Source organism: Amia ocellicauda, chromosome 6 (genome assembly GCF_036373705.1).
Source record: "Amia ocellicauda isolate fAmiCal2 chromosome 6, fAmiCal2.hap1, whole genome shotgun sequence".
Lineage (NCBI taxonomy): Eukaryota > Metazoa > Chordata > Actinopteri > Amiiformes > Amiidae > Amia > Amia ocellicauda.
The window spans coordinates 6,222,684-6,286,276 of record NC_089855.1 but is presented as its reverse complement, the minus strand read 5'-3'; the positions used below and the strand labels follow the sequence as shown (position 1 = coordinate 6,286,276).

The 63,593-nt window shown below is 38.7% G+C and overlaps 1 protein-coding gene across 1 annotated transcript; it reads right to left on the bottom strand.

Annotated features, from left to right (window-relative positions):
- Positions 1–10,553: 10,553 nt before the first annotated feature.
- glra2 (glycine receptor, alpha 2) lies at positions 10,554–49,086 on the bottom strand. The gene is made up of 9 exons (XM_066705940.1): positions 48,571–49,086; positions 45,940–46,076; positions 39,536–39,603; positions 36,563–36,786; positions 27,268–27,350; positions 25,493–25,630; positions 25,155–25,369; positions 16,468–16,617; positions 10,554–12,351 (listed from the first exon to the last, which is right to left on the bottom strand). The coding sequence occupies exons 1-9, from the start codon at positions 48,636–48,638 to the stop codon at positions 12,073–12,075; spliced, it is 1,362 nt and encodes a 453-aa protein (XP_066562037.1). The 5' UTR covers positions 48,639–49,086; the 3' UTR covers positions 10,554–12,072.
- Positions 49,087–63,593: the final 14,507 nt, after the last annotated feature.

Below are 63,593 nucleotides of genomic sequence, written 5' to 3'. Positions count from 1 at the left end.
CACTGGGAAGAAAAGAGAGACAGACAGACAGAAAGACGAGCCGCCGATGGAGAGCAAAACGACAGGGCAGTGTGGCTCATTGTCAATATGAGCCATGAAGATATTTTAATATACGTCAGGACTAAGTAAAGATCTTTGAGTTTAGATTTAAAAATGAGGTTTCGGTGTAAAGTAGATTTCCCAGTTCCCGACACAATTAGCTTGCTTTTAATCTTTCCAGACGCTTTCTTTAGGTGTTTTTTGTTTGCATAGGGATACCTAGTATGTTTCTCGCGCTTCGTTTATGACCTCAAACCAACAAGAGACGGAAGAGGTCAAGGAGAGTGCATTGAAAGCAGCTCAGCGAATTGGATACAATTGTGGTGTTCCATCATTAGTTAAGAACGCCCCAATTAGTTTAAATCATTCGAATGTATTTACAGCTAATTAGATATTTCAACAAAACGTATTTCATCAGTAAATCTGTTTGCACACCCCACTGCAGGGGCCCCTGACTAATTAAATCATTATTCTACGATGATGTATATTATGCATCAAACAGAAATACCCTGAATAGAATAAAACACAGGAGTCAGATATCTCAGTCTATATCTGTATCCTTCCAATACTTAGAGCAGTCTCTTTAAGTACCTTAATTAATGTTTTTGGTCGCTCGAGCACTTTGATATTCTGCATTGACCGCTCTTTTTAAAGACTCCTCAGTGTGCTTCCTAATGTCGAGCACATCCGATAATCAATGCCTGGAGAGAAGACCACTCAGAATCTTGTTTTGACACGGCGAGGTGTCCCAGTCCGAACTTTGGCGTCAGTCCTTTGATCTGTATTTCGAAATGTTCACAAACCGGTGCGTACTTGGATGTGTGGCTCCCGTGAGGGGTAGTTGCATTTAATAGCCCTGAGCTGGTTCAATGTGAGGCCCCGTGGGAGATCCAGAGCTCATTTAACAAACTCCCACAGTATACTGGATGCACACAGGATTGCTCGTTAATAGATGTGTGCTCAGCCTCGTGTTCGCGGGTTCTGGGCAGGAAACGTAGAGCCACTTGTTTTCTGAAACACAGTTTAAAACCACTTGGATTTATTTCTCTCTCCCTGCCTGCTGTCGTAGTGGCACTGAGCCAGGGAACGCGGCTTCGCCCATCTGTTTTGGGCACCTTGTCTGATTAAAGGTAAATGGAGCAACTTTTTAATTTTCTTTACACTTCTGTGTATGCCTCTGTATCGGCTGATTAAAATAATTGTCTCAAATTGACAATTATACACATATGTCATGTTTTTTTCTTCTTCTCTTCTCACAAATGGAGCTATCACCGCAGATAAAAAACAGATCTGCCGTCGGACTGCATTTGATATTATTCATCTTGAAATCTACCATTGTCTTGCCCCCCCCACACGAGTCCCAACACATTCTTCAATAGACATTCCCTCCTCAAACACTGGAATCCAGGTTTGACCAAAGAGGCTGCAGTTCTAGGTCAAACTGAACCATTTTTTTTTGGTCCTTTAATAATGTCTTTACCTTCCCACACTCTTACTTAGTCCCATCCCTAGCCCGCCCCCAAGTGTTCAGTCATGACGATTCCTGCAACGACTGCCCCAACTCCTTGAATTACATAAGAACATAAGAAAGTGTCCAATTGAGAGGAGGCCATTCGCCCCATCGTGCTCGTTTGGTGTCCATTAATAACTAAGTGATCCAAGGATCCTATCCAGTCTGTTTTTGAATGTTCCCAAATTGTCTCTTCAGCCACATCGCTGGGGAGTTTGTTCAGATTGTGACGCCTCTCTGTGTGAAGAATTGTCTCCTGTTTTCTGTCTTGAATGCCTTGAAGCCCAATTTCCATTTGTGTCCCCGGGTGCGTGTGTCCCTGCTGATCTGGAAAAGCTCCTCTGGTTTGATGTGCTCGATGCCTTTCATGATTTTGAAGACTTGGATCAAGTCCCCACGTAGTCTCCTCTGTTCCAGGGTGAAAAGGTTCAGTTCCTCAGTCTCTCAGTAGGACTTTCCCTTCAGACCTGGAATATGTCTGGTTGCTCCTCTGAACTGCCTCTAGAGCAGCGATATCTTTCTTGAAGTGCAGAGCCCAGAACTGTCCACAGTATCCAGATGAGCTCTAACTAGTGCATTGTACAGTCTGAACATTACTTATGATTGGAGAATGCCAATAGTATATACTTTGGATGACTTTGGATGTCGTTAAGTCAGCTTTTGAGGTCTTTCCATGATGGATGATCTGTTTCCGTTCATTTGGAATCAGAATTTATTTGTTTTAACTTGTCACACTGTTTTGAGACAAACCACACAGGACATTTATGAGTTAATTAATACTGAGTGTCTGCTATGAGCAAAGGATATGTTAGAGTTTCAGTTGGATAGTAATTTAATCTCTTTTTCAAGTGTAAAGTTTTTCTCAGAGTAATAAAAAGAGCCACTTTGTGAACTTAATCCTTCATTAGTTTGACCTTGTCGTTCTGAGGGAAATGGGAAGTGACTTTTCTATGCCAAGTAATATTGAGTTATCTCTGATGTGGGAAAAGGTCAGCTTGAGTCTCGTGGCAATTCTGTTTTGTTTCAGTTCAAGGTAAATTTTTGTTACATTGTTGAATCATCAAAAGAGAGAATATAAACTAAAATATATTGTTTTTTAATGTTATTTACAGTTGACTTGGCAGGTTCCAATATTATGGCTTCTTCCCGTCTGTTAATCATTCCTTCCAATAATGATCCGTAAAGGACAGAAAAACCACGACTTACTGATATCAAGTGAGTATTTGTAAATAAATATGGCACAACAGTCTTTAGTGCAATTCTAAAGCAAGTTGTTAAAAATGACAGACCCGTTTGTATGTTTTACTAGCTCTTCAGTATTTAAATAATGTTATAAATAAATTCTAATACATGTTGTATCGTTACACCTGTATTGTGATGAAAACACAAGACCATTGATATAGATCTGTGAACTTGTATCTGAAACCTAAATGTGGAATCCCAGCTAAGTTATAAATACCAGTATGTATGCTACCTAAATCTGAATGTTTTGACCAGTAGTTAAAATAGCCTATAACAAATGTGACTAGAATATTAAAAATGTAGACTAATGTTAGCTTCAGGTATTTTCTTTCACCAGAAGATGTGTTTGAGCTTCCTTTCCCCATCGGAACAGAAGGCTTGACATTGACACAAAACATGTTTGTTGGCAGGATCTATTTCCTATATTGCTGCAGAAAGACAAGAAGATGCTTATAGCAACTGACACCCACATTTTGAGTCATAAAGCTCAACAGTTACACTCAGGGCTAGTGGCCGGGGTCAGGGTACCGGCTGTGTGATCTTGACAGCCAAGTCCTCGGATGTGGGAGACCAAATCGTTGTGTATTTTCCACAGCTCCAAAAGTAAGATCCATTTAAAGCTATCCCCAAATGCAGTAAACAAATTCATTTCCTGAGGGATGTTGCCTACAGGGGCTTATCATTTAATTTATTTCTAACAATGATATTAATCTTATTCTTACAGTGGCAAACATATTATTAAAGAAATAATAAGTAAACAACCATTTGTCAATTTATAATTAATAAAAAAACGTATACCCAGTGTGACGGAACAGGGCTCCGTCCCTTTAAGGAATGTCCGCCCAAGGTAGAAAACTACATGTCCCAGGAGCCCCTGCGGTAGAGATGGGAAGGGGCGGGGCTCTTGGGTATATAAGAGAGCAGGCAGCGAGAATCAGGGCAGTTGGTGGGAGGTTGCAGTCAGGGACAGACACGAGCTGGGAAAAGCCTAAGAGGACCTACTAGAACCTGTGGTAAGCTGCACACTACACAGAAGGATATGTACCATCAAACTGCCCATGTGTATAGTTGGTAAGAGTGTATACTGGCGAGTGAGTATAATCGCCAAACCCTTGCTAATAGTCACTTGAATACTAATGATAATAAAAATACCCTGTGGCTTTGGGAAAGATAAAAACCTGTTTAGGGAACCTAGGACTGTGGGAATAGTCCACCATTGCAGGACACTAATAATTGAAGAACCACACGGACATTCTAACTTGGGAATTGTCATCCTGCCACCTGCTGGTGGTTGGGGAGAAAAAGTTTTCCCAAAAGGACTTCCCCTGTGTTAGTGGGGTTCCTGAACAGATGTGGTAATAGAGAGGGAAAGGAAGAAAGTCAGGTAGGCCTGGACAAGGCTAGGCATTTATTTATTTATTTATTCAATTGTGTGTGTATTACATTTTAGGGTTGCATTAAACTTACCTGAGCAGAAGAGTCCTTTCCACAAAGCCCTGTCTGGACGGCTAATTCTTAACTCACCCACTTACCGGTCTGTCACACCAGATTTGTCTCTTTAAATATGACTTTATATATCATGATAAAATGAGGAGTAATTTTTACTGTTAATTTCAAATCGAGGATTATGGGGACAAATTTCTATTACAGAAAAAAATGAAAATCTTTAAGGTTTTTCTAATAAACAGGATTACAATTACAGGATTAATAGGTTCATGTTGCAAGATTATGCTCTTTAAAAAAGCTCAGTATCTTCTGCAATTTTGTATGCAATATGAAGGGATTTAAGATTCATTCTAACTATAAGAAGGACATTTGGATTCTATTAATTTCAGCTTTAAAACAACGCCGTAAAAACACTATGATGATCATTTTGTTAGTGTGTAACAAACTCATTCTGTGGCACTTATTCTATAACTTCCCAGTGTAAAAGCTATTCAGCCAACACTGTCCACCACAAGTCCAAATCTATTGAAGGAAGCGAAAGAGATAAAAACGAATTAGGTGATGTTGCAAGTGGCAATATCTATGTTAATTACAAGATATCTCTTGCGAATACAGGGACCGGTGGTATATGTGCAAGCATTTTGAAACAAAGATTAAGGTTCAAGCTTCACTTGAATCAACGTGAAAACAAATAAATCCCCTTTAGTCTCAGGGGCTCTCAGATCAAAGTACTATTATGTTCTATGATTGCCTAATTCAGCCGAGTCTCAGACCATGTATATCATATCGCTGATTTCTTTCCCAGAAGAAATTGAGCTCTTTCAGCCCTCTGCCGTTTTAATATATTCTGTTCGGTGCTGTTTTGATAAACCGAGCAGCTGCCAGACTTTCTCCAATTTCCCTCACGAAAACAATCTAAAGATGATTGTTGAGATTTGAATGGTAATTAGTCATCGGGAAAGATAAAATGGTAATCTTCGCACGAGATAGTTACCGGGGGTAAATGGTGAATTTCCCATGTTGTGTTTACCATTTTAAGTTTTAAAGGCTTATTGTGGTGAATTTAAAAGATTAATACGTGTCAAATCCAGTATGGAGAAGTTGTAAATGCTATCTGAAACAAAAGTAGAATAAACAAATGTGCTAGAAAAATAAAACATTACCTGAATAGGTCATTTATGCCTTAAAGAAAGTTGAAAACAAATAAGCCAAACGTAACCTTTGTTTGCCTGTTTCTTGAGTATATAAGACTAATCTTGAACTGATAAATGGGCATCATTCAATTATATTGTGTGAAGCGACCTGTTGTCAGTACGGCAATTCTTTTATTTTATTAATAGAATTGATACATTGATGTGGAATTGTCTGTTCTTCTGTAGTTCATCAGCCCTGTCTCTCTCCCCTTTTTCAACAGTGTAAATGATTGCAATGTCTGCTAGTAATAAATCCATCAGGAGACCCCAGTTATCTTAGCGCTCACAGCTTAAAGTTAATAAAGGATGGTACTTTCGTATGTTTGGAGGCACTTCGAACTGAATCGACAATTTTACTTCGGTGTCTGGTTTATACCAACCAGAGCCATAAAGCTTGCTGCTCTAGAGGCAGTTCACAGGAGAGCAACCAGACTTATTCCAGGTCTGAAGGGAATGTCCTACTGAGAGACTGAGGACCTGAACCTTTTCACCCTGGAACAGAGGAGACTACGTGGGGACTTGATCCAAGTCTTCAAAATCATGAAAGGCATCGAGCACATCAAACCAGAGGAGCTTTTCCAGATCAGCAGGGACACACGCACCCAGGGACACAAATGGAAATTGGGCTTCAAGGCATTCAAGACAGAAAACAGGAGACACTTCTTCACACAGAGAGGCATCACAATCTGAACAAACTCCCCAGCGATGTGGCTGAAGAGACAATTTGGGATCATTCAAAAACAGACTGGATAGGATCCTTGGATCACTTAGTTATTAATGGACACAAAACGAGCACGATGGGGCAAATGGCCTCCTCTCGATTGGACACTTTCTTATGTTCTTATGTAATTCAAGGAGTTGGGGCAGTCGTTGCAGGAATCGTCATGACTGAACACTTGGGGACAGTTCTTATGGGGACAAGTTATAGGAGACCACAAACCTGCTGACAGGCACTGTGTGTTCAGGCAACAGCTGGACAGTGGGTGGCCCATCCCTCTACATCTGAAACCCATGATGCATTGATGCATTATCCAGCACACTGAGTCACATATTCAGTGCCTATAGCCATGAACTCTGACTTGTCCTCGTTCACCAGCAGAACAATCCTCTGAGAGACAAAACCATCTCCTGGACCCAACCCAGAGACCGTGCACGACCCAGGGGAGCACCAACACTTCAGTGAAAGACCCGAGTGTCGAGAGCACACATTCCCCTCTGGCTCCCCTCATCTCGAAGATGGCCGGAGGGAGGGTGGCACCGAATCTTTTGTTGTTTTTTTGGAGCAGCCAGAGTCCTCTGCCTGCACCCTTATCATGTGAGAACAGGGAAGAGGAAAAAATGGCATTCTGATTCACACAAAACACACACCAACTAATATGCCATAAAAAGGGAGAAATTCCAACTATTCAAGTTAAACAAATATCTGAAATGCGCAGTTTAGGTCATATTAATCATTATAATGAATAAGTATTACAACAACAACTCTAGCATGAATGTACATGTCCTTGCTTCCTCCCAGAGCCTTTAATTCGATGTTTCGCCCCACTATTGCTGTGGCTGTTGCCTTGGAAACCCTGAACCCTGGGTGTCACATTCATCACTGAGCGTCTCGCAGGCTGGCGGTGGGACAGGAGGCTGAGCAGACCGGCGGAATTTAAAATTAGCTGAAGAGCACTGCGTTTGCTTGATCAAATACTTAGTGACAGCCGCTACGTTATTACCAGCCACCGCTGTCGGTCCGTGATTAATACCGCCAGGCGATTGCGTCGTAAAGTGTTTTTAACAAATGCTCCAATTCGGTGGCGTAGAATCCACCTTCAGTCACACACAAAGATGATCCCAGAGCACTTGTGGAAAGTATAATGACCTTCACACTGACTTCTACAGGCTAACCCTGCCCTTTAGTTCTCAATATATAGTTGGAGTCCTTCTTAGAACATTACAGCTGAGTTCAGATATTCTAATCTATTCTGTTATTAATGTAGAATAACACAAATCCTGCACACTGGCACAAACACAAACCCATGCAATTAACATTAATGTAACCTGTCAGGAATGAGAGGCTACAAAGGGCAGACTGTGCGGATGTGCCTGGGCAGGGGAATGACCTGTAAGAAGCATAGCCAGATTTCACAATAAATTAATTGCTTTTCTATATTTAACGTCTGTGCTTACATAGCATGTTGTATTTCTGCCTATATAGCATCCTGTAGCATCTTTAAATCAGAATAGTCATATGATAGAACAAATATATACAAGATTAATTAATAAATACCACATCTGTGTGATAAAGGTATCAAATCTCAGTCCCGGTGGGCTTTTTGCAGCGGCAGAAATATATTTTAAGATTGTTCCGTGTTTTATGGTGAGGATGGGTGAATGCGGGCCCCATCTACCATTTCTGGGGAATACCACGCTGTCTGTTCAGTCACGTGACTTTTTAACGGCTCTGTGCAATTAGCGTAAACAGAATACCGTGCTATTGTCACCGAGAGGTGGGAGGAGAGGGTCTGTTTCATTAACCTCTCTGTGTGTCACACCGAGTTTTCATCCTCTCTTCCCAAACGTAACCTGGCGTTTTTAATTCAAGGCTTGTCTGAACAGGTAAAGGCCTCTTGTGTGGAAACCTGGGGGCTGGCGATGAATTCCATTATCTCGCATTAGGAGCGATTCAGTGTCAGACCGCATCTGCGTCGGTCCAGGTCTGAGTCTTCCGGAGAGATTCCAGGGATCACCAATCAATGTGATAAATTGCACGGGTAAGAGGAATGGGCACCTGAAACGATTTGGTCCTTCAGCGGTGCCGCGGAGGTGAAGGAGGTGACAAAAGCCAATATCGGGAGCATTTTATGAAACATCCTCAAGGAGCAGGAGTCCGTTTAGGATGTTGAGCGATTAGACGCAACAGGACTGCAGAACATCTTTCTCCGGACGTAATTCATGTACACCTTTATGGGGTAAAGTCGATATAATCAAATCAGAGTGTGATCAGTGTCTTCCATTTACAGTTTCCTCGTTATTATTATTATTATTATTATTATTATTATTATTAGAGATTATTAAGGCATTATTACAGGTATAGAGGTTGATGCTTTTAATTGCCACTACTATTATGATTGAGTTGATTGGGCTCTGTATTTAGTGAGAGATGGATGTGTAATAGTCTGAAATTCAGAAAAATCTAGACAATGGTGCCAACACATAATGATGATGATTATTACTAATATTATTGTTGTTGTTGTGTGGATTTCTGCTCTGTATTTACATAGTATAAAGTATTTATCATTAAATAGTCAGAGACCCTGGTAACAAGAACATACACAGTTACAAAATCTCCTGTGTTTGTAAAACACCTACTTTTTCAGGCTGACCTGAATAGGAGAACAGATGTGATTGGGAATGATGTATTCAGGACAGTAGGACTGAATTTATGAACCAAATCCTCTGTAAGGATTCCACTGTCTGCACACTGAGAGAGAAGTGACAGTTGCCTGCATATTAATTTCCAGAGGGATTGCATTGAACAAGATCACGTGAAAGCATATGATATTATACTTAGATTTTCAAAAAGCTTTTGATAAGGTTCCACACCAAAGACTGATCCTCAAATTGGAAGCTGTAGGCATTCAGGGTAATGTAAGTAGATGGATTATGAACTGGTTGATGTATAGGAAACAGAGGGTGTTGATTAGTGGAGTTGCACAGGGATCAGTACTAGGGCCTTTGCTTTTTCTAATCTATATTAATGATCTGGACTCTGGGATAGTTAGCAAACTTGAAGCAATAAAAAGGGCAAACACGATGTTAGGGTATATTGTCAAAAGTGTAGAATTGAGAACAAGGGCAGTGATGTTCAGACTGTACAATGCACTAGTTAGAGCTCATCTGGATACTGTGGACAGTTCTGGGCTCCACACTTCAAGAAAGATATCGTTGCTCTAGAGGCAGTTCAGAGGAGAGCAACCAGACTTATTCCAGGTCTGAAGGGAATGTCCTACTGAGAGACTGAGGACCTGAACCTTTTCACCCTGGAACAGAGGAGACTACGTGGGGACTTGATTCAAGTCTTCAAAATCATGAAAGGCATCGACCACATCAAACCAGAGGAGCTTTTCCAGATCAGCAGGGACACACGCACCCGGGGACACAAATGGAAATTGGGCTTCAAGGCATTCAAGACAGAAAACAGGAGACACTTCTTCACACAGAGAGGCGTCACAATCTGAACAAACTCCCCAGCGATGTGGCTGAAGAGACAATTTGGGAACATTCAAAGGCAAGAACATCACAGCTTTCTGTGCATCTGGTTGGAAAAACACTGAGGTTTCACACCCTCGAGAAAGTCGCCTTCAGGTTATGAACAATGATTGAATTTCCACAAGTGCTCATTTACATTAATGAACCTCAGTTAAACATACAATTCTGTACCATCTCACATTCACGACTGTGCCCAAGTCACAAATAGCAGGAGAATATGACATGCTTTCTTGCTCATACTAAACAAAGATGCATTAATTGCTTGGGTATTTATTTATTATTAAATATTATACCAATTTGCAGATGTTTAAAAATGCAAATTGCTGTGATGTGAGGCAGCATAGATAAGTTATTTAATTCTAAGAAAGTACATTTTTAAAAGCCGAGACAGTTGAAGTTGCAGTAGATATTATTCAGCTTCCACAGGTTTGCAAGCTGATTTTGCTCGGCACTATTTTGATCCACAACAAAGCCCTGTAGTTTGACAGTGGCGATCCTCAGCCCCAGCACATTCTGAGGGAGATTTGTGATATTATGATTAACAGAATAAGAGGTAGGAAGGCAATCTTTGTGAGATAAAGGTCAGTGTGCTCTATTTTTAAGCCAGGTCACAGATTGGATACCTCATCCTTCACATTTAAAATGTTTTTATAATGTCCCTAGTTGATGCAGGGTGTCAAGTGTTATACATGATGTCTTCAGACTACTAACAGATTCAGGAAACTTCTTTATTAATCATTATCAAGTATGTAAATGCTACAATAAATGGCCTCTTTCATGTATCGCAGGGATGTCTGTCTTTCTCTTATTCTACTGCTAGTGAACTGTCCAGTTTGCAAAAGCGAAAAGAACGAGAAACAGCAGAATGCTATGAAGCACATTTAGCTTTATTGAAGTATAACAAAGATGACCTGTTCAAAATAAATGCTTTTGAGAATAAAACACTGTGAGTTCTTTCTAGGCATAATCCCATTTACATCTTAAATATATAGATACTTTTTTTTTTTTCTTACATACTGTGTGAAGGACATCTTTCAGAACATACGGTATGAAATACAACCATTCTAAGCACATACTGTTGGCACTGAAGGGGTTAATGGGATATGTAATCACAAAACGTTTGAAATTTCAAATCGATTGATGACTTCTTTATAGTCACTGAAGAAGATATAAATCCGAGGTTTTGTAAACATCTTTACACCAAACCTACCTACAAAAAGCTGTCAATTGCAACTACACCAATATAAAATGATAAATAGCTCAACTGCAGACTTTAATTTGAGCTGGTCCATTAAAAAGAAAAAAATCTTAATTTGTATTTGTATAAATGAATGGTGTTGAAATGCACTGAAGGTATTATACAGTATGGCACCTTTATATGCATTGTAAACCAAAGCAAATCATAAAAATAATAATACATAGAAAATCCAAGCGTACCGATGAGTAAAAGACAGCTTAAAAAACTTTGTTACAGCTTAAGTCTGAAATTAGACAATTTGTGTATTAACTAGACTGATATGTAAAATCGAATCTTAGATAATACACACATTTTACAAGTCTAGATTAAATATACAATTCCATTCACCCATCAAATATGCAATCTCAATGTGTAAATTCATCTACACAATGGAAAGTAGTGGGTTTATAATTTGAAAGTGGTGGAAAGTTAAATTTTTGATTGAGTTCTGGTACATGTTTCAGATACATTGACTCAGTTGTAGACTTCAGCTGTAACATTGTGTGCATGTATCTAGCAACTGCCTATAGAATAAAAGGGATCATCAAAAAATCTAAATTCAAAAGCCCAAAACATAAACTTCTCTGAAATCCAGTTACATTTTTATTTTCTTCATTATTTAAAAACTGATTTATCACACAATAATCCTCCCTTTTTGTTTTTACTCTTTCAGCATTAATGGAATGTTATTGGATTAGTCATACAAATAGAAAGGCAGTTTTATCTTGAAAAATTTGGTCCATTCTTTACTATTTTGTACTTTTAATCACTAAAATCAGTGTCACCAAAACACCTCTGCAGCATTAAATAACAACAGAAAAATATATCATTAGCTTCTCAGTTTTGTTTTGTTTGTCATGAATATTATCAGAAACATTTGAGCCTCTTTTTATGTCTACCTTAAGTTTCGGAAGAACATTTCTTCTTTTCCGTGGAAAGTATTAGGCAAAGTTATTGTACGTTTCCAGTTAATGTTGCTTCGGTTCCAAGGCAGATGTTTTCTATTCAGCTGTGAATATTATTCAAGAAACAGCAGGACACCTTTGAATTGTTCGCCGTTGCATGAAATCTTTTATTGTTTGTTTTTTATTTATTATTTTAATTTTTTTTGGCAATGAGAGTTTAATAGATCCAGCAAGCCCATTCAGCTACTCTTTGTGGATATCCTCGTGTCGTATTATCTTATACGTAATCCAGTAAAAGATGTTAAAAATTAAGAAGGCCAAGGGGAAGGCAGCCCGGGATATTGTGTCAATTCTTTTCGCTCTGTCGACAAATTTTTTCCGAATGGTCTCTGTGTCTCTGAGCGGCGGGGGGGCAGGATTGGGGGGGGCAGTTTTTACGGCTGTGCCATCTTTGACTTGTAGGCAGTGTCCCATACCGTACCCAGAAAAGTTGAATCGGCTCTCCCTCACCACGTCATCTTCCTGAAATGCGATAAAAGAGCAACAGACAGTGTGAATCAAGCAGCAGAACAGCGACAGTACGTTCATATTTTTAACCCACAAGCGAACACTACATGCCTCCACAAAAAAATAGTTTTAATGAATAAAATCGGAGTGTTTTGCGTTCAGTATGCCATCTTAACAAAGATACACGTTGATCCTATCTAGACTAAATACTACCCAAGTTAGTACAGCTTTACCACATTGGCCAAGAATATTCTTGATGAAAGTCAGAATCAAGGCATGCAAAGGTAGCATGATCTCTTTTGCAACAGGAACACACTGCAAATTATCACATAAAAATTGTGTATATATATATATATATATATATATATATATATATATATATTCACAGTAATCAAGAGGGAGTTTTTTTACATTATAAATGGCTTCGGTGGCAGTAAAATCTCATAACTGATCTTCCTGTCTACGCTCCTGTCCTGGGATTTGCTTCACATTCACTACTGAAGGGAGAGGAACTGGGCCCAATTTAGGAAGGTTTACCCAGCAGATCTAATGGGTCGAGAGTTCAATGCTCAGTGAATAGGGACAGTGAATGGAAAACATTTTTTTTTCAGGGATGTTAAAAGGGAAAGTTGTGAGATGAGAGATATCCACAGGTAAACAGTGTATGTGCTGCTGTCCCTGAATAAAACATAGCTTCGCACTTAGCAGGCATCAGACGCTGAGTTTGGATTGCTTGATTGGATTTCACATAAGTCATTTATCCCTTAATTACCCCAACCAGAGTTTGTGATAAGAAACATAGATGACCTGACATGACTTGGCTTACTTTATATAATCTGCTAAAGCAAAAAGGCTATGCTGTCTTCATAAAAGTGTGAAAAGTGAATAACATCCTTCACTGCCCATGTTATACAACATCTGGAAATATACAGTGCCTTGCCAAAGTATTCACCCCCTTGGCATTTTTCCTATTTTGTTGCATTACAATATGTAATTTAATTGGATTTTTATTTGGATGTCATGTAATGGACATACACAACACAGTCCAAACTGGTGAAGTGAAATGAAAAAAAAAAAGATATGGTACAACCAATTACCTTCATTTGTCATATAATTAGTTAAATATAGTCCACCTGTGTGCAATCTGTCACATGATCTCCATATATATAGACCTGTTCAGAAAGGCCCCAGAGTCTGCAACACCACTGAGCATGGGGCACCATGAAGACCAAGGAGCTCTCCAAACAGGTCAGGGACAAAGTTGTGGAGAAGTACAAATCAGGGTTGGGATATAAAAAAAATATACAAAACTTTGAACATCCCAAGGAGCACCATTAAATCCATTATTAAAAAATGGAAAGAATATGGCACCACAACAAACTTGCCAAGAGAGGGCCGCCCACCAATCACGGACCAGGCAAGGAGGGCATTAATCAGAGAGGCAACAAAGAGACCAAAGATAACCCTGAAGGAGCTGCAAAGCTCCACAGCGAAGATTGGAGTTTCTGTCCATAGGACCACTTTAAGCCGTACACTCCACAGAGCTGGGCATTACGGAAGAGTGGCCAGAAAAAAGTCATTGCTTAAAGAAACAAATAAGCAAATACGGTTGCTGTTCGCCAAAAGGCATGTGGGAGCCTCCCCAAACATATGGAAGAAGGTACTCTGGTCAGATGAGACTAAAATTGAGCTTTTTGGCCATCAAGGAAACCGTTATCCCCACAGTGAAGCATGGTGGTGGCAGCATCATGCTGTGGGGATGTTTTTCATTGGCAGGGACTGGGAAACTGATCAGAATTGAAGGAATGATGGATGGCACTAAATACAGATACATTTTTGAGGGAAACCTGTTTCAGTCTTCCAGAGATTTGAGACTGGGGTGGAGGTTCACCTTCTAGCAGGACAATGACCCTAAACATACTGCTAAAGCAACACTTGAGTGGTTTAAGGGGAAACCTTTACATTTCTTGGAATGGCCTAGTCAAAGCCCAGACCTCAATCCAATTGCGAATCTGTGGTGTGACTTAAAGATTGCTGTACAGCAGCGGAACCCATCCAACTTGAAGGAGCTGGAGCAGTTTTGCCTTGAAGAATGGGCAAAAATCCCAGTGGCTAGATGTGCCAAGCTTATAGAGACGTACCCCAAGAGACTTGCAGCTGTAATTGCTGCAAAAGGTGGCTCTACAAAGTATTGACTTTGGAGGGGTGAATAGTTATATTTTCAGTTTTTTTGTCTTATTTCTTGTTTGTTTCATAATAAAAAATATTTTGCATATTCAAAGTGGTAGGCATGTTGTTTAAATCAAATGATACAAAACCCCAAAAGATCAATTTTAATTCCAGGTTGTAAAGCAACAAAATAGGAAAAATGCCAAGGGGGTGAATACTTTCACAAGGCACTGGATATAAATGTAAATTTAGAAACATAGAAACAGGGCGATATATATTTAAAACCTTTTAGTTTTTTGGTGGAGGGGTGGTGGTGCGTGTGTCTGTTTGGGAGGTGGTGGTTTAAAACTGAATTGATACATTAAATCACAGACTTCATTTCAGATTAAAATTATATACAGCATGCACTTCATCACTGTCACTGAAATCAGAGAGTCATGCATGGTGTTAATATATTAAGGCTGCAAATTAATTTAATTATCAAGGGAAAGTGTTTGAGGTGAGAGTGGGGGTTGTTAAAGAAAACAGAAACCTGTAAAAGTAAAATTAAGATGGATATTAAATTAAAAAGAAATTAAAATATGTTTTAGTTTTTGCCGTGTCAGGGACCGCATGTATTCCGTGACATTCACCCACAAGACGCAACACAGATCAGTCCGATGTCATAGTCAGCCAGGCACTGCCCTATGACATTACGGTGCACGTTTCTGAGTGCTTTTACCCTTGAGCCTGCATTGTAGATTTGTTTCAAAGTCCCATAGGTCGATGGCTCTTTGTCCCGCAAGCCATTCATGCGGCGTACGGACTGAATGCCCTCATTCCCAATAACCACTGCCTTTCCCCAGAATGGTAGACCAGACAGCAGTGGAGAGAATTAAAACAGTCAGATGGTCAAATAAAAGAATAGAGAGAACATGCAAAATAATGAGGAGACAGTTAGGTGGAAGAATAATGGAAAAAAGAGTAGAGTTTATGAGAAATAGATGGCTTCTCTTCAAAACATACAAACTATTAATGTAAAAGACATTTTCCTTCTCAGTACTCTGTTGCAAAGGTGCCATATGCCAGAACATACTGAATTCATCATGTTACATCTTTTATTAAGTCATGCTTTAGTTGAGAAGTTTGTTTTGTTTAATTTATTTTCATTGTGGTTGTTATTGTGTGACTATCTCCCTTCATTCTCTCCTCGATCTATTATCCTCAATTTAGAAAATGATGCATTCAGTCATGTTAACCTAATGTATCCTTCTTGTTTGAATGTGCAATGGATAGTATATTAAGATTGGTTGCATGGCTAATTAATAAAAGGGTTGCTACATTTTCGTACTAAGAATGAAGATATTAATTAGAGAAATATATATATTTTTTAACTTGCCTATTGTGAGTAAAAAGCTGACTGTTCATAGCAATCGTGACCAAACACGGTGCTGTGGAGCCCCTATTCAGTAAGTTGTGTCAGTCAATCTAAATTGCTGGGACTGGGGCCACTGATCAATTAAGCAATTAACTTGTTCAATTAAGGGACATTTGGTCATTGAGGGCTAAAAAGGATAGTTCATTTTCTTTATTCCAAATCTCTACATAACTTAATTTCACAAATCACCTGCTTAATTAATCACATTTAAATGGTTCCAGGTGTTTAGAAATTGATAATTAAAGGTGGCCTATAAAACCTGTTGGATAGGGGCCCTTCGAGGACTGGGTTTGGGCAGCACTGCTTTATAGCTTTGAACTGGCACAGGAGAGATGAACACTATTGCCAATGAAAATGAACACAGCAAGGCCACACACTTCTTTTCACACTGACTTGGGCTGAGGCGTCAGGAGAGGACTGAAGCAGATTCGCTGGAAACTGTACAAACTCGTAGGCTACCCAGCCGGCTACTTAAGCTATCTTCTGCCAAACAGTGTGTTCTTCAGAAAGACTACTGACGAGACAGATGAAACAGAAATGTTTACCTTGTTCTGTCTTCTCTGTCTTCTTCTCAACCGGAGAAACTCTTTCTGCTGCCGTGAGACAAAATTGACTCCTGCGTACTCTAGTAAAGCAGCGAACACAAACAGAAGACAGACGGCCATCCAGATGTCAATGGCCTTCACATAGGAAACCTGTAAAACATACACAATTAAAACATGTTAATACAGTATATTGCTGCCATGCCATGGAGGGGGATTTACATCTAGGGAAATTTTTAATCCTTACCACAATTAAAACCCTAATTTACAGTTGATTGCATTGTAAAATCGTGCTATACTTCTCACACCCAAGACACAAACAAGTACTCAGTAATATTTCTGTAATTACCCAAGATGTTGGTGGCTATAATATGACAAGCCAAGTTAATATTTAAAGATATCTGTAAATGTATTTAAGATATCTTTAAATATTTAGAGATATCTTTAAATGCACTTGAAAATAAGATATCTGAAATTCATTTAGAAATATCTGAAAAGTATATTGAAATGAATTAGAGAAATCTCTATTTTTTTCAGATATCTTTAAATGTTTTGAAGATATCTTCAAATGCACTTGAAAATAAGATATCTGAAATTCATTTAGAAATATCTGCTAATCATTTGAAGATATTTGTAAATGACTTCTTGTTTATTTAGAAATATCTCTAAATCATTTGGAGATATCCGCAAATAACATCCTGTCTGTAGCCCAAGATTATCACTTCCTGTTCACCTGTTCATTCATTTCCATGTAACTGAATGAGGAAACGGGAAGTGATAATCTCAGCCACATACCTGAAGTCATTTAAAGATATATTGAAATGCTTTGCAGATATCTCGAAATGAATCGGAGATATCTTGAATTTAAACAAATATATCCTTAAGTTCATTCAATATAACTTTACATTTATTTCAGATATCTGTAAATGGAGTTAAATGAGATATCTCAAATACATTTTGAGATATCTGTAAATGATTTAAAGATATCTTGAAATGCAATTGAAGATATCTCTAAATGATAATTTGGCTTGCTATAGATTAAGTTACCCTGTGAATAATGTAGCAATAAATAAATGAATGTCAGTAATGGAGGTTTCAATTGTTAACTGTTTTGGAGATCATTTTATTTTGAGACAATACATATGTAATAAACAGCAACAACAAATAAATGTCCAAGCAGATGTCAGATTTTTAAAGACGGACTCAGAATGCTGTATTCCAAGTGACCAAACTGCTGTTCGTATTAGTTGATGTTTTACAAACTTGTGCATGGATTCCTTTAAATGCCTCAAATGATATCTGAAAATATGCTCAACATTCAGTCTGATCTGTTATACAACTCAGGGCTTATTTAGTAAAATGTTAGTGTAATGGTTGGCATTGTGCCACTTTGACACCAAGAGGATCCATCATTTTTCAGATCACAGTTTTCATAAACCTATTTTAGAAAAACAAGGTCAGTACATGTAGTTTATTTTACATAAGTGAAAAAAAGGGTTAGGACAAGTTTTTGGTGTATTTATATCAGGCAGTGTGCAAATTAAATCCATCACATATTGTAACAGGCAATACAAACTTCAAACAAGATCATTCTCTTGATACTAGAAAATAAATATTTTGCATTTAAACATATGGTGACAATGCTATTCCACTACCAAATATCAAGGTCACCTGAGCCAATAGCTCAAGAGATGAGAATCAGAAAATGCGCCGGTTCCAACTTTTTGTTGACATACAAACTCTGCTTGCTGTTTATTCAGAAAGAGATGCCAGTGGTGATTTCATTATTTGATCGTATGTGTGTCTGAAGTGCTGTAGCAGTTCGGTTGACTGCGTTTGCTTTATCCAACAAAGTAAATACATGCAGTCAGAAAGGTTAGTGCAGAGAGGCAGTTGCCCACTGGAATGATTGAAGAAGGAAATGTTTCCAGTTGTGTTACATAAACAGCTCATAAACCTACATCATATTAGAAGGAGCATGAACTGTTGAAGCCATTGTTGAAACCATTATGCAACCAAAAGAGTTTTTTTTTTTTCGCTATAAGTATCTCCTTGAGCAAATAAGTAGTCAGTGCCTTTATACATAGACATACTCTTCAAACCATGTTATAGGTCACTAAAGCATCCCTTCTCCATTGAGATAAAACCACAAGCTTTACTATCAATTCTCCATCTCTCACAGCACAGTAGCTGTAAAGATTTGATTATTACCGCTAAAGAGGTAGGTTAGTGTTTTTGTAATATCGAAAACTACCAAAGTGTCGTGCACACAATAAATAAGCATTCACAGTTCAAGAAGTATATTTTTAATTTTCCAGATATGCTGAATTGTTTTCTGTAATAGCATTACATTGTTTTATGCTTTATTATCGTTGTTTAATATGAATCATACTTTTAAATTAATTTGTAATGTGAAGTGCCGAATCGATTTTCTGCATCAGCTGCACTTCTTAATTTGAATTTAACCTGAGAGCATTCCCTGTGACAGAGATCGTGGCTGCGGCCCAAGAGTTTCCTCCTCAGTGACCGAGAAAGAATACAGATTCACTAAATTGGCAAATGCTCATAGTTCCCGGTGATGTAATTGAAACAGCATTGAATTGTGCGCTTGATTTTAACAAACCTGTCTGCTTGGCCTGGCCGTGCCTAAAGGTCATTTGGGAGTAATTCAAGCCGACCTAATTTGTGTTCAGTTCAAGTGGAGAGAAATAAGATACTAAACAGATGTTTTTTATATGAGCACATCTGCAGGACATCCTCTGCCACCAATTAGTTTTATAACCTTACTGACTTCAGAATACTCTGTCATATCTAAGTTATATCACCGGGCAGGTCAATTCAGGAGGAAACGTTTTCTTCTGTAAACATAGAAAACACTGTGATGTCTGTCTTCCAAATAACACAAAGTAATTTGGCACTGATTTATACATATCAGCAGAAATGATGAAGCATAGTAGACGTTCAGATTAATAGTTTGTCTGGTTACACGATTTTATATAATCAAATAACAGATTTAAAGAAATGAAAGAAATGTAAAATGGTTTGATCCTTGGCTTCCATCAAGCTTTTAACTTTCAAATACACGAATGTGCCAAGATCTCTCCTTGCGCATTTCAACACAATATGGAGGAATTAGAGTCAGAAACAGTTCTTAGCTATACATTTCTATGTTAATTTATTTGGATTAACAGATGCTAAGGTACATTTACAACACGTTTTTTGCATAAATATATATATTTAATTTAATCGTCTTAGTTTAATTCTTTGAAAAATTATGTAAAAGGCAAAAGGCTCTTGATAAATTGATATTAAGCTTCTTCCAATCCTCTATGCAGTTTTCCACTATGTTGCATAAAGCTTATTAGCAAGAAGGAACAACACTTCACTAAACCATTGCTTCATGAAAATAAACTAAGAAGTAAGTGTCAAAGTGACATAATTATTGCAAAAAAAACATGTTGTTTACAAAGAATCAAGCTGATAATTTATGCCAGTAATTAAACAGGTTTTTCAAATCCCTTACAATCCATTTAACATGACTATAAAGCTGATTACCATCAAATCTGAATATGCTTTGAACGCAATCTCTTTGAAAGTTTTTGGTGTCGGCAAGTGGATATTAATATTGTACCGCATAAAAATTCATACAAATGCACTAAATTATTAGAAATGTTACTTGAAGAATAAAACTGAAGTTTCCAGTAAAAAGATCAGTCTTCTTTTCTTTTAATTAATAAAATAAGATACGTACATGCAAAAGCAGTCACTTTGAATTAAGGTTAATTTGCAGTGCATTTATGATCTTAATTAGCTTTCTGTGATGATGTTAATACAGGGAAATTGAAGGAGTAAATAAAATCACAGGGGCAAACCACATCTTTAGTATTCCCTGTGTAATTCAAAGGATTCCCTGCATTTGGTTTCTTTGGAGACTCGGATACCTTGATGTGTTACACCTCGTTAAAGCGACTGAAATGAACTTCTCAGAAATGATAAGATTGAGGGATGCGGTTATTGCTAGTATCATAGTTAAACATTGCAATGTAGACCTCCATCTGATATATTGTGAATGGTGTGCATACAGTCCATTGCCTGAATGGTACATTTAACAGTTAAATAAACCATTTCAGATGAATGGTTTGAAATTCCTCCATTTCTCTATTAATAGTAAGGTGCAATGAAAGTACCCACAAGCCAGAGATTACATAAACAGAACAAATATAACTGTACAAATAAGCACAGAATTAGAGATCTTGCTATGAAAACACCCACTATCCTGCTTCATAAAATCAACCCTATTTCACAGTTTGCTGTATCTGCTTTTGCTTTTTGTATGTATACATGTTTTATTAGGTATCTTACACAGCCCAAATTAATCATTCTGGCAACCCATTACCAGTCAGGACAAAGCATAGACTCACTATATTGTACAGCGACTTTCAGACTAAACTCAAAGGGCAAATATATTGGTCACTCACTCAATAAACCAAATTGTAAACAAGTCTTAATTGCAAGCGGATGACACTCAAGTGAATCTTAAGAGTCTCAATAGAAATGTTCTGGCTTCCATAATTCAACATATTTATGAGGTTTCCTTCCAGTTGAATGAGTAGAGTTCCATTTCCCTGCAATGTAATGGCCTCAGTCCTCCTGGATTGTCTAGCTTTCATTTCAGTAGTCAGTATTCACAGTCGAATCCTGTCCTAAGGTTAAGCAGATATTTGTTTTTTCGATAATCAATTTGCTACTTTTCATTTCAGAATCATGCACTTTGTTGACAAATCAAAGCGGAGAAAAACAACATGATACCAGCTGTTGACAACACCCCCTATTGGGTCGTATCCAAGACTGTACTGTGGTAATATTTTTTAGCTGAAAAATAAACAATTTCAAAATTTGCTTAATTAACTTACTTTTCATTAGAAACAGTAAATACATATGTAACTTAAATAACTCTCTGTGTTATCCTATGTTCATGCATAAACTTCCTGGGCCTTCACCATGTGGTTAATAGATAGTAAAGAGGGTAAATCTCCACTAAATTAAAACCAAAACATAACTGATACCGCCCTGCTGTTCTGAATGTATTTGTTCACTGAATAATAATTTGAATTTTTATGCCCCAAATCGCACATTACTGATGTCCCAAATCAGACCTTTTCAGTTGGTACCGTATTTTGAATGCTGTTTAATTTAAAAAATAAAACATGAAAATGATAAGTTGTGTTACAACCCCATTTCATTGAAAAAGTGAGCATTACTGAAAGGGGAGGGGCTTATCAGTAGAGGGGAGGGGCTTAACCCAAACCCTGTTTGGTAGTGGTCTCAGATTGAAAATAACTGTCCACAATAACCAGAAGAATTAGAATAATTCTAACATACAAAAAAACATAAAACTTAAAAACATATGCAAGCACTTCAATGGGGTTTGATTGTCATCTTTAAATTGATGACATGATCATAGATGCTGTAAATTGAATCCAAAGGAGCATGCAGACCCTAGCGATTTTTTTTCCATCAGTGCAAACCCATTCACACCTCTTTTGCTAGGAATGCAATTCTTACTTAGCGGTAAGTCTTCCATGATTTCCGGGGTCTTCTCATGCTGTTCTGTTTTGCATGGTTTTCAGCCACCTGTATCAGTGTCCACCTGCTTTAACAGATGGCAGTCCGAGTCTCAGATTCACAATAGGCGTTCCTTTCCATTTGTATTTGATATTTGTGATTCGTGTGTTTGTGAAATAAATTCAACTTATTAGAAGACAAATAAATACGTGACATGGCCAAAAGTATGTGGACACCCCTTCTAATGAGTGGATTCTGCGATTTCAGCCACACCCATTGCTGACAGGTGTATAAAATCAAGCACACAGCCATGCAATCTCCATAGACATGCACTGGCAGTAGAACGGGCCGTACTGAAGAGCTCAGTGACTTTCAACGTGGCACCGTCATAGGATGCCATCTTTCCAACAAGTCAGTTAGTCAAATTTCTAGATACAGCTGTCCTGGTCAACTGTAAGTGCTGTCATTGTGAAGTGGAAACATCTAGGACCAACAACAGCTCAGCCACGAGTGGTCGGCCACACAAGCTCGCAGAACGGGACCGCTGAGTGCTGATGCCCGTAGCGCATAAGAATCATCTATCCTCAGTTGCAACAATCATTAACAAGTACCAAACTGCCTCTGGAAGCAACGTCAGCACAAGAACTGTTTGTTGGGAGCTTTATGAAATGTGTTTCCATGGCCGAGCAGCTGCACACAAGCCTAAGATCACCATGTGCAATGCTAAGCGTTGGCTGGAGTGGAGTAAAGCTCTCCGGCAGTGGAAACACGTTCCCTGGAGTGATGAATCACGCTTCACCATCTGGCAGTCTGACGGACAAATCTGGGTTTGGTTAATGCCAGGAGAATCCTACCTGCCCGAATGCATAGTGCCAACTGTACAGTTTGGTGAAGGAGGAATAATGGTCTGGGTCTGTTTGTCATGGTTCAGGCTCCTTAGTTCTACTGAAGGGAAATCTTAACGCTACAGCACAATGATATTCTAGATAATTTTGCACAGTTTGGGGAAGGCCCTTTACTGTTTCAGCTTGACAGCGCCTCTGTGCACAAAGCCAGGTCCATACAGAAATGTTTTGTTGAGATCGATGTGGAAGAACTTGGCACAGCCTCATCCCCATCCAACACCTTTGGGATGATTTGGAACACCAACTGCAAGCCTGGCCTGATCGCCCAACATCAGTGCCCGACCTCACTGATGCTCTTGTGGCTGAATGGAAGCAAATCCCCACAGCAATGTTCCCACATCTAGTGGAAAGACTTCCCAGAAGAGTGCAGGCTGTTATAGCAGCAAAGGGGGAATCAACTCCATATTAATGCCCATGATTAAGCAGCCAATTCCATGCAGGTGATGTGCAAGAAACATACCAAGCTCCTGAATTCACAGCACATGCTACACAGTTTAAAAACAACACACACACAAAAATAGATATCTTGCAATGTTTCGTTGCAATCTCCTGGAGACTCAGGTTTTGTGCCTAAGACCATACACCCGTATGCAGCAACTTAGACACTCCTGCGTCACCGAGAGCTGCGGTTCATTCATGCACAGAGCCTGGAGGGTCCCATTCCTGCTCCAAAAATACCAATCTGGGCTCACCAATGGATCCTGACACAGCTGGTAGTTTGTTTCTTCTCCTCTTTTTTCTTTTAGTTGTGATTAGTTGTCATCTGGTGCTACAGTACTGCATTCAATTATATCTCTGTGTATGTCAAATCTGTGTTAAAAGGTAGTTATCACCTGGGGCCAAAGGTCTTCGCAACACACCAAGCTGTGGCTCCATATGGTTACGCAATGACACACAAACTGAGCTTTGCCTGTCCGTCTCATTCTCTGTATCTATAATTATGGTTTCTATTTGGAAATAAAGGATGGCAACGAGATATGTGGGGCCACGATAAAATGTAACTAAGGTGTGTGTGTGTAGACTCAGTTGGATCTAATTTGAAATAAATTTGTTTTGTTATATTTTTAAAGGATGTTCATTTTCATCAGACCTTCATATGGTGAAATAGTAATAAGATATAATATTCTTCTGTCCCATTGGATTCTGCACTTGGATCCAGAGACAGTCCATCTCAGACACAGACAATTCCTCCCGACACGCAGTTTGGGGTCCCTTCTTCCTGATGGTCACGAGCAGCTCGTTTCAAAGTACTGCTCACACACCCTAAAGGAAGCATTACCTCTCTAAAACCTAATTTCAGAGTTAAAATGGGAAGGGCTTTATTCAGCTTTAATCCACTTGGCGTTACCTGAATCACAACACACACACAGCCTCCGGTATCGGACGCTGAAGAAAGTGTCTTATCTGCAAAGAACAGCGTGCTGCACTGTACAAGTCCGGTCCTCACACAATGAGGCCGGTGACAATGAGTGAATACATTACACACACAATACACACATACACACATATATATATTATTGGTGACTGTATATGTTTGTATGTATTTCTTTATTAAACAAAAGTGGAAAAATACAACAGAGAGGGCTTTCACTCCAAATCCACACCTAGTCCCACCAGATAATATCATCTGCACATCAGACACGACAAGCCGAGCAGAACAAAAGACTGGAGACCCGGGCTGTCAAATTTACAGTCCCTGAGGAGAGCGCTGCCAGGGTTGATGCCTGAAGCTGCTTTAATGAAACCCGAAGCGAAGACATAATGTCGTAAGGTGTCTTTCGCCATGGCAACCCCAGTGCTCAGCATCAGTGTAGCCACAACTTGGATTTAAACGCCAACAAGAGTGGAAACGAGAGGTGAACTCTTCACTGTTACAGCACTGAAAGACTGACATTCCTCCCTGTTGCCTAACAAACGTGTCGGGTTTTCTGTCTGCAATAATCCTTGACCTGTTTGTCATCCTTCATAGCGACAGCTCTCAAGCCTTCTACCTTTTTCACTTTTCAGTGGGGACAGGAGATACAGAGTAAGACCTCCAAATGACAGAACATCTCCCTCTCAATCAGATCCAGAGGCTTTTCAGGGTAAGCAGACCCACAGAGAGTCACAGCTTAGCCAAACAAGAGCCCGCACACGTCACAACATCTGCTCGGCCTCGTGTGACAGCGTCATTTTCTGGAAACAACACGCTAACTCTACCTCCGACCATATCAGACTGACCTTTGGCAGCGATGCCCGGGACCCCGAGCTCTGTGTGGTCATCGTGAGGACCGTGGTGATGCCCAGAGCCACCCTCGCCGGTGCTGCATCCATGTTAATCCAAAAGGAAACCCAGGACAGGATTACGATCAACAGGCTGGGGATGTACATTTGGATCAGGTAGTATCCCATCTGTCGCTCCAGGTGAAACTTGACTTCGATGCAAGTGAACTTTCCTGAAATGGAAGAGATGCAAACAGATACAAAAAAGACGATATGTTCATTTCTCTTGGTTTTGAGTAGGGCTGTGTTTTTTTAGCGTATTTCCTACAATACTTCAGTGAATCAGATGGATGTACCTGTGTTGTAGTGTTTGGTGCAGTAGCCCAGCTCCTTCTCGTCTTTCAGGATGAACTGGGGCAGAGTCAGCCCGTCCGCTACTTGGACCGGACCTATATTCAGCCACTCAAAGATCAAATCATTCATTGTGTAGCCGACTAAAGGAGACAAAACCAACATTATTAAGATGGACCAGAATTAGTAACATTTCATTCTACGGTGTAGCAATCAACAATGACAAACAACCTTAACGATTACTGGTGACAGACAGAAAGTGTGACACATTATATCAATAATACACATCATCAGTTATTTGCTATTATTATTTGTGGTAGTCTCCAGTTTCCTGGCAGCCTCCATATCTCAGCTACGCAAGTTGTAGCCCACCATGACAACCCTAACAAAGAAAAAAAGTGCTGGGCCGCTGTATGGTTTGAATATAGATAAAATGCTAATACTTTAATTACGTTACTCTTTATGATAGAAAAGGCCCACAGGGATTCCTGAATATAAAATATGAATATTTGCTCTAGTATTCACAATATTACAATTAACGTAACGTACAAAAACATAGTTTGAAAACATTCAATTTACTTATACGATTTGAAAGAATTCATTGTTGAAATCAAATGGATATTATATCAATAGCTTGCCTACCAACAAACTAAAATATTATGATAAATGCCTTATTGCAAAACAAGGTAAAACAACACATGACAGTGTCACTAGGAATTGAAAAGTTGAAAAAACAGTTTCCAGTATATATTAATGTATCCTGCATAATCAATTCCTCTCACTGTGACCATTAAAGCGCGGCCTTTATTAATCATTGAGAGATAAAGAGTTACAGGAATCTCCACTTTGATTGTCTCATCTGCAGTGGTCCTGAAAAAGATGAGCGAATTTACATAGAAAACTGTCGCCTACATTCTCCACCGGTGTCACTGAAATGTACATCTTGCATCTCGCTCAATTAATGTGCGTCGCTTTTGTTTTTCAGGGCTTGGATATTTTTGACAGTTTAACATTCCTGCCTTCTGCATCTGTGCATCTCAAGCTATGGATCAGGCCACAGAAACCTGACTAATTAACTGAATATCCACTGAAGGCAATTATGTATTTTGTGTGTATGTGAGTGTGTGTTTTTACAATTCAGGCTGGAAGAAATATTAGCAGTCACTGATGAAGTGATTAAGGGCTTTATACTCTGCCCGTGATTATATTTGTACTGTGCTGGCTTTGAGATCAAGTTGTGTATGAACCGTCTGGCCTCCAGTAATTAGATTTTACTATCTCTGGTGTTACTGAAACTAACCAAATCCTTCGGGGGGGAGTGCTTCCAGACATATGTGGGTCAACCTGGATTCAAGTCATAGAAGTCAAAATTCCCCCTTTTGTTGCAAGATCCTCCAACCACTATTACAGAGTTTTAATTTTAGTACTAACTACAGATAGTACAGATAACCTTCTGGAAACGAATACATTGCAGTGGAACATAATACTACGTGTAAAAATTACACTTGCCTGTATAAAACTGTCACTCTCTATTTACAAGGTCTGCAAGAAAATAAACAATGTGTCATCTGGCCAATGTATGAAAACTACATACTATAAATCATAGCTGTGCCCTGGTTATATATTGGTACTGTTCAAGTTGGCCAACTGATCGTATTATATTTTCAATAAATAACTAAACAATATAAACAACTAATTAGCATAGCTTTCTTTCTTTTTGTTTTTTAAATGTGATTGTATATTATATGACGTTTTCTTTCTAGAAGAGGAGATGACTCACAGCTCTCCAGTTGCATCGCACAGGTTTGAACATCCATAGGAAAGTTCTTCAGATCCATTGGACAGGACAAGATAAGAGTCAACCTTAAGAGAAAGTCAGATATATACCTGCATTAATAGACTGTACAGAGAGAGCAATGAACACAGAACCAATAAACAAGTGTAGGGTTGTGAATTCAATGTCGTTATGCTTTATATACACTGGTACACCTTCATTAGTTCTTTGTCAGACGTTTGGATAACTTACCATTTCAACTTTGAAAAATCGTGTCTGCTTTTCTGGTAAGATGTGCATATATATGTGTTAAGATATTCATTACTTGAAAATAGAAACACTTATTTTATATATATAAAAAAACATTCTGTATATCATGTACAATGTGGACTAAGAATGAGGACGACGTATTACACTTATTAGAATAATCTTTTATACAGATTACAGATTACTATCAGATGGATATGAAGGAGTGATCTGTATTTTAAACATCTCCCTGTCGATGAAGAAGTAACAAAACCGATGAATGATCTCAGGGTTTGAGTCATTTCTGTAGTAGTTTTAACAATGTTCATTAAGATAAAGTTTTTCAGTTTACAAAAGTCAGTTTCCACTACCAAAATAGACCAACTCTACATCCACTATAATATTGTAGTTTATTGATAAAAACACTATCAACAAATGTTTACATATATATGTTATTCAGTTCAAGTAGACACAGTTCCTGTAGATATCTGATATACAATTGTTATTGTTATTATTTAATATTTACATCTAGCTGTCATTCAATGATTTAAATTACTTTATATATATACAGTGGGGGAAAAAAGTATTTGATCCCCTGCTGATTTCGTACGTTTGCCCACTGACAAAGAAATGATCAGTCTATAATTTTAATGGTAGGTGTATTTTAACAGTGAGAGACAGAATAACAACAACAAAATCCAGAAAAACGTATTTCAAAAAAGTTATGAATTGATTTGCATGTTAATGAGGGAAATAAGTATTTGACCCCTTCAACTTAGTACTTGGTGGCAAAACTCTTGTTGGCAATCACAGAGGTCAGACGTTTCTTGTAGTTGTCTACCAGGTTTGCACACATCTCAGGAGGGATTCTGTCCCACTCCTCTTTGCAGATCCTCTCCAAGTCATTAAGGTTTCGAGGCTGACATTTGGCAACTCGAACCTTCAGCTCCCTCCACAGATTTTCTATGGGATTAAGGTCTGGATACTGGCTAGGCCACTCCAGGACCTTGATGTGCTTCTTCTTGAGCCACTCCTTTGTTGCCTTGGCTGTGTGTTTTGGGTCATTGTCATGCTGGAATACCCATCCACGACCCATTTTCAATGCCCTGGCTGAGGGAAGGAGGTTCTCACCCAAGATTTGACGGTACATGGCCCCGTCCATCGTCCCTTTGATGCGGTGCAGTTGTCCTGTCCCCTTAGCAGAAAAATACCCCCAAAGCATAATGTTTCCACCTCCATGTTTGACGGTGGGGATGGTGTTCTTGGGGTCATTCCTCCTTCTCCAAACACGGCGAGTTGAGTTGATGCCAAAGAGCTTGATTTTGGTCTCATCTGACCACAACACTTTCACCCAGTTCTCCTCTGAATCATTCAGATGTTCACTGGCAAACTTCAGACGGGTCTGTACATGTGCTTGCTTTCTTGAGCAGGGGGACCTTGCGGGCGCTGCAGGATTTCAGTCCTTCACGGCGTAGTGTGTTACCAATTGTTTTCTTGGTGACTATGGTCCCAGCTGCCTTGAGATCATGACCAAGATCCTCCCGTGTAGTTCTGGGCTGATTCCTCACCGTTCTCATGATCATTGAAACTCCACGAGGTGAGATCTTGCATGGAGCCCCAGACCGAGGGAGACTGACAGTTATTTTGTGTTTCTTCCATTTGCGAATAATCGCACCAACTGTTGTCACCTTCTCACCAAGCTGCTTGGCGATGGTCTTGTAGCCCATTCCAGCCTTGTGTAGGTCTACAATCTTGTCCCTGACATCCTTGGACAGCTCTTTGGTCTTGGCCATGGTGGAGAGTTTGGAATCTGATTGATTGATTGCTTCTGTGGACAGGTGTCTTTTATACAGGTAACGAGCTGAGATTAGGAGCAGTCCCTTTAAGAGAGTGCTCCTAATCTCAGCTCGTTACCTGTATAAAAGACACCTGGGAGCCAGAAATCTTGCTGATTGATAGGGGATCAAATACTTATTTCCCTCATTAACATGCAAATCAATTTATAACTTTTTTGAAATGCGTTTTTCTGGATTTTGTTGTTGTTATTCTGTCTCTCACTGTTAAAATACACCTACCATTAAAATTATAGACTGATCATTTCTTTGTCAGTGGGCAAATGTACAAAATCAGCAGGGGATCAAATACTTTTTTCCCTCACTGTATATATATATATATATTTTTTTTTTAATCTCTCTTGAAAATCATTCATTACAAAAATCCATTTACCATTAAAATTGTCATATCCTATAGATCTTAGATTTCTCCAAAGAGCTTGAATTAATCAATAAAATCACTGATAATCACAACAAATGTATAGTTGTGCACTAGCTCTGCAAAGAAGTTTACACTTTTTAAAACTCAGGAAGTCCCACCAATCAATCCCGTGAGCTCTGAGCAACGTACACAAAGTATAGGAACTACGCCACGATAAAGCAAAGCCAGGATTAGAATGAAAATGATTTAGAAACAGTTCCCAGTAAATATAATAAAGGACACGATTTGCATAACATTCAATAATATAAGATAGACATTATTCAAGCATTATTTTTGGTCTCACAATAATGAATCTACTGAAACAACAGACAATTGTCTATTTCATTACCCCTCACAATGAATGTATTTTGTCACATTATTCCAAATTAATTTAATACACAAAGAACAGTTAACAAAGAAAAGCACAAAAGGAATATCGTGAATAAGTGGATAATTTAATTCCTTAAACTGCTTTTGACCTTTTTTGTGCTTCCCTGTTTGAAATGATCTACCTACTGTTAAAAATACGGCAGGGAAAATGTATGGACAGTGTTATTGAATAAGCTATTGGGAAATTATTAAATATAAAAACAGCACATTTTAAACACAAAATATGCAGCATAAAGAGCTTAGGCAACCAAGTAAAGCTCAACTGCAAATTTAATGGGATGGCAAAAGAAGAATATCAAGACCACTAACACTAGTTCAATTGTTTTATTGAAGTATTACGAAGTAGGTTTGTTTGATTTTGCAGATCTAAGCTTATCACACCCTGGCAGCCATCAACCACTGCCCTGCAACCTTGTGGGTAAGTCTGGTATGGCAAAAGCTATGGGAGCACAACCTGAGAGACAACAGAACCGGCCAGGAGACACACAACCATGCCTGCCATATCCACCGACATGCTCCACTAACAATACAATTTGCGGCTCTCCAATTGGACTCTACTGTCACCAAAGAATTCACCGTTAAAACTCAGAAATGGAAGTCGTCCTTGGATACAAAAGACTACCTAGAGGGAAGAGTACAATTATTGAAAACACCTGGGCTACACCACCAGGAGTTAATCAAATGTGAAATAGTGTGAATATAGTACGAAATGTTCCTGAGAGCGATTTCATAGTTAATAAGAAACCTCACACCGTGGGAATGGGATGGCAGAGCAACCAGGAGGACTGAATGAAAGTCTCCTTTTCTTTTACACTGTGGGATGGATTGCATCACAATTTTGACCAACCCCATAATTTGAAACTACAAACTTGTCCATCATAGCATTTACTTTGATAAGTAGAAGAAAGTACTATTTGTCAGAAAATAAAGCTGCCACTGACAGCAGGTTTGTAGTTTTCCATGAGCTAGAATATACCACACCCAGCTGCGCCCCGGACCTCCACCCTCTCAGCTGTACCAGTGATGTAGATTCATATTTTAAGATTTCATATCTGTGCACAAATTGAATTTACCACTTCAGAGGTGCGTTTCTCTGTAACTGTTGCCTAATGATTTCACACTGTGTTGCAAATTGGCTTTATGAGTTCACACATTAGTGTGGCTTCCTGTGGCGGTGAGGGACTGGACTTCACATAAGCATGTAACCTCCTGTGGTTCAGTGTGCTATATATAGGATAACGTCTTCTAATTAACAATGTTTGTTTAGTTTTAAATCCTCCCAATTGGGAATTAGATATTTCTCATCCAATCCAACTCAATGACTAATGTAAAGACATATGAGGGCCGTCACTTCGAAAATACAAGGTTTGAGCAGTAATCGTTGAAATCTGATGCACAAATAGCTCCTAAAACCCACTTGCCATGCTGCAGATATGTGCATACATGTGATTTATTTTTGTAAGCTGCACTTGTTGTAATGTATATCACGAGGAGGAGACTACATTAAAAAACAAACCACACACACATCAACCAAATTAAACTATATGTATTAATGAAAACAACAGGATCCCCTTATATATTTCCCCATTGTTATCTCTGATACCTATAGATCAGACTCCATCGGATTGGTTTGCAAACAGAAGCTGCTGAATTTCATCCAAAGTCACGTACTCTGCCAACCATGTGCAAGCCTGTGATTCGTGGGAAATGTCTCAAATCAGCTGTCAGGTAAATAACACACAATACTGCAGCCATCTCCATTATATACAGTGATATTCTTGCCATGAAAGCTGTTACTACCGATTTTTATCCCAGTAAATTAACAGTCCAGACCTATTCATCCCAGAAGTGATTGAATCTGTGTGTCTGGAAGGCTCTCTTTATTGTCATCACCACATCAGCCTTGTCTTTTTACCAATATGGAGGCTGCAGATTGGTTCAGTCCTTGACTCAAAATAAGACTGCTGCTCAGGTGGAGAAAGGCTTCTCTACAGATTGCAATAATCCTTTCGAGTGCTTGAGGAAGTAAACCTTTGATGTCGTGCTTCTTTTCAGCAAATACTTACACATGCTGTCAGGATGTGCAGCGACTGCAGGCTCTGGGGGAACGACACAGTGCTGTAGCAAACATCAGTGGATGTAAATGTAGTTCTGCACTATCAATTTATAAGGTATTAACATACGTACAGATAAAGGGATTGAGACCAAAGTGCAGTCCCTAATCCAAGGTTGTGTCGTTAGTGTTTAAGAATAAACTTTCTTTCTTTGTCACCTATTTTGGCACTATTATATATTATGTAAAGTCAATTTATCTCATTCTGGCTACTCCTTAGCTTTGTAATTATTAATTCATTCATTAAATTTTTATTCCACAGCAATATGACTGTCATTTTAAAATCCCCTGGTGCTCAATCAATATGAATTCCAGATATACGCCGTACGTTAAAAAATATTCACAATTTATTATTACTCAAGCAAGCATAATCTATTATGTACAGAAGAGCATTAGGGCCACTTAAGAGAAAGAAAAAAAATATATATTTTGAGAAAAAAAATCAAAACTTTTGAGATTTAAATGCGAAATAAACTTTTGAGAAAAAAAGTCAAAAGTTTTGAGATTTAAAGTCGAAATAAACTTTTGAGAAAAAAAGTCAAAAGTTTTGAGTTTAAATGCGAAATAAACTTTTGAGAAAAAAAGTTGAAAGTTCAGGTTCAAACACAACAGCATTGATATGGTGTTATAAGGGGACTGGGTAAAACCTGAAATGGGTTCTAGATGAGGAGAAGGTTATCATGAAGTTAAAAAGACTGTGTAGAGCTGTATTGAACTGAAATTTAGGTATAAAGCAAGGTACTTCACTTAGATTGCTCCAATAAAATGCCCAGCTGTATAAATGGGTACAAATGTAAGTTGCCCTGGATAAGAGCATCTGCTAAATGACAAATAATGTAATGTAATGAAAAGTATGCCTCGGAATGCTAATAAGCCTTATTAATCGCTCGAATGGACAAATATTGTAAACTATTTTGGGTGTATGTTTCCAGTTCCAAAAATAACTCTCCAGCAAAAAACTACTGTACCTTAAAAATGACTACGATGATTTTGGGGAGTTGTCTTTTCAATATTAGAAAGCAACCCTTGGAAAGCTAACAACCCAATCTAAGACACAAACTCGTGGCATTGGGGACACTTATTTGGTTGTCTCTTCCCAGTCCGACAAATGGCTCCCCAGCATGAAACTGTTGTAGCACTATTGCACCTTAATACCACTATTACTTTTACAAATCCTGTTCAGTTTAACAAATTGTATATATAATAATAATAATAATAATAATAATAATAATTTTATTGGTGTTGTTAATGTTATTATTAGTATTAAAGTTCATTATTAATATTATTTACATTATGTAATACAATATTTGCAATTAAAACACACATTTCTGAAAGCCCAGAATAAGTATTTTTCTGTTTTAGACGTCTTTGTAAATCTTTCCATTGTTCCGGCATTTCAGGTTTTACCCAGGCCCCTATCAACACCATATCGACGCTGTTGTGTTTGAACCTGAACTTTCAATTTTTTTTCTCAAAAGTTTATTTCGCATTTAAATTTCAAAACTTTCAACTTTTTTTCTCAAAAGTTTATTTTGACTTTAAATCTCAAAACTTTTGACTTTTTTTCTCAAAAGGTTTCAATTTTTTTCTCAAAATATATATATTTTTTCTCTCTTAAGTGGCCCTAATGCTCTTCCGTAATTATGTATAAACACCACAATATAATACATGGATATCTTTTAATACATTCTAGTGTTATAAATAATTTCCCTTTTTCAAAGAAAGGGACATTGTTCTATAATATGTCTTAGTTGCTAAATTTCAATACCAAGCATACATTTTAATAAGCGTTCATCATAACAGCAATAAATCTGTGAACTAATTACATCATATCTTACTCAAAAAACAAACAAAACACATTCTGCTGCTCTTCTTATATTTAAGGTGAGAGAGTTTTACATTTTACATTCTCCCAGAACAGTTTCCATTTCAATCTATCATTCCAATCAATACACCATTATTTAAATCGCTTTCTAAATTGATTCTCCCAAATAGTCAATGGTAAACAGGTTCCACCAGCTCTGGTCAGCATCTGAAGCACTTGGCCTCGTGATGTCGGCTGTATTTGGGTAATTGATAAGTAGCTGCCATACTCCACTAGCTTAATTTAATGCGTTAAATAAAATGCAAACATAGCATTTCAGTTAACAAGGCTATTTCTGTCTTGTTCAGCTCATCACATGAACTATAAATAGGCAGACTATAATATAACAGAACCACACATTCACTGCTTCCCAAACTGAAGTAAATTCCCCATCTTGTGTAGAAGCTTCTGTGAGCAGATGTGGATCTTGGCCGGCCTCCAGGTACATCACATTGTGAGATCCTAGTTCCTGCACAATTTGGTAAATACAGGCTTGCCAATTTTATGTGTCAAGCGTTGTGTTAAGAAAAGAGAATAAATGCCATTTTGCAGATGCTATCAGGCAGCTGGGATCGCCTTTCTGCACACATACAACAATGGCATTTGTAGAATTAAACTATCCTTTGTTTGGGTTTGCTTTATTTATTATTTACCCAACAGCAAAACATGCTCTGACAATGCTCAGCTGCGTGTAGTAAGTCAGGTCAATTACTGAACAAATTCTCAAACGTTGTGTTAGAAGTAAAGCCGGCAAAGGGACAACGGACAGCTCTACATTTGAGATAATGGACCGACTTAAACAGCATGTGTTGCCAGACCATTACTCCCCTAATAATACAGAAAAACTCTAGAAGGCTTTAATACTACAGGTGTACTAAAGGTGCTTTAACACACACCTTACCAAAAACAATGTATTTTGACCTCCTCTGATATGACAAGCATGTAAATCATCCTCAGGGCCGAGCCAACTGAGAAGGGACTGTTCATAGCGTCCCTACATGATGCACTGAAGTTGGAAACCCTATCTAATGCTTTTATATAATATTTCAACCGACTTGTAGATAGTTGATTAATATTAAGTCGTGCTGCCCTAGATTTGTGGGAAGATTGTATATAGAGAACATGGTAGTCCTTAAGAAAAAATGTATTATGGAAACCTCAGCGTATGTCAGAGCAGTACACTACAATGTGTCACATACATATTACTGATTGCAGGCATATTTTATTTCCCGACACCTCCAGTTGTTGGAGTTGTTCGCCCTCGGAAAGAATGGACACATTTATATTACTGTGACAATGGGGCCTTGACACAGAAAGGAAACTGTAGGAGGAGGAGATATACTTGTGTGGAAAAAGATTAATCACATGCAGAGATTGTTCAGAATGAGATAAAGCCGTCCTGCAGGGATAACGGGGCACTGTTTGCTTTCCGACCATTGCATGAAGAAAGAAAATACTCTTAAAGGGCTTGTGAGTACACTAGCAGAAACCTGAAGCAGTATGTCTTACACTGGAATTGCACAGAAAATGTAGTCCAAAATGATATTTCTTATCTAATCAGAAGTTACACTGAGTTTTTTTCTAAATTACATATTAGTAACAAATAATGATAATTGTAGTTTTCAGACAAATACATGTTTATTTGTAAATTATTAGAAATTGCACCCTGGAATACAATATTTCACAGAAACCACAGCAGATATTAAAACTCTGTTAATGACAGCACTCAGTTTGTACAAAAAAGGCATTTTCTATTCATGGATAACATTAAAGTTTTGGAGAGGGATATCATTTAGAGATATCTTCAATTGCATTTCAAGATATCTTTACATATTTACAGATATCTCTAAATGAATGTAAGATATTCCATTTAACAAAATGTACAGATATCTTACAATAATTTAAAGATTCCTTTCATTAATTTTAGAATATGTCAAAATTCATTTCAAGATCTCTCCAGTTCATCTCAAGACATCTGAAAATACATTTGGAGACAACTTGAAATAACATCCTATTTATTTCTTGATATCAGCCAATCATTTTCAGAATTCAGATATCTGTAAACAACATCCTGAGGTCATCACTTCCCATTAACGCCTTCAGTTACATAGAAATGAATGAACGAGTGAAGAGGAAGAGATCATCTCAGGCTACATACAGGAAGTCATTTGCAGATATCTGTACATCATTTGAAGGTATTTCTAAATCAGCAGGAAGTCATTTACAGATATCTGAAAATGGTTTGCAGATATTTCAGAATGTACTTCAGATATCTTTAAATTAATTCCAGAAATCTTTAAATGATTTGAAGATATCTTAAAATCAATGACAACGTGAAATTAATTTGGAGATATCTTTGAATATTTTTAAATATCTTCAATACATTTACAGATATCTTTAAACATTCAAAGTGGCAGGATAAAATGGATGCTTACCTTATGCTGTACAAAACATTTCCATTCTTGAAAATCCTCAGGAGCTTGTTGTCTGTTGTTACATCATGGAAGTTGGCCCCTTTCTCGTTGGCAAAGAACAAATCAGGTTTCCAGATGGAGTCCAGCATAGACGGGTCCAAGTCCAAAGAGTCATCAGGATATTCGCTATAGGCCAACCGCGGGTCGTTCCACTGCTGTCTCAAGAAAATATTCACTCTGTAGTCCTGAAGAAAGGCCAGAGGTTACATTAACTTCAATTTCATAGTCTCAGTGAAGTTATGTTGATATAACTCAATTAACACAAGTACTTCAGAGCTTTCATTTAAATTATATTGAATTTGTCCCAGTATCGTGATTATTATTGATTTTATTTATGTTTCATGTGCAGATCATAGCTTATGGTTAATTGTAACACATGTTCTCAGCCCACCCTGACAGTGAAAGAAAGTGAAAGTCAGAGTCTCTTAATCCATTCTGCCCGTCACTTCCCTCTTCTAAATAAAGTGTCGCTGATCAACCAGACCAAGAGGGGACAGGTTTCAGCACAGTGCCCTTATTGGGAAATCATCATTTCATCAGGAAATCATCAATCACTAATTGGACTCTTTATGGCTCAGAAGTGATGATGCTGTACTGGCAGAAGCTGCTGTGGTTTAATCTTGCAGCGTATCACTATGGGTCGATGTGGACCAACACTTTTGTTTAAATCAGGTTCTTTCTGTCGTTTTTATGATAATCATAGGGATCATAACACAAACACACACACACACACACACACACACACACACACACACACATATATATATATATATATATATATATATATATATAATCTCTCCAGAGTGCACACCTTTGAGCTTGCAAAGTGCAGACAGCCCCTTTCAGGATTATGAATCTAATCTAATTTCTCAATAATGCGAAAAGCCATAATGTTTTATGGTTACTTTGAACATACACATGAGACAGACTGGTTAACGATGGTATACAGAACACTGAAGTGATGAACAACCAATTAGTAGCTGTCCACTCATTTTCTCTGAGAGTAATTAAAATCTACATTGGTTTATAATATCAGAATAAACCTGGACATCTTCACTGACCATTTGGTTTTGTGAGTGGATCAGTGAAAAACAAAGCAAATCAGAGAAGTCATGTCTGTGAAATGACTTTTGATGAGCTTCTTGATCTGAAATCAATTTCATACCACAAGAAGTCCCTCAAACCTTCTGTCTGAATGAAATGTAACAAATATCTAAAATACCCTTGTTTGATTTTAACTGTGAGAATGATGGGAGAAGTCAATTTACTTCTGTATTTCATTAGATGCCTTCATTTTAGAGATTAATCTCTAGGTGTCTTACAACAATAACCTTTCAATTAGGGTTGTACAAAAGCGTGGGATTTTTCCATTTTATAATTAATTGAATGCTTTCAAAGAAACGGGCATTCTTAATTAAGATACGGATTCATATTTGGCCAAGTATGGAGAACATTTAGGTGATTTTACTGCTTAATGTAATGGTCAGCTATGCTTATCGATGTTTCAGTTCGAAGGGAATTTCTAATTAATTCCTTAGATAGTTCACAAATGGGATCTGTCCTTTGAATATGACAAGAAAGATAGCTATATAAAAGCATATATTGTTTCCAAAAGAATGTATTCCAAAGCACAATTTACAAGAGACCCCTTAGTGGTGGCAAAGATTGGGATCTTAATCTGGGAACTATAGCTGGATATTTGTAAACAGCACAAATTAAACAGACTTCGCACAACAGGCAAAATCTTTCAAAGTTGTTCCATTCATCTTATCAAATGCTTTTTCATGTCTCAAGTTTAGATACTAGTCTCTGCTTGGGACTATATTAGCCAAGAATATAAAATCCCTAACAAAGTTCCACAGCACAATGATTGCAAATGTCTGCTGGTTGAGAATGCATTATCCGACAGAGACACACCTCAGAGGTCATTTGAATAATGATAAAATGCAATCAATGATCATTTTCTGCATTTTTTTCATATTCCTGTAGATTCTCTGATACCTAAGTACATTTTCACCCCCATTATCTATAATATTATCATATTCCAACATAAGGGAATCGGACATTATGATTTATTATAGTACAATAAACAAAATTAATGCAAGTTAAATCTACTACATCATCAATTTACCTGCTGCACCTGATACAATTGTTTGGATAATTATATTAGTTAATAGGGATATTTGTAAGTATTTGTTAGAAACAGAGGAGTCTGAAATGCAGTTAGTATTGATTCGTGCAGGTGGTCTGATTGCCAGCCATTATTTGAAGCCAGAGCTGTTTCCCAGACACCATTGTGTTTTCAAATCAAATCATAATTCAATTGCACAGTTTATTGGAAGTTCCGATGCAATGTTAATATCGAATGTGCATGCATGGTCTAATTCACTTCTTAACAGATTAACACAGTCCACAGGATCTGGGCAGTCCTGCAGGGTGCATTGTGAAGCTCTAGGGTGTCATCTTGTCAGAGATCTGATTGTTGGCTTTCCGAGTTGCTGGCAGCAGCACCTGCCATAACAGCACAATGGTAGCAATATAAAAATCGGGGGTTTGGTTAGTTAGATTTACAATAACGAACACTAATATAAATTCCATCTGGATTTCAATGACCCACCCTATTTTCCAACAGCAAATACATTTTTTTGATTAACCTTATCTCGAGAATAATTATAAACACATCCAACCTCAAGTCTGAGGAGTGCATTGGGTAAACTCTTTTTAACAAAAATGTGTGAGTCATACAGAGACAGATTTCTGCTCACATCATGAGGCGTGGATCAGCCAATAAACTGTTACGGATGTCCTGAAGCTGATTGAAGGAATTTAAAATGAAATCAATATGGTTAGGAATGACTGCGTTCAATTGACGTGGTAAACTGAGCATGGAAACAAAGCCTCCCATAATGGCTGAAATGATTGTGTCCAACTCACCATTGTTGTTTCTGCTATTGAACCAAAGCTGTTGATAAATATGTTGCAGGTAACATTAACTGGGGGACCTGCAAGTTGAACGATAAATAACACATTTACACGTTTTTTCATCAAGCACAAAAAACTGAGTTGCCTTGGCATCTTGACACTTACCATCGTGGTCTCTGTGACAGATCCGAAACTGTTGATAAAAATATTGCATGTAACGTTTACTGGAGGACCTGTGGAATGCAATGAGAACGTTGCAATACACATCGAGGCAAAGAGGCTTTTCCATGCAGTCTATATAAATTAAGGATGCCTGGACTTGTACATTCAAAGCAGGGACATCACTAGCAAGGCATGCTGTTGCACATTGTATATCATTAAACATTTTATTCAGATTAAGCATCAATGATCACTTTATTTCAATAACTGAGTAAAGGAATAACTTCTGGGGAGTGCAGCATCTTTGCTTACAAAAACACACATACAACGCATTGTACTCAATATATATTGTTTGCATGTCAAGAATTGAGTGGACTGAGCTACTGGCACAATTATTATACTGTATATTATTATATCTGAATCAGCATAGATATATATAGGGTGGAATAGATTTATATGCTGATGTTTATCAAACATGTATGAGAATGATATTTACAGTGCATCAAAATGCATTCTGAAATGATATAGTATCCATTAAAATGCCATTATATCAAATAGCAATAAAGGAAAATGCAAAAGCAAAAGATAATAAAACAGTGCAGTGTTAATAATGAATAAAATGATGCATTTGGGTTGTTTATTATGCTTCATAAACCGCTGAACCTAATGAGGGACCTTTGGGAGTGATATTGACCATCACTGATTGAGTCATGTCCCTGTCAGCAGGAACAGACATTAGAAACCCTATTTAAAGATACTAGAAACATCCAAAAATGTCTTATCAGCTACAGCAGGTGAAGTCGAATGGAAACTGTGATGGCAAACTTTCTGAATGAACGGAGAACTTAAATTGCGTGATTTTCTGTCCTTTTCAACACAGACGTTAACCGGATTCAGTTCAGTTCAGTTCAGGTGTTACATCATATTGTTGTCTACAAAGAGAGCTCATACATTTTGTAATCCAGTTGTGGAAAAAAACACAGCCTGTGAAATTACTAATAAAATATAATGATGGAGTATGATTTATTACTTTCAAGCTTTTGCTCAAAAGACTAAGTGGCAAAGAAACAGAGATGCTAGTCCATTCCCAAACATCACCTTGCGTTCAGTTTTGATATCTTAGGGTCGGTGGCCACTGTCTATATACAGTACTGTGGCATAATCATTGTACTAAACAAATGCATTTTATAGTGATATGGTTACCTCTGTATCTTACTGTATCCAATGATTGATAACCCACCTGCATTTTTAAAGTAAAAAATATTTAATTGGATATTTTCACTTCTATCAGTGTATCATTACCAGTTCAGTACAATAGAGACGTTTATGTCAACATTGTTACAGATTTATTACATGAAACCAATTCATATTGAAACAGTGCCTCAGGGAGAAAATGGTGATTGAACTATCAAAAGGTGATGGAAAGATATTACAAAGATATTACACATTTAGACTGGCCATGGAGGTGATTGGGGGAGGAATCTCTCTATCCCAGCACACAGCCCTTTCCCTATCAACTGGGAAAACTACAAAACAACTTCACTCTCCCTTCTCAGTGAAATCAAAAATATTTGTGACATGCAAGAGCTAGTATTACATTGACCTAAGAAAATGTCTCATAAGTTACTGATCTTGTTGCCACTGTAGCATCTTTAATGAGTTTATAGAGAGGTTGGAAAAGCAGTGCTTTGTAGACATCACTATTAAAGAACACATGCTTTTCCAACTTCTCTATAAACTCATTCCTGTGTCAGGTTGTACAAATGTTTGTCTGTGTGTCTCTCACAAAGTCTCTCAGTATAGCTCTTCTGAAGTGTGTTTATATTGCATAAGAACATTTATTGACATTGCCCAAGCACTTTGCCTTTAAAAGTGTAATTAATAGTATTTATGCACTACAATAACTTTAATCAGTGGGAGGTAACTCAGAAAGTCTGCTGGCATATTTTACTCTGTTCTGTGTTTGTATTAAATGAGAATAGGCTTGTTGCTGACATTACTTTCAAGTTTTGTAAGTTTACACTACACCACTACTTCATTACCAGGAAATTACGTAACAAAATTCACTTATCTAGTAAAATGTGTGTTGCAATATTTTGTTTTTGAGATACAAGTTTGCAATACATTCTCCTTTAAAAAGTAATGCTCCTATGGTTTTGTATAATGTATGCTCTGCCTGCATACAAAGAACCTGATGACAAAGAATTGAATGAAATAAAACTGGATCTTGCCACTAAAAACTAACAGGTGTAGTTCAGCTAAAGTTGCTTCTGGGTATATGAGTATGAACAGTTTCAGTCTGAAAAGATAGATTTCAAAACGTTCGAAGAACACATATAAAAGTCCTAACTACAAGATTTGGTCACAGAATAAAACACACATCCATTATGTCGGTGTGAAACAGTCGGGACAGACGAGCAAGGAGATAACTAAGAGAATATTTTCGCACAGCACAATGTGACATCGAATTAAGTCATTTTCCAAAGCTGCTATGATTGCCTCAATTCTTCAAATTGAGTAGTTATTTGTTGTGCATGTGGAGAGAACCATCATCCCCCACGAGAGGAGGAATCCAGGACCCGGTCTTGAGACGATTCCTCTGGAAACTGAAATATACGAGTGGCATGTCGAAAACAAATCCAATAAAGGAAACTCTCTTCACCTTTCAGAGTGTCTCCATATAGAATGAGATAATTATTTAATTTGTAACTTTATATCCACACAAAAATAAAACAGCACAACACTGAGCCTGGGATTATTGGAGCTAGCTAGGGATGACCATAGAAAATAGAATATAAAGGCCTTCAGGCACATACAGGACTCACAAATCCATTTCTACATAGCAAGGTTACAAAACTGTTTTGAAACTGTCTGCATCTCCTCACTGTTGTCCAACCCTCCTGGACTTACATACAAGAATAGTGTAACATGATTTCATATTGGCCTTTAGGTGTCTCAGATGTCCCTGAGTAGAGGATGAGAGATCCTAGCTTTGCTAGATGCCACACGACCTCAGCTAATTAGAAGAAATCACTGAGCAGGAGAAACCAACATCAATAATCTCATAAAGCAATTTTTTCTCTCCCCAGGGTTCAGTGGCCAATGATCCACTCACTTTGGGTTTCTCGCTCACATCAACCGCTCTTTCTGGCCACAATCCATATTCAAAGGTTCGGCTCTTGCTAATAGCTCAGAAAATCCCTTGACGACCAATAGAGAATTGGCGGTTTGCAACTTTTTGGTGCTTAAAGATTTCTGTGATTTTGTGATGTGCTGATCAAAGGAGATGTTAAAAAAGTAACTGTAAATACACTCTGCCCCGATTCGCACACGCTATTCCACTGCTCCGCTCCCTCCACTGGCTCCTGATAGCGGCACGCATTCAGTTCAAGACTTTGACCCTCACCTACCGCTGTCTCGACCACACTGCACCAAGCTACCTTCAGACACTCGTCTCTCCATACATCCCCTCCAGACCATTGTGCTCCTCCAGTGCCAGAAGACTAACTCTTATTCAAGACACATCTTTTCAGACAGAACTTGTAATTTAGTCATTTACTCTCCTAAGATTGCACTTTACAATGTTTTATCATACTACTTGCCTTGCGTTACTAGTACTCGTATTATTTTGATTTCCCCTATGCTCCCTTCCCCTTGGCCCTTGACTGTGACCTAACATCTTATCTGCACTCAGCTTTTACAATCCAGGATGTAAGACCCCCATATATTGTATACACAAATTGGAATTTGTAAAATGTATTATGCTTTGAATTGCACTGTATTATGCAAATTGGAATTTATAATGTTTTATGTCTTGAACTGCACTGTATTTGTGCACTTTGTATTGCGCTTATATTTTGTAAGTCGCTCTGGATAAGGGTGTCTGCTAAGAAATAAATAAAAATAATAATAATAATAATAATAATAATAATAATAATAATAATAATAATAATAATAATAATAATAATAAATAGTCTGTGTGAAAGCCACTGTTGAGACATCGTGCCACACGCACACAAACTCCATTATTCAATGGTGTGAAAGGATGTGTGCTGTGATAAGAACTCGTTTCTCCAGTGCCATGTCTATTTCTGAAGTAGGGATCAGCTGGAACAAGAAAGAAGGAGAAAGAGAAAGGGAACAGGAGCTGAATGGGCCGGTGTCACTCGTCCTGCTTCAAGGAACAGGTTAGGTCAGTCTGGGTTTCCTGTTTCTGCATTATGGTCAAAGGCTGCAATGCACAATGTGTAAAAGGGAGACTGAACCATCTCTGATAACGTGGGTAAGGATAAGTATTTCCTCTCTGCTACTGATGGTCTGAAAATGATTCTATAGTGTCCATAACGTAGAATAAGAATAAGAATAAAACCAAGCAAATAAGAACTAAACCAAAAGAGTTCAACCTTTTTTAATTGCAAGATACACCTCTTGTTGATATGGAGGCAAAACACACGGCTGACCTGAGCCAGTGCCCGGCCGGACGTGCTCCATCAACAGAAAAACTGTGATATCCTCAGGGCCGAGGCTACATCTTGTTGATCAGGCTGTTTTGCAGACGGCCTATTTGCTCTGTTATCGTCACGGGGGTCACGGAGGTGGAACAGTGCTTTTGCTTTTGCTTTAACTCATCAGCCCTGCTGTCTGATTGCATTACTTGTTTCTGAATGTTTCACTGCTTTGTATGCTACTCCACCAGGCTTACAAGAGCAGCTTCGCTTTTAACCTCGACAGCCAGCCAGGCAAACACAAGGAGGAGGAGCAGAAAGAAGGTAGACACTCCACAGACAGCGGCTACAGAAGCTCAATTATCACTCAAGATGGGAAAGCATCTCAAAATAAATGAGTGTTCTCATATTTAAAAAGTAGAACTATGAATCGTTTACAGAAATCCGCAGGAACATTCTCAATATCTCCAACGAGAAGGGGGGTACTTGTATATATTGTTAATGGTCTTTTAACTGATTCACACTTTATGGATTGATGTAGTCAAGACAGACCAATGATGTAAGCTGTGTTATACTTTGAAATATGCAATATGCAATATGTGCATTTAATAATGTTTATAGTCCTTTTTATAAACAATATGAATGAAAAAAGATTAAAGATATACTGCACCCCTAGCATGCATGTGTATCTACAGTTCGGTCAATTTCAAATCCCCAAAAGACAACCCTTTAGGAAAGCTACATACATTCATATTATGAGTGAATGCCCCAGGTTCATCAGAAGGACAGAACCACAGCACATTTAATCTGCTTTGGTTAAACCCCATCTTCTGTAGGCAATAATTGAAGCTGCTTGGGTGATTGGATGTGGTCGGATACATGGAAACAGTGGGCTGTATCTGCTTTCATTATCAAGATGTGATCAGTTGTGTATATTGCGTGTTCCAGTTTAAATCAAGGGAAACAATAGGAAATGCTTCAGAACCTTGTCAAGAAATATCAGCAGAGACACGGTGGGACTGTGTGAAGTCTGCATGCAATGTATTTCTCTCCCACCGCCTATCAGCTGTTCTGAAATTAAATTCTGAAGGAGTGGGAAACCTTCCTGACAATAGCTGTAATGAGACAAGATAGATTATCTCGCTCTTGTCCAATTGTCAGGCAAGAAAGGAATGATCACTGTGTTGCAACAAAAAAGCAAAATGAGTCACCTAGAAAGAAGAGTCAATACATAATGTATAGGTTATGAGTCAGGAAAGCAGTTATTATCCCTATCCTTCTTCACTATGTTGTGTGTGATTTATACCCAACACCAGATTGTGACTCAAGCTTAAAATATATTCATCTAAAAAGCCTTGGGTCAATTCAGATATTGACGGCAGGAGTTTAGATTTTTGTCATTTCCTCAATTGTTTTGATGTTGTTTTCCATTAAACGCTTGAAACAAAGGCCTCATTGATTTATTTGATTTATGGTAATTGTTACCCTGAATGAAAGAGAGACACACATCTTATTCTAGTTGTAAGTATACAAAGGTAATCCAGTAGTGCTCAAAAAGAAAATAGTACCCATACAATTAATATGTCAACTCCCCAAATCCTTTAATTGAAACAACAGATCCCATATTTAGTTTGTGACGACAAGCTCGTCTCTGAGAAATATATATATATATATATATATATATATATATATATATATATTTATATTAACTTCACTTATTGGTTTGTTATTATCAATATGTTAATGTGTTCTCAAAGCACAGTAAACATTCAAGTTGCACTGAATGAAAACAGGGACACATTTTGAATGTACCTTTGAAATTGGGTCGTATTCTTGCATCATAACCCGATGTTCTGCCCATTAATTTGTCCAAAAAATCTGATGGAGACATGGTCAATGAGGTGCTTTTTCCTGAAGATCTTGACTCATGCTCCTTTGCATCTGCCACCCTAAAAAAGGAAGAGGAAACCAAAAAGATAAGAGGTTTTCCAGACAAGGTTGTGCAGTTTGTTTTATGGATTTTATATTTTATTTATAAACTCTTGATTTTTGCTGATGCCCATGAGCAGCATTTATCAGAATGTGTAATGTTTTCAGATTCATAATTATCAGAAAAACACTGTATTTCACTTCAGGTAGCATGTATAAGTTTTTGTTTGTGCTTATACTGTACCTGCATTCTGCAAGAACATGTATTGTGGTTTGTACCTCGACCACTGTTCAACATGTTAAGTAATTATTTCAGAAAAAAAAAACAGGAAAGCAGCAAAGAGTTAACTGGGCATCTAGATGGAATCGTTTGCAATAAAGCTGGGCAGCACTGATATGCTTTCCTATCATATTTCTACACAAGTCTGCTGCGGAAAAGCTATATATTTATATTTATATTCATATTTAGAGAGAGAGGGGAGGGGGAGAGAGAGAGAGAGAGAGAGAGAGAGAGAGAGAGAGAGAAGGGAGGGTAATTACAATTACAAATAATAATTCAGTCAACAAGAGAAAAATGAAAGAGAAATTCAGTGTGAATAATATTAAAAACAAAAGTGAAAACAACAACTGAACTCTACATTTCAATTGACCGTCTCTGTTCCAAAAGAATATGTTCTTAAACAGACACCCTTTGGGGTTAAACTGAGTTGTTATGTAGGATTTAACCCATTAGCTTCTGCCAATGATCTTGGAAAGCATTGAGATTAGCAGGAAACCAGCTGATAGATCAACAACTAAACAAAACCTAAACAGTTCTTACAATTTCTACACACCAGGGTAACACTAAAGTTACACATAAGTGTGTACTTATGCCAGTGTACATTCCGTGTCTAGTGTGTGTGTGTGATCCCTTAAAATGCTACATACGAAATAGGCATTCCCGTTATTGTTCAATTGTCTCATTAAATCACCTGCTTCTCTGTGTAAGCTTCTTTAAAATAACATTCCCTTTCAACACAGAGGTCCACAAAGCATGTGTCTTTCTAAAGCGTGTTTTATTTATAAAAAAACCCCTTACTTTTTCTTATTTAGAAAAAGACGGTCACTGGAGGAAGTGAATCAATTTGGCAAGGGAATTTATCAAGGATCAGCTCATTCTCGTCTTCGGTGACTTAAATCAGGGTACTTTCAGTAACCAATGGTAAAGCCGAATCCCATGGCTTTGTATGCATGAGAAAAGCATATGCCCCTTTTTGTTACATGCAATTGAATGAATCGCGGAGGTAATAAGGCATAAACTGAATATCGTTACTTATACAAGGCGCAATAAATTGGGAGTACAAATCATTTCTAAACCCTCACACATTACCGTAAAACAATATGAAGAGACTGTTTTAAAACAAACATACCAAGAACAAACTAACTAGTCATCATGATCAATATTGTATATATATATATATATATATATATATATATATCCCACTAAATAAATAAACAAATAAAGATGTACATTTTCTTGTTTCTTATTTGTTCTAGGTGTTGGTATTATGCAATATTATAAGAGAGTACAGCGTCAGGAATTTCAGTTTTATAGTAGCTACTTTGTAAGCCAGTGCTAATGTGACATAAGTGTTCTGTGATTGACGTGTAGATTTAAAAATAATACAGACGTGATTATTGTTTGTTTTGATTATTTTTGATTGATGTTTTTTGTTTGTTCTGCTCTGTTTAATGTATGCATTTATTTTGTCTTTGAACATTTATAAATGAATTTCCCCTGGCCACTGACTGTAGTTTCTGACCGGATGTTTGCTATGCAGCCCAAACCCACAACCCACATTCTTTCACTAGAGTAATTTCAAGGCACATCAGGCAGCTCCATCCTGTATTTTTATGACCATGCAATTTACGTTGTGCTTTAAAGTAGAATATAACTCTATGTTAAGTGCTGCTGCTTCATAAAATTAATTACACGAAAAATATGCGCTCGAAACAAGTTGCGATGTCTACTCAAGTATACATAAGCCTTTTAAGCTAAAAAAAATACACTCATCATAAAACAATAGGCAATAGATATTGTAATATTGTAGAATATATATATATATATATATATATATATATATATATTCTGTTGTTGGAAAGTCATACCTTGAATCATTTTAGTCTGTACATTTTTGGAATATACCCGTTTATGATTTATTCAAATGAAAAATATTTTTTTTATTTCAATGTAGGGGAGAAAGATCGCCCATTTTTGGTTGTAACGTTACCTTATAACAAGCATATTCTTCTAAGCTAAATTCAGGCACATCCAACTAAGGAAGTATGACTTTTAGTGATTTCACGTTATCCCCACAGGTGTCTGACATTTGAGTCAAGAAAAAATGCAAATCAAACCATGCAACCCTCAAAAGTACTGTCGCCTACAGGATTTCTGTCTTAAGGTAAACAACTGTACAACACAATCAACCAACATCGGAACTTCAAAGCAGGCTGCGCTGCAAGTCCACATACCTGAAGTTGTTGGGCTCTAAGAAACATGCAAATAAGGTTGTCAGGATTTTGACAAGCGGGCGATGCATTCCTCTTGATGTCTGTGGGTATTTGCACACTTCTTTGAATTATTCCATGGGCGAAAGCTGGTCAAACGCAAGATCCCCGAGGAGTCAACATTGCTTTCTGTACAACCCAGTAGATCATTTTAGTGCGCGGTGGAGGATGAACAGGAGACTTTCCAGTCCTGGGGATCATAGTTCAGTGGAAGAAGGAAACCCAGTTACAGTGTGGAGAGAGAAACAGAGACCCGCACGCATGTGAACTGTGAGAACTGATTCGTTTCCCCCCAAAAGAAGCTTTAACACATGGTGGATTTAAGGGGTCCTCGCACTGCAGTGTGTAAAGTGATTAGCCATCAGCTTTCTTCCACTCCAGGGACATTATTTTTTTTAAATGAGGTCGTATACAAAAGCTATGTTGGGTAAATCGGAGGAATCTTTGTTTCAAGAGAAGCTCCTAGTGTTGGAATGAGAGGCGCAGCTGGTTCATTTCAGCACTTGGACAGCTCCTGAGTCCGGGCTCTGCGCATGCGCCAGGCCACCGGCGCCGAGGACGTGAGCAGATTGTCAATGTGATCTGATGCCACTGACAGCCCCACTCCCACTACAAAGGCACTTGCGTGTTTATTCATTCGCGGTGTAAAGCACAAGTTACTTTGCATAGCCGGGTACATTCAAATACATTGTCAAGCGCTCAGGATGTCAAGAATACAGGAGCAGCTGGCATAACAGTCCTTATTGCGAGATTTATGTAATACAGTTTAATCTGAGGCGTGGTGAATCAGGAGCATGTGTATTTAAGGTTTATTTAAGGTGTGGATGTTTTTATTATTGTGTATTTTTATTTGTAATGATAATCGCACGCACGCCTTCCTCTGCTGACTTCATAAAGGTTTGCTTTAATTGAGAGTAACTCTCTAGGATAGTCTTGGTGGAAGTGCTAGAAGACCTCTGCTCCTCTAGATTATTGCCTTGATAAACAGCAACAATGATAACTTTCTCCACACACTCTTCACGGGACTCACGAGTTCTCTGTGACCACATGTGATACAAAATCACCGGGGTTGGGAGATATTTTATTCACGTCACACTGCACTGTTGAAATGATTTTCACCGCACATTTTCAGAGATGACGTATGTGAATAAATACAATTTCGGTCTCATGGGAAGACAACTCCAATTAAAGACTTATTTGATGTTAATGGAATTTTGCTCCCTGCTGATGCACACATATATCCAACATTTAAGCTAAAACAAAAGCAGTCTTTTTAAGTAGAAAAAATAATCGAAGCTTATATCATAAAAGACTGTATTCTGCAATGAAGAACATTAAAAACTGTATTCTCTGAGGTCAAATGAACACAGTATGTGTGGATATGACAAACATTAAATACTAAATCTCCTTTTCAGTATTCAGGGATATCACTGGAAAAATTGAGCTATAGTGCATTTGATATGAGTGATCTAAAGGCAGTGTAATGAATACACTTTCTGCTCCCATGGCAGTAGTATTGGTATAGGCTCCGGAGAAAAGTGTATAGGATCTCAAGCTGTGCAACAGCTCAGTCCTTGGCCCAGAGTTGTTACTGTGCATACAGACGCTGCATTGGGGTATTTAAATGTTAATGTTCCTGCAGTTTTGAAAAGGATTGCATTAATTTCCTTTCTTATGAAATGAAGGCCCATGTCTTTCCTCGGGAAAAGCAAGACAAGCGGATTGCTAAAAGCTGGTTGCACACAGAATGTAAAGAAATCCCTCTGTGAGTTATTAACATACATTAAAGTACTAAATGTAAAACCTATAAATACAAGTACATATTTAAAAAATGAAACAGTAGTGGTATATTAAATCATCGGGGAGGATAAATGTGGGTGATTTTATGTATTTTCTTTGCTCTAGGTAAAACACAAGATCAAAATAATTATGCATTTACACTAATAGGCTATAGTCAGTTACGTAAGAAATATTGAGCGCAGAATTGGGCAGTGTCTTGAAAGTGAGGATATATTGATTAAGGTATAATACAGATGTGTAGGTATTATTACGATTTAAACAATTTACTGAAGTCTGTGAATACAATTATGTATACATTATGCAAAATAGATTGAAAAACAATTCATATTTAATAAAATACACCAATCTTTAAATGTGAATCCCAATTAGTTAGTTATCAAAAGATAATGATAATGTTTATAATTTTGTTTTTATTCTGTAAATGAAACAACACAAATGCAAAGCTCAGCACTGTCTGGAAAACAATTATTTTAGACAATGCAAAATGACCCATTCTTAAAGCATCACAGTAAATTGATAAAATGATTCCCAGGAGAAACTGAACACCTCAACACATCTTCTATTACCCAGATTAAAAATACACAGAGAAGGAAACAGAAAACAGAGTGGTATAGTACAAACTTGAAAACATGTACAATTAATTTGCAGTATTTACCAATGGATGTGGAAAACTCCAACGCGAGGGGCTGTAATTTTCCTATTGTGTCATTTGAATAGTGTAAACAAAGACAATAATAGCAAGATGTCTTTGCCACTGTAGTTGCTTCCCGGGTTGCCCTGGAAACAAGCATGCTAACTACATCATTGAACATGCTGAACGCTTACACGCTAAAGCAAAACCGGGATAACTGTGCGTCTGACAGACTGAGACTGGCTAAATCAAGCAGGACTTGACATGGTACATTTACCATTGTTTTTAGTTCTCCTCTGACACTGCGCGATGTTCAGTGGCACCTGTGACAATCAATTCAAGGTCTGTAAGATATAGAAACTGAACTGTAGAGTATTGTAATATACGTTACATCATGTAATAAAATATTCCTCAATACTAATCACTTTTCAAGTGTTTTACAAGCTAAACCTGAGAATAAGCCCAAGACCTGCCACCCATTTGAATCTAAAATGTAGATAGTAAAATAAATGTCTGATGAGAAATACAGACTTGAGTTTTCTATTGAAAGATGTCTTAGATTTGTTCAATTGTTTGAAACAGTTAAGGATGTAGATTTATGTTAAGTAAGGATGATAATCTTGTCCAAATATGTATTACACTAAAACATGTCCTTATAGTAGGACGTGCCTGCCAAATGAGCCTCATAAAAAGCAAGGCAAGCATGCTCCAACACGGCTGGAGTGAGGAGGCCTGAGCGCTGGCCGACTGTGGCCCATTCCTTTGCCGTCGGTCACATTTTCACTGCTAAACACTCAGTAAACTGCGCCTCCATCAATAAACGACAGCCTTCTGTACTGTCATTTTATCTCTAGACCTGTTCAAATTATTCTATAACATGACACAAAAGTGCATGCTTTTAAAAGCTCGGGGCCACGTACGTTCCAAATCACGCCGTGTGAAACAAATCTTCCCAAGCTTGTCATCTGTAATCCTCGTGCTCTGCTAGTGATGGGATAATCAGGTTTAACTGCATTATGTTACTGGGTGATTTGCAAGTGTTTTGAATTTCTAGATTGCTATATCAGCGGGGTTTCATTCGCAGTCGTACATGACTTACTTTGACTCGTTCTTTTCACATGGTTTTCCAGGAGATTCATAGAAACAGATAAGGTCCATGATGTTGAGTCTGCCTTGCCCTTTCCCCACTCATGCCGTATAAAGATTAAAAATGCTGTTTTGAATTTCTAGATTGCTATGGTTTGTAGGCAATGTCCTACTTGGAGAGACTGAGGGAAATTAACTTTTTCACCCTGGAACATACAGTGAGGGAAAAAAGTATTTGATCCCCTGCTGATTTTGTACGTTTGCCCACTGACAAAGAAATGATCAGTCTATAATTTTAATGGTAGGTGTATTTTAACAGTGAGAGACAGAATAACAACAAAAAAATCCAGAAAAACGCATTTCAAAAAAGTTATGAATTGATTTGCATGTTAATGAGGGAAATAAGTATTTGACCCCTTCGACTTAGTACTTGGTGGCAAAACCCTTGTTAGCAATCACAGAGGTCAGACATTTCTTGTAGTTGGCCACCAGGTTTGCACACATCTCAGGAGGGATTTTGTCCCACTCCTCTTTGGAGATCCTCTCCAAGTCATTAAGGTTTTGAGGCTGACGTTTGGCAACTCGAACCTTCAGCTCCCTCCACAGATTTTCTATGGGATTAAGGTCTGGAGACTGGCTAGGCCACTCCAGGACCTTAATGTGCTTCTTCTTGAGCCACTCCTTTGTTGCCTTGGCTGTGTGTTTTGGGTCATTGTCATGCTGGAATACCCACCCACGACCCATTTTCAATGCCCTGGCTGAGGGAAGGAGGTTCTCACCCAAGATTTGACGGTACATGGCCCCGTCCATCGTCCCTTTGATGCGGTGCAGTTGTCCTGTCCCCTTAGCAGAAAAACACCCACAAAGCATAATGTTTCCACCTCCATGTTTGATGGTGGGGATGGTGTTCTTGGGGTCATTCCTCCTCCTCCAAACACGGCGAGTTGAGTTGATGCCAAAGAGCTTGATTTTGGTCTCATCTGACCACAACACTTTCACCCAGTTCTCCTCTGAATCATTCAGATGTTCACTGGCAAACTTCAGATGGGCCTGTACATGTGCTTTCTTTAGCAGGGGGACTTTGCGGGCTCTGCAGGATTTCAGTCCTTCACGGCGTAGTGTGTTACCAATTGTTTTCTTGGTGACAATGGTCCCAGCTGCCTTGAGATCATTAACAACATCCTCCCATGTAGTTCTGGGCTGATTCCTCAGTTATTTTGTGTTTCTTCCATTTGCGAATAATCGCACCAACTGTTGTCACCTTCTCACCAAGCTGCTTGGCGATGGTCTTGTAGCCCATTCCAGCCTTGTGTAGGTCTACAATCTTGTCCCTGACATCCTTGGACAGCTCTTTGGTCTCGGCCATGGTGGATAGTTTGGAATCTGATTGATTGATTGCTTCTGTGGACAGGTGTCCCTTTAAGAGAGTGCTCCTAATCTCAGCTCGTTACCTGTATAAAAGACACCTGGGAGCCAGAAATCTTGCTGATTGATAGGGGATCAAATACTTATTTCCCTCATTAACATGCAAATCAATTTATAACTTTTTTGAAATGCGTTTTTCTGGATTTTTTTGTTGTTATTCTGTCTCTCACTGTTAAAATACACCTACCATTAAAATTATAGACTGATAATTTCTTTGTCAGTGGGCAAACATACAAAATCAGCAGGGGATCAAATACTTGATCAAATACCCTCACTGTATAGGATAGGATCCTTGGATCACTTAGTTATTAATGGACACCAAACGAGCATAATGGGCTGAATGGCCTCCTCATTTGTCAACTTTCTAATGTTCTTATGTTTCTTCTTATGTTTCTAAACCACATTGTAAACATTTAGAAACATGTATTTGGTATATCATCATACTACTGCACTCCAGTGTAGTAAAGCATATTGAAGACATGCTGAGCCAGTAGAGTCCCACTGGAAAACTATGCTAAAACCACAGTGAAACCATGTAAAAAGTGCAAAACTCATGGTGAATTTAGTGAGGAAACCTTGCATAGTGTTATTGGAAATGAAAGGGACCCTATTAAACCCACTGAAGTAGCTGTCTATCTATGTTTGTGTGGGATATCCATATAACAACAGCTCTTTTAGGCTAACTCTTTGCCCAGTTCCAAAATATCTAGAACATTTCAGAACCTTCCTGTCAATACCCAACACTTCCTGTTCTTCCAGTCAACACACTAAACCTTTAATCCAATTGTTTCACACTGAAATGAATGAATCAGTAGGTGACCATTTTAGATCAAGGATTGAAATATCACATATACATATTTTATATTAGAAAGAGTACATAGTATATCTGCCAGGTCACAGACAAGACAAATACGGAGCATATTCATGGTCCCACAGGGGATTTGTAACCGGTATCATATTCAACTTTGACTGCACATCAGTCTGTTCTGAAAACATTTTAATCTTCAAAATGGCTTCCAGGTGACTTTGATTATCTACTTACATGAAATTGCATAAAGACAAGATACATTATCCTTTTCCAAACAACCACTGCTTTGAAAAACTGTGATTAGTGGTTTCCTAAAGGACTAAAAACACGTTCCAAGTACAATTTCTTTTCAACATTGATATATATTTTGAGGGCTTGTTTGTTGTGTGTGAGTGTGTTTGGATTATGGTGAGGGAATGAGGGACGCATGGTCAACCTGTGCCAGCTCACAGACAGGTGGTTGGGTCAGGCGGAGAGCCAGGGGGAGCTGAAGAGAGTTTGGCAAGAACGGGAAGACCAGGACTGGGTCAAATCAAGGGGCGAACTGAGTGCAGAGGGCAGGGATGGACTGGCAGGGTTCAGTAAGTATGCCATAACAGTTACTGCTGGTAGAAACTGGAAGAGAATGTGCAGTTATTCAGCCCACTGCTTTATTATTTTTGCCTTCTGCGATGTGATTTTCCTACCAAGAGAATGACTCATATTTGCAGTAGCGTGCAAATGTATTAGGATGTACCGTTCTAATAAATGTTTTCAAGTGTTACGCTTTAGTTCTGAAAACTGAAAACGGTCTTTTTTTTTACATTTAGATTAACACAAGTTGAAACATTGGGGGCCAACGTGCAAAGTAAATCAGGTCAGTCTTTAAACATTTCAGCATTTTCCACAAAGCAATTGATAACTGGGATTGTATAAATGACGTTCTGACAGCCTAAGTTTTCCATGGAGGTAGGAATATCAAAGATGACACCATTACTAAATACAGGCCAGTTCAGTTCACTTTGGTCTGACCGTGTTAGTGATGCAATTAACATGACAAACCAGACAGGGAGCCTCCTATGAAATAGTCACAACCAATATTGTGTACTTTGTGTACTCTTTGATATGCAATGGGATGAACTCCAGAGAAATGAGGAAAAGAGGATAGAAAGCAGCATAAATATACACAGAACACACAAAAATAGAGTACATTAAAAATGAATCCCAAATATGTGCAGCTGTGACAAGTAATATGGGAGTATATTTTGATGGCAAAAGTTTAAAATGAAATTTCAACAATACTTAAAAAAGCCCTGTTGTATTTTCTTTTGAGAATAACCTTAAATGGTGTGTAATTCAAGTCTCATTTTGACTTACAGGGATATTGTTTATGTCTGCAATATTTTCGTTTTTCTATAAAAGCTCAAAGATGAAAGATGTTCCAATTGACACTTAGAACAGGGGATGTGCCGACTGACTGGAAGACAGCAAATGTCATACCAATCCACAAGAAAGGGGTCAAAACTGAGCCAGGAAATTACAGACCAATCAGTCTCACCTGCATCACCTGTAAAATGTTGGAAACAATTATTAGACAGAAAATAGAGGAGCATCTTAATGAAAACCATATTCTTGGAGATAGTCAACATGGGTTTAGACGAGGAAGATCATGTCTTACTAATTTATTAGAATTTTTTGAACATGCAACTGCAGCAGTAGATCACGTGAAAGCATATGATATGATAGACTTAGATTTCCAAAAAGCTTTTGATAAGGTTCCACACCAAAGACTGATCCTCAAATTGGAAGCTGTAGGCATTCAGGGTAATGTAAGTCAATGGATTATGAACTGGTTGCTGTATAGGAAGCAGAGGGTGTCGATTAGAGGAGTCACTTCTAACTGGAGTGAGGTTGTTAGTGGAGTTCCACAGGGATCAGTACTAGGGCCTGTGCTTTTTCTAATCTATATTAATGATCTGGACTCTGGGATAGTTAGCAAAATTGCCAAATTTGCAGATGATACTAAAATAGGTGGCTCAGCAGATACAATCTCGGCAGCACTGCACATAATATTCAGCTGTGGGCCGACACCTGGCAGATGAAATTCAATGTGGACAAGTGCAAGGTAATACATGCAGGTAACAAAAATGTTCACTATAATTACACTATGGGAGGAATAGAACTAGATGAAGTAACGCATGGGAAAGACCTAAGAGTCTATGTGGACTCCTCACTTTCTCCATCCAAGCAATGTGGCGAAGCAATAAAAAAGGCAAACAGAGTGTTAGGGTATATTGTCAAAAGTGTAGAATTTAAAAGAAGGGAAGTAATGTTAAGACTGTACAATGCACTAGTTAGAGCTCATCTGGATACTGTGGACAGTTTTGGGCTCCACACTTCAAGAAAGATATCGCTGCTTTAGAGGCAGTTCAGAGGAGCAACCAGACTTATTCCAGGTCTGAAGGGAAAGTCCTACTGAGAGACTGAGGAACTGAACCTTTTCACCCTGGAACAGAGGAGACTACGTGGGGACTTGATTCAAGTCTTCAAAATCATGAAGGGCATCAACCACATCAAACCAGAGGAGCTTTTCCAGATCAGCAGGGACACACGCACCCGGGGACACAAATGGAAATTGGGCTTCAAGGCATTCAAGACAGAAAACAGGAGACACTTCTTCACACAGAGAGTAGTCACAATCTGGAATAAACTACTCAGCGATGTGGTAGAAGCTGAAAGTTTGGGAACATTTAAAAATAGTCTGGATAGGATCCTTGGATCACTTATTAATGAACACCAAAAGAGCATGATGGGTCGAATGGCCCCCTCTCGTTTGTAAACTTTCTTATGTTCTTATGTTCTTATGTGTATATCAAAGGTCCTGAAAAATAAAGGGAAAAAAAGGAAAATTGTGATTCCATCCTCGAAGAAGAAAAACAGAACTTCTTGTTAATCGAGAGATATAAAAAGTGACGTGACTCACAGTTCTCCATGAGCTGTGTGCTTGGCAGTCACATCAACAGAAATCCAAAATAACCTTTTAAATTAGACATGCATTTTTCTCTATCAATTAGAATGTTGTTGCTTTTTAAAGATTTTCTGATTATTGTGCTGTAAGTTATTAGCAAAATAAGTAAATATAGAGGGAACTATTCACATTTGCTTTTCTTATTTACTCATTGATTGATTCATTAATTAATTTTACATTGGAATATGGTTGGATTATCTGATATGCACTGAACTATTTCCCTCTCTATCCAGATGAAATCTACACACACACTGTAGTGTAGTGTAATACGATGGTACAGTTCCTCTGACAGAATTATATTCTAGGCTACACAGCTTTCAGACACACCAGAAACAACGGACGTCGATTAATGCACTTGTCAATTAACTAGAGAGCAATAAAACAAATATAATGTAAATGCCATTTATTTCAATGGACAATCATAAGTGGCTGGGAAATATTTCAGTTCATTTTTAAGATGAAGGATCCTTTTATAACACTGGACACTCAGGCAAGCCAGCAGAGGAGTCACCTAGCTCAGCCCAGTTAAGTATCGTTTTTTCATGTGTCTTCTAGTTTAGCTAAGAGATACATTGATTTTTTAAGTGGCTACTTGTTTAGCTAAGAGTTAGCTATATTTGCACCTGTATTGTAGTAACGGCAGTGATTTTTTGTTAGTAAATTAGCAACTGACTTAACGCAATCCTTAGATTGACACGCAGTTTCTGTAATTCAGAAGCTGTTACATTGTAGGCTGTTATTATTTAGTATTGTTGTGAGCTATTGTTCAGTGTAACTGCATGTATCTGGAACGGTCTTCATCTGTATTCACACTCAAAGTGGCCATTAATTGTACTTTTAGCAGTCCTGTCTGGGAGGGATTGTGCCATCACAAAAGCCTTGTGTCATTCAACACAACGCCGGTGTGCACTGTCCTAATTAGCTATAGGTGAAGTATTTAACAGCCCCCTGGACCTCTGCATCAGCAGTCAGTGCCAGCAGCCTCAGTGCCCTCCTTCCGAAGGGCCACACTTACAAAGGGCAAGGACTCTAGCTGCAGGACTCCAGCGAGGAGAAGACAGTGAGGAGACGCCGCAAAGCAACAGCAAGAAACCATGACGATCTCTCCGATTCCTGTCCTGCTCTCTCCTTCCTCTCAGTGTGCACCTTCATGCCATTGCCTCCATAATCCCTCTAACCTCATCTCCCTGCCTCTCCCCTCCCCCCTCCCCTCTACTCCACTCTCTGGGGCCTGTGGAACTGCCACTCAGCTTCCAACATGGCCGACTTCATCTCCGCCTTCGCCTCCCACCACTCTCTGGATTTCCTCGCTCTCACCGAGACATGGATCTACTCTGAGAACTCAACCACCCCTGCTGCCCTATCCTCTCTGTTTGTACTGTCCCACTCCCCTCGTCTTATCATGCTGGGAGGAGGAACAGGGCTCCTGCTCTCCCCTTCTCTCCTCTTCTCTGTCCCACACTTTCTCTTCTCTATCACAACTAACAGCTTTGAATTCCATGCAGTGGAACTCACCTCTCCCTCTCACCTCTTCCTTCTAGTTCTCTACCGTCCACCTGGTCCACTCGCCTGCTTCCTGGATGAACTCGACTTTCTTCTCTCCTCCCTCCCCTCGCTGTCCTCGCCTACCATCCTCCTGGGAGACTTCAACATCCACCTCTCCAACCCCTCCCACTCTGCCAGATTTCTTCTTCTCCTTCACTCCTTTAACTTCTCTCTCCCCCCGTCTCCCCCCACTCACCGGGCAGGCCGCCAGCTAGACCTCGTCTCCTCTAGAGGCTGCTCCCTTTCAATGCTCTCTGACTCCCCTGGACATCTCAGACTACCACCATCTCAGCTCCTTCTCCCTTTCTCTCCCCTCCCTCCCCACCCCACCCACTCCCTCTGTCACCTTCCGCCATAATCTCCGCTCCGTCTCCCCCTCCACCCTTGACTCCATTGCTCTCACTCTCTTACCTTCCATTGATTGTTTTTCCCATCTGTCTGTTAACAGTGCTACCTCCTCTTTGTTCTCCTCCCTCACCTCCCTTGATTCTTTCTGTCCTCTCACGTCTCATCCTGTCTGTCCCTCCCCTCCTCAGCTTTGGATCTCTTCCGTTCTCCGCTCAACCCGATCCAGTCTGCGCGCCGCCAAACAGAGGTGGAAAAGGACCAAATTCCCAGCTGCCCTCAAACTCTACCAGTCTCTACTGTCCACATTCTCCTCCTCACTCACCTCAGCCAAGAAGTCTTACTTCCAATCACTCTTTGAATCCTCGGTCAACAACCCCCGCAAACTATATTCCTCATGTCTCACTGCACCTTCTTCTCCTCCAAGATCATAGACATCCACAAGCTCTTCAACAGTCCCCCTTCCTCTCCCTTTCACTCCGGATCTTCTCCCCTTCATCTCCTCCCTCCTCAACTCCTCACTCCTCTCTGACTGTTTCATCTCATTTAAACAAGCTGCTGTCATCCCACTCCTCAAGAAACCTACCCTTGACCCTACCTCTCCTACCGCCCTGTCTCCCTACTCCCCTTCCTCTCAAAGACACTGCACAGCTCACTCCACTGAGACGGCTCTCCTGGCTGTCACTGACTCCCTCAGCTGTGCTCGGGTGGTCTCCCTCTCCTCAGTCCTCCTTGATCTCTCCGCAGCATTTGACACTGTCGATCACTCCATCCTCCTCTCCTGCCTCACTGACCTTGGAATCTCTGGGACTGCTCTCACCTGGTTCTCCTCCTACCTCAACAACCGGACCTATCAAGTGACATGGCAATGTTCCTCATCCACCACCCAACCTCTCCTCACAGGTGTTCCCTGAGGCTCCGTCCTGAGCCCCGTCCTGTTCTCTCTCTACACTCGCTCCCTGGGCCCCCTTGTTGCATCCCATTGGTTCCTCCTACCACTTCTACACAGATGATGCCCAGATCTTCCTGTCTTTTCCCTCTTCTGACCCTCTCATCTCCTCTCGCATGTCTTCCTGTTATTGTCTGCTATCTCCACCTGGATGCACTCGCACCACCTCAAGCTCAACCTCTCCAAATTGGATCTCCTCTTTTCCCCCCTCTTCCTCACCTTCTGCTGATCTCTCCATCTCAATCCCCTTGGAATCTACAACACTCTCTCCTTCTTCTTCCACTAAGAACCTAGGAGTCAACCTCGATCCTGCGTTCTCCTACACCCAGCACATCACCACGCTGACACGCACCTGCAGATTCTTCCTGAGCAACATACACCAAATCCGACCCTTCCTCACCGACTACTCGACTCAGCTGCTTGTCCAGTCACTGGTCCTCTCCCGCCTGGACTACAGCAACTCCCTCCTGGCCGGCCTGCCTGCAACTACTACCCGCCGCTCCAGCTCATCCAGAACTCTGCGGCTCGTCTGATATTCTCTCTGCCCCGATTCGCACACGCTACTCCACTGCTCCGCTCCCTCCACTGGCTCCCGATACCGGCACTCATTCAGTTCAAGACACTGACCCTCACCTACCGCTGTCTCACCACACTGCACCAAGCTACCTTCAGTCACTCGTCTCTTCATACATCCCCTCCAGACCACTGCACTCCTCCAGCGCCAGAAGACTAACTCTGCCTCCTCTCCACTCTCCTTCCTCCAGAGCCGCTCCTTCTCATCCCTGGCCCCTAAGTGGTGGAATGACCTTCCCACTGAAGTCAAGACAGCAGAGTCCTTGACCTCCTTAGGGCGCTTACTCAAGAGACTTTTTCCAGAAAGTACTTGTAATTTAGTCATATAGTCTCCTGTAAGATAGCACTTTACAATGTTTTATCATACTACTTGCCTTGCATTACTAGTACTCGTATTGTTTATTTTGAGTTCTCCTATGCTCGCTTCCCCTTGGCCCTTGACTGTGACCTAACATCTTGTCGGCACTGAGCTTTTCCAGTCCAGGATGTAAGACCTCATATATTGTATACACTTGTGTAACTGGAATTTGTAAAATGTATTATGCTTTGAATTGCACAGTATTATGTAAAGTGGAATTTGTAATGTTTTATGCCTTGAACTGCACTGTATTATTGCACTTAGTATTGCGCTTATATTTTGTAAGTTGCCCTGGATAAGGGTGTCTGCTAAGAAATAAGCATGATGGGAGATGAAACAGATAAATAAAATGTTTATGTGCCTTATAAATAGATTACAAATATTTCAATCAGCGGCAAAACCTGTCACTCACTGACATCTACGAAACTATCTGTGTCAGAATCAAAAGCTTTAATCGACTTAACGCCTGCTGGAGATTGCCCTGCAGACTCGGAGAAACCGCACAGATGTGTGAAGTATCCCCAGAACTTTTGGCCTTTGCTTAGTGTCTCTTTCCTCGAATTCCTCGCTTTAGGACAGCCAGTGTCAGCTCAGGCATTGTTCACGCCATTAGCACGCTCCAATCATGTTTTAATTACACAGACAGATCCCATTAGCAAATGCCTTCATGTTATGGTGGAAACAGGCAATTAAGGGGTTTGGAGACTTCTCTTGTCACGTTGAATAGTGTGTTATGATCATCCTTCTTTCTTAATAAGAATATTATGAATATCATTACCCACAGTTCATATCTGTCAAAGTTTTAGACCTACTTTCACGCCAACTGTTTCTTATTTTAATCATGTATGTTGTTGCTTTAACTGTACATGTTTTTGACTGGTAGCTAAACCTGTTCGTCAGATGTTCTTGTGGGTTACTACTCTTTCCCTCAGCACATCATAAAAAACATGAGCCATTCCCTGATAAACATGTATATTATATCTTGATTGCAAGCAGATAGTTTTGGAAAATTAAAATGATTGTTTTGAGAATTTGTGACTAAAATAAAATGTGAAAAATAATGGTAACAACTGTAATACAAATAAAGAGGTAAATATATTATGAAGCTGACTTTAAACTAGACACTTACAAATGATATGTAAGAAAATATAGAATGAAACTCTTGTTTTTCTCAGGAAGTCCTGATGAAAAGGCTTTAGTGAACATTCCTGCAACAGCTTTAAAGTATCCACGGTTCCCATCGAAAGCAGTTTTCCTGTATTGATGCCAGAGTTGTTGTGGAGCAGGCACAGCGCATTTATTCTTTAGAAAAAGTGTTTGCTTTGCTTGAAAGGAGAATAAATTGAGTTGGGGGGAAAATGAAGAAGAAAAAATGAAGGGATAGCAAAGCAATGTAATGTTTTCAACAGTTTCAAGGCAACCCATGAGTCAATGCACCCCCTAATGACCTTGTTTGAAAGCAGTGGCCGTGGAGCTCAGCAGGTTTCCAAAGGGATTATTACCCAAACTGTCATGTTGGGCTGTGAGCAACTGTCTTGTATTCAAACCCCAACTTCCACCAAGACAAAAGCATCCTCCAGTTTTAACTTAATATTGAAGACTTTGCAACTGAAATACTTTGACAGTGGCTGTGCTGTTAGTACATACTGTAATGAGAAAGACCAGACTACTGCTTATCCTAATGCATCAAATCATAGGCATAAGGTATAATATACAACATTAAATTACCCCCAACACTAAGATTTCAGCAAGGGTATAAATTCTGATTTACTGGTATACTTAAATACTTTAGATTCTTAAAAGATGAATTGTCTCACCATTAGAAAGCCCTCTGTATTTGAAATGACAAATTATAGAAGGAAGCATGTGCTCTCGTCAATATTGGTTTTAATTAATCTATCATATAGGTGGTGAAATGTGTCTCTGTAAAAATTGTGTATGTGGAGTGTTTGTCTTGGTACAACAACTGCTTGTTTCACCCTGCTTAGTGTTGTATAACATCAAAAGCTCTGCTAATTTGTTACTTAAACATGATCATTTCGAGGATTTTGCCACTTGAGTATTTTAATAGATAATATAAATCATATAGTGCATTTTGTAAATTAACAAAACCACTTATCCCTCATAAACATGAGTATTCTTCACTTGCTTTGTAAAATCACCAAGCAGCTCATATAGGTACAACAAAAGCTGTATATTATTAACACAGCACAGTGGAATACGGCTCACAGTTTCGATTGTTTGTGATTCGATTTTCTTTCAGGAAACATCTGAGTTTCGACAATAGTGTGATTCTGTTCTGCTACAGTGGTGAGTTGTGCGGCTAATATAATAACAAACTGTGATTATTATCAAACCAATACATAAAAAAAACATGATTCAGCTACAACCGTGATGATGGGATATATGGTACAGTTATTAGTAAGAATTAATTTCCATTAATCCCTCCATTAAATAAAT

Coding starts and splice junctions, on each gene's coding strand:
- glra2 (XM_066705940.1), bottom strand. CDS start 48,638: ATGCATCGCCCGCTTGTCAAAATCCTGACAACCTTATTTGCATGTTTC. Junction 27,351..36,562: donor AATGTTTTGTACAGCATAAG/GTAAGCATCCAT, acceptor CTTTCTCTTAAG/GTTGACTCTTATCTTGTCCT. Junction 12,352..16,467: donor GACAGAGAAGACAGAACAAG/GTAAACATTTCT, acceptor ATCGCATTTCAG/GAAGATGACGTGGTGAGGGA.